Source organism: Bombus vancouverensis, chromosome 6 (assembly GCF_051014615.1).
Source record: "Bombus vancouverensis nearcticus chromosome 6, iyBomVanc1_principal, whole genome shotgun sequence".
NCBI lineage: Eukaryota > Metazoa > Arthropoda > Insecta > Hymenoptera > Apidae > Bombus > Bombus vancouverensis.
Window position 1 is genome coordinate 975291 of NC_134916.1, and position 60948 is coordinate 1036238.

The 60948-nt window shown below is 36.1% G+C and overlaps 2 protein-coding genes and 1 long non-coding RNA gene across 9 annotated transcripts; 1 reads left to right on the forward strand and 2 right to left on the reverse strand.

Annotated features, from left to right (window-relative positions):
• Positions 1–30198: 30198 nt before the first annotated feature.
• Etf-QO (electron transfer flavoprotein-ubiquinone oxidoreductase) lies at positions 30199–34444 on the reverse strand. 3 transcript variants are annotated; one of them, XM_033342712.2, is made up of 8 exons: positions 34246–34444; positions 32785–32892; positions 32315–32663; positions 31935–32241; positions 31616–31857; positions 31146–31540; positions 30842–31063; positions 30199–30446 (listed from the first exon to the last, which is right to left on the reverse strand). In XM_033342712.2, exons 2-8 carry the CDS (start codon positions 32873–32875, stop codon positions 30283–30285), a joined length of 1770 nt encoding a protein of 589 aa, XP_033198603.1. In that variant the 5' UTR covers positions 32876–32892; positions 34246–34444; the 3' UTR covers positions 30199–30282. The 3 variants fall into 3 exon arrangements, with proteins under 3 accessions (XP_033198603.1, XP_033198602.1, XP_076475764.1); XM_033342711.2 differs by lacking the exon at positions 34246–34444 and adding an exon at positions 33810–34204; XM_076619649.1 differs by lacking the exon at positions 34246–34444 and adding an exon at positions 33015–33240.
• Positions 34445–35675: 1231 nt separating this feature from the next.
• Positions 35676–60634, reverse strand: Nf1 (neurofibromin 1). Of its 5 annotated transcripts, none has more exons than XM_033342705.2 (25): positions 60462–60634; positions 56941–57265; positions 56628–56846; positions 55717–56404; positions 55170–55440; positions 54703–55080; positions 54431–54617; positions 53948–53989; positions 53721–53794; positions 52594–53465; positions 51874–52175; positions 51191–51752; positions 50541–51089; positions 50243–50437; positions 47893–49981; positions 47362–47502; positions 47029–47287; positions 46844–46959; positions 45742–45858; positions 42630–42689; positions 41996–42198; positions 40953–41139; positions 40340–40602; positions 38963–39133; positions 35676–38804 (listed from the first exon to the last, which is right to left on the reverse strand). In XM_033342705.2, the coding sequence occupies exons 1-24, from the start codon at positions 60519–60521 to the stop codon at positions 39046–39048; spliced, it is 8247 nt and encodes a 2748-aa protein (XP_033198596.1). In that variant the 5' UTR covers positions 60522–60634; the 3' UTR covers positions 35676–38804; positions 38963–39045. The 5 variants fall into 5 exon arrangements, with proteins under 5 accessions (XP_033198596.1, XP_033198594.1, XP_076475762.1 ...); XM_033342703.2 differs by having other exon boundaries at positions 42630–42716; XM_076619647.1 differs by lacking the exon at positions 42630–42689.
• On the forward strand, positions 41133–42027 carry LOC143302882 (uncharacterized). Its single transcript, XR_013058728.1, has 3 exons — positions 41133–41671; positions 41742–41859; positions 41943–42027. It is a non-coding gene; the product is annotated as an uncharacterized LOC143302882 (long non-coding RNA).
• Positions 60635–60948: the final 314 nt, after the last annotated feature.

Sequence of the window (60948 nt, forward strand, 5' to 3'; positions counted from 1 at the left end):
ATATAATGCCTTTGCTGCGAAAAAGGAAGGATGCTTCAAATGTGGAAGAGTGGGACACTTTGCAAGAGAGTGTCAAAATGGCGTCCAAGCGGGAAGCAGCAGCAGTTATTGGCGTGGGTCAACACGTGGCAGCAGCAGAGGAAGAGGAAACAAAAGCTATACGAGTAGGGGACGTGGAAACTTCTATCGTCAAACAGCAACCGACACGAGCGAATATGGCAATTCAGGAGCAGGCACATGGATGGCAACGGCACACGCAGCACACAGCAACAAGATGAAAGGGATAAGTTTTTTTTTTTTATTTATTTATTTGGATTTTACAATTTGTCCAGTAGGACATTTGGTAAAATATTATAGTGGTATACTAATATAACATGTGGGTGGCTACCCCCAGCGGGGTACCACCATCGTGTTTGTTAGCTTATATCCTTTGTGAGATTTGTTGGGTGTTTCCTTTTTAATCTTCTTTTTATGCTTGATGTGTCGACCGTTTCCGCTGCCAGCCGGTTTAGGTGCGTTGCTATTCTTTCTCCGTACCTTCTTGCACTTTTGTTAATCTCCTCCTTGACCGTTGGTATTCCCAGGTCTTTCCGAATGTCCTCGTTCCTAACGTAACATGGCGCGTTTACTACTGTTCTGAGTATTTTCGATTGCGTTGTCTCTATTTTGGTTATATGGCTCATTGCTGCTGTTCCCCATAGTGCTATTCCGTATGTCCAGATTGGTTTTATGACCATTTTATATATTTTTAGTTTGTTTTCTATGCTTAGTTTGGATTTTCGACTTGTTAGCCAGTACATTTGTCTCCTTGCCATCTGTATTTTGTCTATTGTTGCTTTAATATGCTGTTTCCATGTGAGTCGTGAATCTAAGTGGAGTCCTAGGTATTTGACTTGCCTTGTTTGTATTATGTGTGTGCCGTTTAGTACAATGTTTGGTGGTTTCTGTTTTCGCAGTGTGAATGTAATGTGTTTGCATTTTTCGGGGTTTGGTTTGATTTGTTTTGCTTGAAACCACTTTTCTATTTTTGTGATATGTTCTTGTAGTAATGTAACTGCTGTTGCAGGGTTAGTGTGCCTGACTAGTACAGCTGTGTCATCCGCGAATGTCAGTATTTTGCTACTGTTAGTTGTTGGTATGTTGGCCGTGTATAATGTGTATAAAATGGGTCCTAGGACGCTTCCTTGCGGAACTCCTGCCTTGATTTCTTCAGCTTCCGAGTGTGTATTTTTGATTTTTACTATGAAGCTTCTGCTGCTTAGGTATGATTTGATTAGTTGGTATATCTGCCCCGGGAACTGTTTCCTGATTGATTGTAGTAGCCTAGTGTGGTTTATTTTATCGAATGCTTTTTCGATGTCCATAAAGAGTGCCGTGCAATATTGTTTTGTTTCCAGCGCCTGTAGGATTTCATTGACGAGTCTGTGCGTTTGTTCTATTGTGGAGTGTTTGTTTCTGAATCCGAATTGGTGATCCGGTATTAGATGGTTCTTCTCAATTGTTGGTTTTATCCGGTCGTAGATTACTTTCTCTAGTATCTTAGAGAACACCGGAAGTAGTGAGATTGGTCGGTAGAACTCGGTTTCGTGTGGGTCCTTGCCTGGTTTGGGTATCATTATGATTTGTGCCAGTTTCCAAGCTTTTGGGAAGTATTGTATTCTTAGTATTGCGTTTACTATTATTGTGATTTGTCTTATCGCTTTTGGCGGAAGGTTTTTCAAGATTTTGCCGTTAATTAGGTCGATTCCTGGTGCTTTATTGTTTTTTGTTTTCTCAATTATGTTTCTGATTTCTTGTGCTGTTGCTTTGGGTATGGTGTAGTGATTGTCAATTGGTGTACTAGTAGTTAGCGCATCCTCGTCCGTATGACTATTGTGGTTGCTGTTGTTGATGTTGTGTGAGGTGAATGTGTTGCATAGGTGGTTGGAAAATTCTTCAGCTTGCTCTTCGTTGCGTCTTGCCCATGTGTTGTCTGCTCTTCTGATTGCTGGTACCATTTTTGTTGTCTTCTTTATTTTTTTTGTGGCTTTCCATAGGGAGTAGTTGTAGTTCTCGTGAGCAGATAGTGACTCGATGAACTTTGTGAACTCGTTGTTGTTGTGCTCTTTTATTTTGTTTTTTATTTCTTTTGCGAGTTTATTTAGGTGTTTTTTGTTTTCTTTTGTTCTATGTTTTTGCTTTCGCTTTTCTTTTTTCTCTAATTTTTTCGAGGATGTCTAGTGGAACTGTTTTTGTTTGTCTGTTGGTTGTTTCAGGTATAGTGGTTGCCCTTGCTGCTTCTTGGATAGTTTCTGTGAGTGTTGTTACTGCTTTATCGATGTGTTCAGGTGTTTTCAGTGGGATGTTGCAGCTGATTTTGCTCTCTATTATTTCTTTGAATATTTGCCATTTGGTGGTTTTATTGCATAGCTTCTCTGTGCTGCTGTAAAGTATTGGTTTGTTTTTGTATGTAATTATTATGGGCGTATGGTCGGAGGTAAGCTCGAGGCTGGGTGCTATGTTTAGTTTATTTGCGTTTAGTCCCTTTGTAACTGCAAAGTCTAGCAGGTCAGGTATTTTGCTCAGGTCTGTCGGCCAGTATGTCGGTCTTCCTGTGGAGAATATATTGAGGTTATTATTTCTAATGTATTTTTCCAAGGTTCTGCCTCGAGGTGTGGTGATTCTTGATCCCCATAGTGTGTGCTTTGAGTTATAGTCTCCCGCTGCAATATACTTGTCACCTAAGTGTCGGAAGTAGTCTTCCCACATTTGCGTTGTGATTTTGTGTCGCGGCTGTACGTATACTGCTGACAACTGCAGTTGGTTGCGAAAGGTATAATAATGAGATTAGGTGGCTATTAGATAGCGGTTGTACCGATCACATAATTGACAATATAGATTATTTTGACAAATCTATCGATCTTAAAAAACCGGTAAATATATATTTTGCGATAATAGATCGATAAAGGCAACAAAAGTTGGAAATGTTATAAGTTATTTCGAAGCATTTGGAAAGAGAAATAAAATAAATATGGGTAAAGTTTTTTATGTGAAAGAAATGCCCGCAAACTTAATGAGCTTAGGCAGGTTAACGGATAATAACAATACGGTTATTTCAAAAGGAAATATTGCGAAAATAATAGAGAAAAACAATATACTGTTGACCGTGTTCCCTTTCCCTGTTCCCTGACCGTGACAGGGAAAGAGAAAGAGAAAGAGATAGGGAAGATTATGTCACACATATAAAACAACATATTGAAGCAGGTAAAAAGTGGGACCGGATGGATTAAAACCAGGCAATAAAAGCAAACTTGATTTGGATTCTGACGAAGATGAAGAAGAAGAACTGAAGGAGATGATGATTACGAGCCACCAGCATATATTGTGGAAAAGTTTCCAAAACCACTTAAGCCATCAGAAAGCGAAGAGAAACAAGAAAGATCAGAAAAGGAAAACAGCAGTGAGATTCACACACATTACTGTCACACATAATACAGACAAGGCAAGTCAAATACCTAGGACTCCACTTAGATACACGACTCACGTGGAAACAGCATATTAAAGCAACAATAGACAAAATACAAATGGTGTTACGTCGGGCGACTCTCTACCTGGACCAGGTCATACACCGCAGGCCAGACGGACACCAGACGTCCGCTCATTCTTACGGCGTACCCTCAATAGCCTAAGTACCCGTCATAAATCACATTAATTTGCTCGCTAAGGTCCTGCAGACCGAACAAATATCTTTTCTAAATCACCTTCTAAAGACTATTGTTTACTACGGCTTGATAAGGGAAAGTTGGGTTTTCCTGCGTACGACGCTTCCTAATAATAACTTTCTATCGAGGGCAGCTAAGACCCTTCCTAGTCCATCAACCTTCGTTAACCAATTAACAACGAAGCCTCTTTCCCTCACTCTCTTAGCCAAAATCGTCACTGTACCTCACTGTTCCTATGACGTCAGGAGAGTCAAGTCAAACTTCTTCTACACCGCTCGAAAAGTGAGCAACTAAGTACAATTCTAACGTCTAAGTCTAAGTACGAACAATCACTTCCTCTATTAAGTATCCTCTAGTGCTACGTCCACTAACACCCGAAGTTCAATTAAAAGAGCCTTGCTCTAGCGTGCATATCTAACTTACCTTCGGGCGACCGTTGTCATCTAGTAATTACATCTACTCAACAGTGTAACTGAAGTGTTGGAAATAAAACCTTATAATTCTGTGAGTCACAGTGTTATACTAGCTCAATCACTCCTATTATCTTAACGAAAATCGGGGAATCGATCAACTCGTGGTGTCGATTGCTATAACCGTAACGGGAATTTACGACTCCCGTTGACGTCTCCCCTCGCGAGTGCGTCTCCCTGCGATTGGTCGAAATTACAGATGACAAGGAGACAAATGTACTGGCTAACAAGTCAAACAACTGGCTAACTGGCTAACAAAATACTCAGAACAATAGCAAACGCACCATGGTACGTTAGAAACGAGGACATTCGGAAAGACCTGGGAATACCAACGGTCAAGGAGGAGATTAACAAAAGTGCAAGAAGGTACAGAGAAAGAATAGCAACGCACCCGAACCGGCTTTTTTTTTTATTTATTTGTTGAAATTACAATCAATACTCGCGTTGAGAATTTTCAGTAATTTTTCTGGCGTGGCGCAGTGACATGGCTGTTTATTTACAATAAGTTAATACTTATTATGGATAGGTATAATTTATAAGTATTATAAGTAAGTGTATATGCTTAATTTGGATAACTAAATGAATCTAACGTTTAGGTCTAGGTAGTGCCTCTTCAGCCTGCGAATCTGGTCCGTCGTATCGAGTAGTCCAGTGATTAGGGGGTTTCGGTGTTTGTTGACTCTTTTGCTATATCTGTCGCTATATTTTGCTATTTCCTCTTTGACTGTAGGTATCTTGAGGTCGCGATGGATGGTTTCGTTGGTAACATACCAAGGTGCGTCTATTAAGGCTCTTAGCGTTTTCGATTGGAATCGTTGTAGTATTTCGATGTTGGAGTTACTTGCTGTTCCCCATAGTTGGATTCCGTAGGTCCAGACAGGTTTTATTACGGTCTTGTAGAGGGTAATTTTATTCCGTATGTTTAGTTTGGAGCGTCGGCCCGTGAGCCAATAGAGTTTTTTTAGTTTGTACTTTAGTTGCTTCGTTTTATCTGAGATGTGTGTCTTCCACGTTAGTCTCCTGTCCAGGGTCATGCTCAGGTATCGGACTGTGTCCCTGCTAGGAACTGTTGCATTGTTGATGGTGACCTGGGGGCAGGTTTGTTTTCGGAGCGTGAAGGTTACATGTGAGGATTTCTTTTCGTTGACTTTGAAGCCCCATTTGTGAAACCACTTTTCCATGGAGTCGAGACTTCGCTGGAGAGTGGATGAGGCTATTACCGGGTCTGCGTGGGTAGCTAATAGCGCTGTGTCGTCTGCAAACGTCGCTATTGTTATATCGTTTGATATAGGTAGGTCGGCAGTGTAGATGGAGTACAGTAGGGGTCCGAGGACACTACCTAGGGGTATGCCGGCTTCTATTGGGAATGTTGCGGAAGTGGCGTCTAGGCATTTAACCATGAATTGTCTATTGGTTAGGTAGGAATTTAGGATGGAGTAGTAGGAGCGAGGTAGGATCTTTTTAAGCTTGTATAGTAGCCCTTCATGCCATACTTTGTCGAATGCCTGTTGGATGTCTAGGAATACCGCTGAGCAATATTTTTTATTTTCAAGGGTTTGGCTGATCATGTGGGTTATGCGGTGGATTTGCTCTACTGTTGAATGATGTTTTCGGAAGCCGAATTGGTGATCTGGGAGTGTTTTCAAGTTCTCTAGGATTGAAAGGAGTCGGTTCGTGAGCATCTTCTCGAATAGTTTGGACAGGGTAGGTAAAAGACTGATTGGGCGATAGGAGCTGGTTTCGTATATCGGTTTACCGGGTTTAGGGATGAGGGTAATCAATGAGATTTTCCAGGCCTTAGGATAGTGTTCCAGGCGAAGGATAGCATTAAAAATCGATGTGATGAGTGCTATCCCTTTTATGGGAAGTTCCTTGATTGCTTTATTGCCTATTAGGTCGTGTCCTGCTGCTTTCTTGGGGTTTAGGCGACTGATTGTTTCTATAGTCTCTGCAGAGGTGAAGGGTTCGATAGGAGGGGACATTTGGAAGGGGGTGTGCAAGTATTCAGTAACGTCCGCGGCGGCTTTGGGGGAATGGGGTTTGAATACTTTTGACAAGTATTTAGCAAACAGGTCGGCTTTTTCTATAGGGCTTCGCGCCCATCGGATAGGTGGGATTATTTGTGGGGGGCGTGTGAGTTTCCTGGAGGCCTTCCATAGTGAGTAGTTGGAGTCGGCTGTGGGGGATAAGCTGGCGAGGTATTTATGGAAACAGTCGTTTTTATAATTTTTTAAGGTTTTGGATAGCTTTCTAGTTGCGTTGTTTAGTTTGCGTTTGTCATCCGGTGTTCTATGGGTCTGCCATACTCTTCTTAGTCTACGTTTTTCTGCTATATTTTTTTAGTATGTATTGGGGATATTCTTGTTTGCTGTTAGATGGCTTTGTCGGTGTGGAGAAGCGGATTGCGTTTATTATGCTCGTGTTTAAGTATTCCGTGGCTGCTTCGATTTCTTCCTTTGTTTTTAGTGGGGTGAAGGCTGAGGTTGAGTGTGTAAAGACTTCTCTAAAGAGCTGCCAGTTGGTGTGTTGGTTGTGAATGGAGCCATTAGGTGTATTCTCGATGATTGTTGAACTGACTGTTGCTATCACGGGAGAATGATCAGAGGAGAGATCAGCCGAGGAGTTGATCTGGACGTGTCTTGATGAGATATTTTTAGTTACGAAGAAGTCGAGAAGGTCGGGTATTTTGTTGGTGTCAGTGGGCCAGTTTGTGGGTTGGTATGTGGTGAGGTAGTTGAGGTTGTTGTTTATTATGCTGTTTAAGAGGTTTTTGCCTCTTGCTGTAACCAGTCTGCTGCCCCATTGGATGTGCTTGGCGTTATAGTCTCCTCCAGCTATGAATCTATTGCCCAGGGTGTCCAGGAAGTTATCAAAGTCTTCTTTGGCGATGGAGTGTCTGGGAGGGCAGTATACTGCTGAGGTGGTGATTGTGCCATGACAGTCTTCTATTGCTACGTTTGTTGCTTGGAGGTAGTCTTTCTGGAATGATGGAAATTCGTAGTGCTTAATACTTGCTTTGATTATTATTCCGGTGCCACCGTGAGCCTTTCCGCTGGGGTGTTGGGTATGGTAGAATTTGTAACCATTTATTTTCAGGTAGTTCTTGTCGGTGAAGTGGGTTTCCGATACGAGCATTACGTCGATTTGCTGGTGTTTTAAGAAGAGTTCTAGTTCAAGTTTGTGTTGCGCTAGACCGTTGGCGTTCCAGAGTGCTATGCGCCTTGGTTTTATTTTGCGTCGGGGCGTGTTAATTTTTCCACGATGAGTGTTAGTAGCGATAGCAAGTGATTTATTTGCTCTGATTGTTTCTCTATTAGCTTTTCAAGCCTAGAGAAGTTGTCTGTGTTAGGTGGGTTGGGGACACTGTTTTGGGGAAGATTCCTTTGGCTGTTCGGGTTATTTTGGCTGGCAGCGGAAACGGTCGGCGCAACAAACATAAAAAGAAGACTAAAAAGGAAACACCCAACAGATCTCACAAAGTACATAACCTAACATACAAACACTCACCACACTAAAGAAATAAATCAATCAAATTCGAAGATGGTATTCCACTGGGGGTAACCATCCACATGCTATATTACTATATCACTAAGCTATAATATTTTACCAAATGTCCTACTGGACAAATTGTAAAATGTAAATAAATAAATAAAAAAAAACACATTACTGTAGAGTAGACATCCCTTGTAGATTCGAGGAGGCGATTTGTTGTGACAATAGTGAAGATGGTAAGAATGAAGAAAATTATAAGAAGAGGAAAAGAAATAGAAAATTGGAGAAGGGTAATGACGAAGATAGAAGCAGGAAGGTGAAGTATCTGCGAGGAACAAGGGCGAAAAATGTAACAAAAGTAGAACGAAGCGAGGAAAAGAAAGAGATAAAAAAAATAAAAAATAGGACATTGCAAATAAAAGAGAAAAGAGAGCGAGGTTGCAAAGAATGTGATATGTAGAATGAATGGATAGAGTTTGTAAATTATCGAGAGCGATTTATGGGTTAAAAGAAAGTCCGAGAGATTGGTATGAGTGTTTTGATAGGTATGTGACGAGATTAGGTTTTAACAAGAATAATGTAAGAAAAATGTTGTTTATTTGCTAATATATGTAGATGATTTGTTAATTTGTAGTAAAAACAAAAGGGGGATACAAAATATAAAGAAGTTATTAACGGATAAATTTAAAATGAAAGATTTAGGTGAAGTAAAAGAATATCTTGGAATAAATATAGAGTATGATTATATCTAAGCCAAATGAAATGAATCTAAGCCAAACAAAATACATCGAATCATTAGCAAAGAAATATAAATTACAAGACAGCAAATTGCACTGTACACCTATGGAGACAAATTTAAAAATTGAAAAAGCTGAGATAAACAGAAAGGACATTGGGTACAGGAATTTAATTGGTGCATTGCTGTATATTAGTACACATACTAGACCCGATATAAGCTATAGTGTAAATTATCTAAATAGATTTCAAGACTGTTGTAGCGAGACACATTTTAAATATGCTTTGCGAATATTGAAATATTTATACCGGACTAGAGATTTAAGGTTACAGTATAAAAGGAATGAAAAGTGTGAAACGATAGATTGTTATGTGAACGCTGATTGGACAGGAGATCATTTAGATAGGAAATCTACTTCTGGATATGTAATTAGACTGTATGGAAATGTAATCAGTTGGAAGTAAAAAAAAACAAAGGTGTGTGACAAAAGCCTCGACGTATGCAGAGTATGTAGCCCTATCAGAAGCGGTGAGTGAATTAATGTTTATTAGAGAAATTATAAAGGTCTTCAATATAAATCTAGACGATAACCCTGTAAAAATTTATGAGGATAACTCTGGAGCGATAAATATAGCAAAGTATGGAAATTTCACGAAAAATTCTAAACACATTGAAGTTCATTATCACTACGTTCGCGAATGCTTAAAGGAAAATAGGATAAATATAATTAAAGTAAGTACAGACGAAAATACTGCGGATATTTTTACGAAGCCACTGTGTAGGGAGAAATTCGAAAGGCTTAGGTCATGGTTAAATGTAAAATAAGAGGAATGTAAATAAAGCAATAAGTGTTAAATTCTCTGTTAATCAATTCGACAAGCATGTAAATACTATTAGTGTACAGTATAAATGTAAAGAGGCGTGTTGGGTAGATGATACATTTACACTGTACATGTGAACGTGTGTGTAAGCGTTAGAGGGCGTCCGGGCTTAGTGTAGACAAAAGACTGTCGCCAGATGCTAGAAGAATCTGGAAGAGTCAGTTGAGAACAAGCGTGAGCATAAGCCCGCTAATAAAATTCTGTCTTTGGTCAGTAATAATTGTCTTGGATGCAGAGAATATATAAATATGTCGGGTTTACATTAGAATTAGGGTTAGGGGCGTGAAACAAATCCTCATTTGGATTACACATTGTCGTTATGCAATAGACAAGACATTGAGTAGTGCAAATACGATTATTACAGAACTTGACAAATAGCCGTGGTACTTAGATACTCGGGAAGCTAATGACAATCATCCTAGGTTCAATAACGAATCCACGGTCAACGGGATGATACATGTACGTGCTCACAAAATCTAAGTCGGACTCTTTGTTAATAAAACGCGTAATATTCACTGATCGTAAGGCGTTACTCTTTTCGTCGATGGGACCGCAAGAAAGAATGACTTGATGATGCCACAGAGGAAAACTATGATGGGGTGTGTCTAAGGGCACGAGATCATCGGATTCGTCGAGGATAGCCTTCGTTCAGAAAATAAGGGAAATTGACGTTGCTGCTAATTGGTCAATCTCCATATCGGTGGTTAGAAAAAGATGCTAGCCGCCCTCGAGGAAAAGTTGCTAGTGGGAGACGTCATTCGTTGGAAAAAATAGATCTTCCCTATCTTCCCGTAGTTGGGACAAAGACTGTTTGTCTGTTTGAAGGACTTTAGGTAACTAGATCTTAGTGTTTATAACGGCCCTCGGGCTAGCTGATCACGTACTGTGGAGACACGTCGGCATCTGGTAACCATCATTCCCGAAGAATAGGATCTGCGTGTGGCGAGCCACGGGACAGAAACCGTTAGAATGTTTACTGTCGCGTGCCGCTACAAATATTTCTTTTAAGGAGAGCTATAGAATTACTCCATACCTTTGTTAGGCAAAGCGTTCATCCCGTGACCGCGGCTACGTTCGACGACTGGTTGTCGCCTCGAGCCCAAGCTCATTATCACAAATCTTGAACAAATACAATCGGATCGAATGACGACAATTATATAGTATAGAGGTTTTCCGAAGTTCCAAAAGGAAAGCTTCGATCTCCTTTCATCTCCGACAAATATATTGATTTAATAGCGCGTTAATAATGGATTTGCCTTGTTGCGTCTTTGGTGGAACTAGTATCAAGTATTTCGTCAACTCGTCGTGAATCGAAAGGATAAATTGGTTTCCTTGCTTAGTCTTTGTCATTGGTCCTATAATGTCCATGGCTATTTTGTCGTGGGGGTTTAAAGATGTGTCTGAAATTGCTGGTTCTTCCTTAGGTCGTATTCTAACTAGTTTTTCTTTTTGACAAACGGCACAATTTTTAATAAGATCTTTGATTCTACTCATTAAATTTGGGATCTTAAATCGTTCTTTGATTCTTTGGTATGTCTTTTGGATTCCTAAATGCCCTATCGTACTGTTATGATTTTTCCTGAATTATTTTCTCTATCTCCTCCTTGGTTAATTCTTGGATTGGGTCCCATGCAAAAGTGACAGGGTATCGGGTATCGTTGAAATATAGAAGCATAAGTTTGATCTGGTTCTATTCTAATTCTGCAAACGTGTTGTCTCCTATACCTACTTTCTTGTTATTTCGTAATATGTCATTAATTTTTCGTAACCATATTGTCTCATCAAACTCTCCTAATTCTGTTTTAGTCAATTGATAGAAAGATTGATCGTTAGGTTTCATTGCTAATCGTTTTGGGATTTCTGATTTCTTTTACCATTTCGTAAAATGTTATAAGAAATCTAAGACTATTGTTCCTTCGCCAACGCCCAAACCACATTGAGTGCACTCGTTCTCGTCAGTTGACCGTTAACCTCCGATCAGGACGGACCTCTCAGCCCAGAAAGGGACATTAGGCTTAGGTCCTGACAGTGTGCGCGTCAAAGTAGACAACCATTCACTAAAAGAGAAGGAAAACGTGACAAAAAGTGACAAAAAGTGAAAAATATTGCAGTGGCATCATCGCTATAAATAAAAATAAAAAAAATAAAAAAAGTAGGAGTCATCGATAATGAAACCGAAAGCAAGGAGACGGAACCCACCTTAAACTCAATAAAAAAAGCCATCAAAAGAAAAATAAACACGCAAAAAACAGCCAAAAAAATCAACAATAGTTTGACTTACCGCGCAAAAGACGCGGAAACTCAACCCACAACCAAACCTGGTTGCCAGGACCAAAGGACTAAAATCCTGGAAAACACAGACGAAGAATATCACTCTACCCAAGAAGAAAAGGCCAAAGAAATCAAAAACATGAAGCCCATAAAAGCTACCTCACTTCCAGCGATCACAACAAAAAACAGATTCAGTATACTACAATCAAAATCACAAACTCAATCACAACCGGGACCACCAAACAATTCAACATCGAGCTCAACATCAGAACAAATAAAAAAAAACAACAGAGCAATCAACGCCGCAGGGGCGGCTGGCCTCATCGAACAACCCAGGAGGCCCAGCGCCACCAGCATCGCCACGGGAGGACCGGGCACCTGACGGACACTCCACTAGACACACCGCAGAGGAGCGCACGGACGCCCCATCCACTACAAGGGAAATCAAGCCATCTCCAATCAACATAACACTACAAGACCCAAAGGACACAGTAGCGCTCATAGAAAAAGTGGCAAACATCAAACAATTTCATATTAAAAGAATACACACAAGTAAACATGCACTTTACCTCCGAAACCTACCAGATTTCCACAAAGCCAAAGAAACACTCCTCGCAGCCAACACAACCTTTTACACGTACACACCCAAAACAGAGAAACACACATACTTGTTGAAAGGTTTAGACAATAGTTACACTGAAGCAGGAATACTCACAGATCTACAAGCTTTACAAATAGACGACGTCCAATTTACAAAAGTCTCACGGTTTCCGACAAAAAGATCAAGGGAGAACAACATATTGCTCCCAATTTACATAATACAATTATCCCCCCACAGCAATATAAGTAACCTGTTAAGAATTAACCATTTTAACTACTTCAGGATAAAATGGGAAGAAATAATTAAAAAAAAAAATGATGACATAACACAATGCCACAAATGCTAGCGACTAGGTCACGCAGCGCATAACTGTAACCTAAATTACCGCTGTGTAAAATTCACTGAGCCCCATGGTCCAGGCGAGTGCAAAATAAAAAAAGAAGACGCAGTAACCAAAGACAAAATATTCTGCGTTAACTGCAAAAACTACGGACACCCCGCGTCATACAAGGGGTTCCCCAAACTCGTAGAGCTGCGCAAAAAGCTAGCCGATAAAATCAAAAAAGAATTGCCCAAATAAGCTGTAAATACGCCCCAGAACTAAGTTCTCTGACGTAGTGAAACAACAAAATTAAATCAAATAATCGAAAACACACCAGAAACAACAAATTTAGATCCGCGCTCAAACTAAAGCTCAATTACAACCGATAACACCCCCCAACTAAACATTATAAACGTTATTGAAGACTTTAAAAAAAGTATTCTCCAAGCGTTAAAAGAACAAGAAATGCAATTAAATGAAATAAAAAAAACGCTATCAACGCACGAAGAAAGGATCGACGCCATCTTCAGCACTTTCAATAGTACAGATGACGAATAACCAAAATCCACTAAACCAACAATTACAGCAAAAAACATATAAATTAAACTTAAAACATCTGAAAATAATTGCAATAAATGCCAACTCTCTAATTTCAAACCAAAAAAAATACAGTATGCTAACCCTAATAAGTAAAGAAACCCCCGACATCGTACTTATCTCAGAAACAAAACTAAACAAAAGACACAAAGTACACTTCAAAAACTACTCCATGATAAGACACGACAGACCGAACGCCAGCCAAGGAGGAGGAACAGCAATCCTCATAAAAAAAAAACCCCTCCAAAATACAAAACAATTCTAAATGACAAATAACAAGTTTCAAAATCTTAGAAACAACGATCATAAAAATAAAAATAAACAATAAGGAAAACTTATTCATCACTGCAACCTACGAAAACCAGAAAGAATTTAGCGACGAATTCAATAAACTTTTCGAACTCTTACAGCTTAACAAACCGGAAAACTACTATATAATAGTAGGCGACCTTAACGCAAAACATACAAGCTGGAAAAACGAAATAAATAACACGAGAGGCAACTTCATTACAAACTGGCTAGACAATAAAAGCATTCACTACAAAACAAACTTATACAGCTCCGAGCTACCCTCTTACCCAAAAGGAGGCTCATACCTGGACATATGCCTAGCAGATGCGCGATTAAAATTTCAAAACCAACGTCCAAATAACACTCTCAAAACCTTAGACTATGACAGTGACCATAACGCCCTAGTATTTCAGATAAACAAGAATACATCTGACTTCTTAACACTTGAAACACAGACCGAGACACCCAGGTACAATTACAAAAAGACAGACTGGAAAAAGTTCCATAACCTATTCGAACAGAACTCACTTCGCGCAAGCTGCAAAGATAAAAGAAAACAGCTTAATCTTCAGTTGCTTATTTCCAAACGACGCATATTACAAAAACACACTGACAACAGGCTACATCCCCCCAGAAGTTTTCCTATACCTAAACGAAAAAAACTACCTCCAAGACTAAAGTAATATCCCAATAATCTATCACATAAAAAGAAAAATAGGGATCAAAACTATTCTCTACGAAGAAAACTTAAATGGACAGACCGCAGACACTAGGTGGAGATACAACATGGTCCTCCCTCTGAAAGACACTAAAGACAAGCACAGAAAAAACACAAAAAAATATTGGTGGATACCGAATCCATAATAAAATAAGAGAGAAAACCATTAAACCGGCAGAACTCAATTCTGCCTCGATATAACACAGGTGTAAACATCGTAAATATTGTAAATTTTGTAAATCAACCTATTTAACATCCCCCTCTCCCTCCCCAAAGTTCACCAAATCACATAAAAGCTCCGTTCTTAGCGGCTTAAATCCAAAGAATATATTAAAACCCAAAAGTGTAAAACGCCGACACATAACATGGTATGGCTACGTCGTACCGTCGCGTATCGGTACTTTTGCCTAACACATGTTATCAAAATTCACAGTTTATTATGAATACCCAAATGTATTAAAATGTATCTTGGTCTGATAAACGTTATTTAAAAAAAAAAAAAGCACTCGTTCTCGTCCGATCTCGAAAGTTAAGCAACGCTGGGCACGGATAGTACTTAGATGGGTGACCGCTTGGGAACTCCGTGTGATGTTGGCATTTAGGCGCTGGCAGCTCAGCGCCTCGGGACCGCCAAGCAGTCCGGTAGGGGAACCAGACTGTCTGGCACGGCGGTTTCGACGACAAGGCGCGGTGTGACATGGCCGCACACCGCTCCATTAGGATGTGTCGCTCGCACCAGTTCTCAGGCCTCTCTTGATCGCAGCCGGGACGGTCATCGTGGAGGTTTTAGTCGGTTGGAGTCCGGCACTACCACGCCACTTTCCCCAGAAGCGGCCTGGTGTCCGTGCGGATTTCCTCCACGTTAAAAAAAAAAGAGTCTACTGTTCCTTCAGGAGTTTCTACATTTGAATCGTGTGAATTCTAGATAAGCTATCTGCAACTGGGTTTTCTTTGCCTTTAACGTATTCGATTGTGTATTCATACTCTTCTAACTTTAGTCTCCATTGCATTAATCTAGACGATGGGTCTTTGCAATTATTCAACCATTTCAAAGCCTAATGGTCTGTTCTAATAATAAATTTTCGTCCTAACAAGTATTGTCGTAATCGTTTCAATTCCCAGACTATTGCTAATAGTTCTTTCTCAGTCGTCGTATAATTCTTTTCGGGTGGATTCAGTATACTAGAAATAAAACAACATGGGTGTCCGTCTTGTGAAAGAACTGCCCCTAGTCCTTCGTTACTTGCGTCGGTCGTTAGCGTAAAGGTTTTAGTAAAGTCGGGGTATGTTAAAACTGGTGCTTCGCATAGTCTCTGTTTTAATGTCTCAAAGCTGTTTTGTTGTTTATCTGTCTAATGGAAGTTAACGTCCTTTTTTATTAAGTCTGTTACAGGTGTAGCTATTTTAGAAAAGTTCTTTATGAATTTACGGTAGTATCCTACTAGTCCTAAAAATGATTTGACTTCTGTTGGGTTCTTCGGTATCCTAAAGTCTGTTACTGCTTGTATTTTCTTCGAGTTCGGTTTTACTCCTTCGGCTGTTATAACGTGTCCTAAGTATTCTAGTTCTGGTTTCAGGAATTCGCATTTATCGGGTTGTATCTTGAGTCCTAATTCCCTAAGTCTTTGCAAAACTATTGCTAAATTCTGGTTATGTTTGTGGATTGTACTCCGAATATTATTATGTCGTCTAAGTAAGCAAAACAGTGTTTGTTGATTAAACTTCTCAAAGCTGTGTCCATCATGCGTTGGAAAGTCGCGGGTGCGTTCTTTAATCCAAATGGCATTCTATTGTAATGAAAGTGTCCTTGGGGTGTTGAAAGCGCGGTGTATTTTTTTTAATTTAAATTCATGGGTATTTGATGAAATCCTGAGGATAAGTCTAATGCGGGAAAAAATTTCGCATTCTCTAATTGGCTCAGTATGTCTTCTATGTCAGGTAAAGGGTAGGCGTCTTGGTCTGTCAATTTTCCTGAAGCGTCTATTTTTTTGGGACTACCCAAACTGGTGAATTGTAAGGTGAATCCGATTCTTCAATAATATTTTTGTCTAACATTTCTTTCATTTGTTTTTCGATCTCGGCTTTGTGACATTCTGAGGATCTATAAGATTTGGTGTTATTAATTTTATCTTGTTTCAGTGTAGTTACGTGTTTCGTCAAGTTTGTGCAAAGTAAAAGGTCTGCCTCTAAGTTGAATACATCTATATAGTGAATTAGTATTTTTTCTATAGGTTCTCTAAATTCGCGTTCGATATGATTTGTCCTCAAAATGGCTTTGAATTTGGTCTAAATCTTTATTGTTTTCAATATAATTGAAAATTTCGTGATTTTTCACACCCGTGTTAAAGAAACATACTCTCGTTGGTTGTCCTTCCAAGTAGATCATTCGAACTCCCTTTTCTCCTGGTTGAATTACTGTGGGTTTCTGGAAGTGCAAAGTGTTGTTGTCTAATTTCAATGTTTCATTAGATATTTCGTATCGGTATTTGTCTAGACGTGGCAGACCTAGTATAGCATCTTCAATCAATGGAAAATTCTTAGGCATTAGGAAAAATTTATGGCTTTTACCAAATATTCTAAGTAGAACATATTTGCTGGTTTTATATTTGCTCTGTCCCATATGAAATGTTCGCGGTTCGTTTGTACTATAAACAGTTGATATCGATCGATTTTTTTGATTAGATTGATGCTGGCTCCTGTCGATTAAGTGCGTTACTGGTCCGTCATTCTTCCCGAACTGTACGGTAAGCAATCTTCCTGTGGTCGCGTTGACCCTTGGTATTCCTCGTTCCAATAACTTTGTTCCTCCGTATCCTGGTTGATTTCCTCCATTATGTCGTCCAAATCCGTCTCTATTTGGTTGACCCGTAAAGGTAGTCGGTTTCTTTGACTGGATGGCTGAAAATTTGAACACTGAGGATTTTTCCACACTCGAAGCACTTAGCTTTCATTCTTTCATTCGTCGATACTGAGTTTCTGCGTGGTATAGCTCCTTGATTCGTAGTTGATCGCTGGCTTTGGTGTCGTCTTTCTGGGTGACTGTTCATAGGTCGTACTTGTCTTAGTTGTTCTTCCCGTAAATCTCTTTCCATGTCTCCAGCTTCTTTCTCGGCTTCTACTAGGGTTGCTGGTTTGCTTGGTACTACCATTCATCCTATGTCGGTACGTAATCCTTTCAGATATGTCCGGCTTACACTCTGCATTACCTTTTTTTTTATACATGGAGAAATCCTCATGGACACTCGCTGTTACGGGCAACAGTAGAGTAGTGTCGGACTCTTACCGACTAAAACTTAACGGTGATCTTAACTCTTTAGTAAAGGTGTACCCGGGGTCTCTTGCGAAGTTCTACCGGGGTGCCCTATGTCCCTGTTGGTGTTGAAGAGAGACGTCCTTGTTTGAGTTGGGCCGCTAGGAGGGGACCACACTCCCTAACGCCACGTTCCCTGGTCTGACGCTCCTAGGGTCGCGGAGGCGGCGCCGCGCCCCTGCGGCGTATGGAGTCCCTCTGTTGCGACGTTCTCGATGGATCGCCCGTTCTTTCCCGGTTTCTTTCCGCCCGCTCCTTCGCCAGCATTGTTCGCAATAGGAGCGGACGGCGATGAACTCCTGGCGCCCCCTGAGCATGGCCTCAACGACCTCTTCGGGGGCTAATCTTTCGCCGATGTCGAGCCATAGGACGCGCCGCGGTTCTGCCCACGCTGAACAAAACTCCAGCGTGTGTTGCGCCGTGTCCTCCTCTTCCTCGCAGTGGTGACAGATGGAGGTCACCTCTCGCCGAATCCTTAACAAGTATTTCCCGAATACCTGCGAATACCGAGCACGTGCGTCATCCTAAAGGTCAGCGGGACCCCGCCTCGATCTCTGCAGACTTCCCAGTTGGGAAGCACCGCGCGAACAGCCCTGTGTGGCCGCACAGCGTCTTCCTCGACCAGCTGAGAGCGCCATCGCTCTCAAGTCTCCAGCTTCGCTTCCTCCCGGACGTTTAGGGCGGACTGGCAGACGGACGGCGGCGTCGGACGCCTATCCGACCCCATGCTCCTCAGGTGTTCGTACACCCGTCGGCGCGCAAGGGCCTGCAGCTCAAAAGGGGGTGGGCGCCGCCAGCACATTCGCCGACGCGTAGGATTTGGTCCTATATCCCCTCGCTATGCGGATCGCGGTCGTCCTCTGCATCCTCCTCAGCAAGATTAGGCTGCGGCGACTCGCCATCAGGTCTTCGGCCCATACGGGAGCCCCGTAAAGGACTGGGGACCGGACCACTTCCTCGTAGAGTCGGCGAACTCCCAATCCTGCTCCGCCGATGTTCAGTAGTAGGCCGCATAAAGCGTTGGCTGCAGCTATCACCCTTGGGACCAGAAGCTTGAAGTGCGGTCCGAACGTCCATTGGTTGTCGATGATGAGACCCAGTCTTCATCTGGCGTCTCACCGGGACCTCTTCTCCGTTGATGGTCACGAACAGTTCAGGAGGAGGGGTTCCTCTGCGGCGGTGTTCGAAGAACCATAAGGCCTTGGAATTGGCCGGCGACCGGCGTTGACCGGCAGGCCGGGCCTCTGGATGGCGTGTACCGCGTATGCCACGGCGTTCTCCATGAGATTCACGGTCTCGTTCCACCAACGTCCCCCGGCCAGGACCAAGGTATCGTCGGCATAGCATATCATGGCTGTGCCGGGGGCATAGGACATCGAAGGACGGAGTCGTAGGCCGTGATCCACAATATGGGTCCCAGCACGGAACCCTGCGGAACGCCACGCTCGACCGGTCTTCTTTCTTCGCCGTTCTTCCCGCTGTACATAATCCACCTGTCACTCAGGTACGTCCGGATGACTCCAACAAGATATGCCGGTACCCCGAAATATTGCAGGGCCTCCACTATCCTGGCCCAGGGAATGGCGTTGAAGGCGTTCGTGACGTCCAGGGAGACCGCTAACGCCACGCCGTCTCACCGCGTCCACCTGGTCGAGCAGGCATACCGGCCTGTACGCGGACGGCGACTCCAGCCGACGGCAGGTTCAGCGGACGATCTTCTTTCCGCAATAAGACCAATCTCGCTGTCCGCCATGTCCGGGGATAGACGCCTTCCTTTAGGCATCTGGTGAAGAGATGTTGTAGGCGGGGAGCCATGGTGTCGATCGACTCCGCCCAAACTCGGCCTGGGATGCCATCCTCTTTGTCGCTTCGAAGAGCTCCTCTTCGGTGATTCGCAGCTCTTCGCTCCACTCCGTCGTCGTCGTCGTCGTCATCGCCGCCTCGTCGTCGGAGGAGGAGAATGGCACTGACTATTTTTCGTGTTAGCGGTTGTGGGTTCTCATTAGTTATTGCGTAGGTCAGTTTGTTGAGCACTCATCGGAATCTAATGTTGAATGATTGAACTGACTCGTCTCTTCCTTGCCTTAGTGCCCTGATCTGCTCTGCGTATTCGTCAGACGTCACTTGGGCTGCTACGTTCTGTCGTAATGCGTCGAACAGATCGGTATAGTTCTCGATTCGTATATTTCGAATGCCTTGTGCTGCATTGCCTATTATTTTCTTGATCTTAATGGCCTTCAGTAACGATGCTTTTTCCGAATAAAGGTTTCTCATTGATCGGATTTCTGTTATGAAATTTTCTACGCCTATGTCATCGTCATCGTTTAATATTGGGATATATGTTACTGCTTTTTCTGCTGTCAGAAGATGCTGGTGTGTATCTCTTAGTTGCATTTGCAAGTCGTCGTCATTGTCACGTAAATTTGAGGGTTGGATGATAAAATAAAAATAGTTGAGTCGTAACACAACTATTAATTTTGTTTTAATTAAACTTTATTATGAATTCAGCAATCACAATGGAATACACACTGAATTAACACACATAAATCACAATTCACTCAAACCATGTTATGTAAAACCTAGTTAGACTGATACGTTAAGTACGTGACTGTTATAAGGGTAGAGACAGGTAAAGATATGTTGACTATTCTAAGGATACAGAATAAGTGAAGTTTTACTGACGATATTGTGTCTGGGGAAAGCTATGGGTGGGTGTGTCTAAGGACACGGGACTATCGGATTTGTTGATGACAATTTTGGTTAGGGAAGTGAGGGCAGTAGACACCGTTTCCGATTGGATAATAAGAAGGTTGGTGGACCGGAAAGGGTTTTAGCCGCCCTCGTAAGAAAGTTGCTAACGGAACATACCAGACGTGAGGAAAACCAACTTTCCGTGTTAACCCGTAGTAAACAATAAAAGTAAAAGGAAACCTAAGACAAGAGATGCTCGCTTGATCTAAAAAACCTTAACTATGAAAATTCCAAGATCCCCGGTGGGTACTTAGGACTATTGAGGGTACGCGCCAAGGATGTGCAGACATCTGGGCGCCATCCTGCCCGCGGTATGTGCCCTAGTCTCTGATGTGAATTGACGTTACATACGCCTTCTTCTCAGAACATTCAGCGGAAGGACCGTTGGGATATTGATGGCTCATTAGGCATTTCAGCGATATACATTGTCGCCGAGTGCCGCCACATCTTTATCTCCGTCATCAGTCTATTGGATTTGAACTGTGCCGGTTGTGACACCAAACTCGTCAAAACACGTCTTTTTTTGTAGCGAGGAGGGGAAAATGCTTTTACGCATACCCAAAGACCCGCGTCTCCGGGTTATGTGGGACTCGGCAGATGACATCGCCATACCCACTAAAAACCCCTCCTCATTCTTCCTCTGCTACGGTACTCGAGGCACCAACCCGGTACAGTCATTCGACATTACTTCAGGTTGGCCTCTACACCACGTACCCGATCCTTTGTCCTCTCTCCTCGACTCTGGTCATTCTTCTCCACCTCCCTTTCCTTAGAAAGCTGGCATTTCATCGCCTTTGTACAAAAGTCATGAAACCTGTTCCACAACCGCTCCTCTGCTGCCATCTTCTCAACGACTCGGTTCTCCAATTTAAAATCTTCACCGATCTCGACCTCCAACTCCGTTCTCTCCTCCGTCCATCTAGGGCACCAAAATAGCACATGCTCGACGTCATCCATCACCGCACCACAATCCCAACAGCTGGTGTGCGACTCTTTGCCGATCCTATGACGGTAACAGCTAAAGATACCGTGTCCCGTAAGGATCTGCATCGTATGGTAGTTGATCCTCCTCCTTATTTTGTAGAAGATCAGCGGATCTTCTACGAGTCCAATTGTAGGGGCTGTGGAGCGTCCACTCCAATCTCCACTTGTCCTCTGCCTCCATCTCCAAAACCTTCATTTCTTCCTGCCCAGCATGTGCCGCTTCTTCAGGGCTCTCCTTGATCCACCTTTTCACTCCATACTGCTTCCACCACAACCATGCCTTGATGCAAATCGGCATGCTACCGGTACGGTAGGCGGTAGACGTACGGATCAACGCTGCCCTTTGCGCCCTTCTCATGATCGTCCTATTTGTTTCTCTTCCCAGAGAGGAGGCCCATATCGGTGCGCCATATAGTACCACAGACTCCCAGACCCCATAATACAGTCTCGTGACTAAATCGTTGGGCCCACCGACGTTTGGGACCCAAGAACCGTTCCGCTTTATCACAAACTGCTTTGAGGTGGGGGGAGAATCCCCTAGCACTATTCAACACTACCCCTAGGTACTTCACAACGCGACTAGTGGAAATCTCCCCTCCCCCATCCCCCACGTCAACATTAAAAATCTTCGGAATCCTCTTCCTTGTTAAGAGGATAACCTCCGTCTTCTCCCTGGCCAGATGCAATCCAGCCTCGCAGCACCACCTGGTGGCCAAGGCTATGACCGCCTTTATCCTTTCATTAATGTCGTGGGACCCTCTGACCTTGAGTAGAACCGCCAGATCGTCAGCGAACGCTACTGCTTCGGTATCCTTCTCCAGGTCCAGCGCCTCCAGCAGCCCGTCATACGCTAGATTCCACAGTAACGGTCCTAAGACCGACCCCTGCGGGACCCCTGCGTAGACGTTCCTCCTTACGACACCGTCCCGACAGTGTACCAATATTCTCCTCTCAGCCAGATAGTCCGCTAACAACTCCTGTAGACGTCCCGGTAGCCGTCTCCTTTGAATCTCCTCCATTATCCTCTCCCTCCTTAGAGCGTTGAAGGCGTTCTTCACATCAAGGGCGACCAGAACACACACCAGGCCCTTCCTTCTACACTCTTCAGTAACTGCGACCGTCCTATCCAGGGCTTCAAGAGTCCCCTCTTTCTCCTGAAGCCGTACTGATCCCTATGGAAGGGATCCTGACCAATGCTCCTCTCTATGAGCATTTTCAGCGTGTGCTCCCATACCTTGCTCAACGCCGGCAGTATGCTAATCGGCCTATACGCCGATGACGTCCCAGGTTCTTTGCCAGGCTTGGGTATTAATACCGCCCTAGCCTCTTTCCATGCCGCCGGTATTTTTCCACCGGTATTTATTCCGTTGAGCACTGTCAGGAGCACGCTAGGTCTTCGCTCCGCCAATAATCTCACTACAGTGCCAAGAATCCCATCCACTCCAGCCGCCTTCCTGGGATCGCATTTCCCAACAGCTATCCTCGTGTCTGTTTCTTCGATGCCAAATTCTCCTTCTTCGCCTGGTAGGATCGATGTCTCTTCCTGTGTAGGCGGTCGCAGTTCCTGCCTGGTGACAAAGAGGTCGTCCAGGATTCCCTCCACTCTATCTCTTCCAAGGAGCTCCATTGGCGCCGACCGCATCATTCTCTTCCTCACTACACGACACGGCCTGCCCCATGGATCCTAATCCAAGGTGGCGCAGAACCCCTTCCAACTCTCCTCCTTGCTACGCCTGATCGCCCTTTTCAGACGCCTCCTAGCATCCTTGAATTCGGCCACCAGGACCTCGGCACCATCCTTGCGGGCCGCCACCGCATGCTGAGCTCTTCTTCTAGCTCTTAGGGTTTCGCTCCTTAACTTAGCGAGCTCATCGTTCCACCAATAGTTGGCGCTCCTCTTCGCATCCACCGGGTATTTCCTCTTCAGGTCCACTGCACACGTATGAACCAAACTCTTCTGCAGTCGTTCGCCGCATGCTGCCTCGTCAAATTTAAAGCCATTTCCGTTATATACTTCGTCAAATTTATTTATAAAACCCTCTACATCCATCTCTTTCGTCAGGTATCTAAAAGCGCCACCCTCCACCCGCTTAATATTATCCTTGAACCTATGTTCAATATATAAATGGTCAGAGGCTGAGTACCAATCTAGGACCCTACTCCCCCTCCCCCTCATTCGTCTATTAACGCTAATTATATCCGGGAAGCTAGTCCCTCCATTTCTCAGGAAGGAGTAGCTTCCCGTCGTCCTAATAGGTATAAGCTCATTCCTCGTTATAACATCGAGTAGGCATGTTCCCCTACGTTCCGTCTTAAAGCCCCCCCCCCGCACACCGAGGATTTCGCATTAAAGTCACCGGCAACCATAATCGCCGGTGCTCTTTTTCTCCCCTCCTTTATGACCCCTTCCAGTTCCTTCAAATAATCGTTGAACTGGTCCCTGCCCTTATTGGGGGAACAATACCCACTGACGCAAAACGCATCACCAACTCTGACCCCTACAATCCCTACATTTCTTATCAGGGTCTCGCTCGCCGCATGTTTTCCATTAAACAGGGTAACCCATATCGATGCATCCCCTCCCTCGTCATTAAACCAATAAGACAACTGCCTATAGGGCTCGGAGATGACCACTATGTCCACCCTGCTTTCACATACGCACTGCATCATCAGGTCTTGCGCAAGCCTGCACCTGTTCAGGTTTATTTGTAAGACCCTAATTGGGCCCCCGTCTATTCCTACCACCTAAGCGCACCATAGGGCACGCCAACGAACCCGTTACGTGTCTTGCATTTATACCACCATGTTTCAGACACATGACGCATCTCGGCTCTCTATCACAATACTTCATACCTTCATATCAAAACCTTCATACTATGCTCAGCGCTGCCGCACCTCCTACACAACTCTCTGCCAGGGCATGCAACAGTACACCTTGCCGCCACATGCCCCAACATGTGGCACCTGTAACAGCGCCGAACATTAGCTAACTGCCTAACGGAGGCTATCGTTAGCCCAGTTCTCAGTCTCCTTTCTCTCTCGTCACTAGGCACTCCACTCTCCGGGAGGACCACTACCGCCTCTTGAGTGCCCCATGGTGCCGCCTTTATAGATTTAATTTCCACCTCCCCACTCTCCTCGATTCCCCACTGCAACCTAATTTCTTCCACCAGCTCTTCCCTGCTGGTGAGGGGGTCGATGTTCCTTATTTGTAGAGTCGCCCTGTTCACTGGAGCGGCCACCTCCATACTATCACTCAAGGCGGCTCAAAGTACGTCTGAAGTAGTCATATCTAGGTTACAATTAGGTTACGTTGAGATCTCTCAGCGCTCACGAGCTTCTAGCGAGGCTACAGTTGTATTAGTCATATCTACATATCCAACAATACATACCAAACTCACCATAGTTCATCTGAGAGCTCAAATTTCATATCGAACACGTCAAAACACGTCTGGAGTAATTGCGTTTAGGTTGCAATTAGGTTGCGTTTAGATTCCTCAGACCCCACGTGCCTTTACAAAGGTGAAAATTAGAATTTTCGCATTTGGTAACGAAATATTTCGAACGTGGCGTAGAAAAGTAATTCTGCAAACCGAAAAATACAAACATAACCCATGGATATGCGTCTATAACGATTACATTAGGATTTTGTAATACCCACGTACATCTATTATATCCGTATCTTTAAGCTGCCACGTACGTTTTCAGAGTATATTTTGGAGTTTCCGTGTTTGGAGCAATTAAGTTTGGATTTTTCACTCTTTTACCCTCTAAGTGCAGTTGAAAGAACTTGATTTGGAGTTTTTGACTCCCAAATGGGATTTCATGGGTTAGGTTGAGGATTTTCAACTGCTAAGTGGGTTTTGATTTAAGATTTTTATGCTAAAATTAGTGTTACGTCGGACGACACTCTACGTAGACCAGGCCATACACCGAGGGCCAGACGGGAACCAGATGTCCGCTCATCCTTACTGCGTACCTTCAATAGTCTTAAGGACCCATCATAAATCTCAGTAATTTACTAGCTGTGGTCCTTCAGACCGAACAAAGTTTTTCTCACGTACGATGCTTCCCACTAGCAACTTTCTCTCGAAGGCGGCTAAGACCCTTCCTAGTCCACCAACCTTCGTTTATCCAATCAGAAGCAATGTATACTGCCCTCACTTTCCTGACCAAAAATGTCATGAACAAATCCGATGGTCCCGTGCGCTAGACACACCCATCGCTAGCTTTCCTTCGACACAGCATTGTCACTGTACCTTACTTATTCTACAACGCTAGAATAGTCAACATGTCAGTAACGGGTTCTGTCTTTTCCCTTTTGCTACGTCAACTATAACAAAAGTTCTACGAGCCTTGCTCTATCACCAACGAATATTGTGCCAATGAAGCGCATCTCTATACGCTAAATCATTGTCAACGATACATATCATAAGCAACGGTGTAACTTAAGTGTTAAAATATATAATTTATGTTGAGGTTATTCGGTGTGTAAACAGAGAAAACACGTGGATAAATTGTAAGGTAGAAAATATATTTAAATAGAAGTGTAATAAGTAAAAATACAATTTGAGCTGGTCCAGATCCGCACGCTAGCTGTGTTACCTAATAACTGAAAAACCCCGAAGCCAACGTCGCCTGTCTACTGTTTATGGCCTGACTTCGTCGCAGTCTTTTGTCTACGCGCTGTCGATGGCTTCAGTGCTTGAGAAAACTAAAAAGGCCAGATGTAGAGTTTTCTTAGAAGTGGTAATCACTTCAACACCCTCCCTAAAACTCTACATCCCTACAAACAATTATCTCAAATTTACAAGTTATCTCTTAATATTTTCTAACTCTTGTCGTAAATATCTGAAAATTAATTTGTCAATGCCTTCTCAAGTACATTTGCCAGCCGCCTTTCTCTTTTCCATACAAATTAATTTATTACACAAAAAAAAACTAGAAGACTAAACAGATCATGTAGAGTTTTTCCTCTTTTTTTTTTGAGAAGTAATAATCACTTCGACACCCTCCCTAAAAACTCTACATGTTTACAAACAATTACCTCTTAATATCTTTTTTACTTTTCAAACCTAACTTTTTCCTTAAATATTCAAATCTCGGTTTTGGCAACGCCTTTGTACATATATCTGCCAACTGCTCTTCGCTTGTTACATACGTTATATCAATTTCGCCTCTATTGTATAAATCTCGCAAGAAATGATATCTTACGTCAATATGCTTACTTCTTTGATGGAATTCTGGATTCTTAATTAATTTCACGGCACTAGTATTGTCTACACATAGCATATACTTAAGGATCTCTAATTTACATTCAAGAAATATTTTCTTTAGCCACATAATTTCTTTCGCTCCTGAGGCTGCACTGACATATTCAGCTTCGGTCGTAGATAGAGCTATACATTGTTGTCGCTTACATTGCCATGTGATGGCCGCATTCGCATACTTACATACAACGCCTGATGTCGACTTTCTTGTTTCTTTGTCGCCTGCATAGTCAGCGTCGCTAAAGGTTTCGAGACTGCCTGCTTTTGTATATAAGAGTCCCATGTCTGCGGTCCCTTTTATGTAGCGCAAAATTCGTTTGACTAATTTCCATTGATACTGGTTTGGATTCTCTAAGTGTCTCGCCGCTATATTTATTGCAAAACTAATATCTGGCCTACTTACGGTTTGTAAAAACATTAAGTTCCCTACGGCTTCTCTGTATGGTGCGTTACAATCATTCATAGCTGTTTCCCATAACTCTTTCTTTTCGGATCTCATCGCTTCGTTAAAATCCACCGGTAATTTTTCCGCTACGTACGTTACTGGGTTACCATAAAAATCGGTTCGTTTGATCTTATCTCTATCTCTCAATTGTCTCACATTGTCGCTAGTTCCATAAGGTTGTTTTTCATGTTCACTCTCTGCACTTTCATACGTACATGCTCTATCGCTCTGCGCACTCACATCTTCGCGCTCGACAATTTTCGGTAAACTTAATTTTACGAATTTCGCATTTTCTAGTTCAGGCTTAAATATTACGTCACGGCTTAATATTACATTTTTTACTGTCGGCACGTACACTCGATACCCTCGTCCGTCATCTAAATAGCCTACCAAATATCCTTTGTTAGCCTTTTTGTCAAGTTTTGTCCTTTTCTCCGCAGGTATGTGAGCAAAGCACTCAGTACCGAAAACCCTAAACTTTTCTAAATTCGGCGGTTTCCCATACCACAGTTCATATGGTGTTTTCTTATCTTGTCTTGTCGGTCCCGTCTTATTTATGACATGTACTGCTGTGTTCATGGCTTCGGCCCATAAGAACAGCGGTAGATTTGGTTTCGAATATAGCATCGACCGACCTGCCTCTACTATTGTTCTATTTTCCCTTTCTGCGACACCATTCTGTTCAGGAGTGTATGGGACGTTAATCGTGTGCCTAATTCCCTGACTTCTTAAAAATTCTTTGACTTCTTTATTTTGGAATTCTTTCCCTCCATCACTATGAATTTCTTTAATTTTATCCTTAAATTGATTTTCAACTTCTAGGCAAAAGGTTTTTAGTTTTTCAATTACTTCTGACTTACGTCGTAAGAAGTAAATCTTTGTGAATTTTGAAAAATCATCTTTAAATGTCAGAAAATACAGTTTCTTGCCTAATGACTCGACTTCCATAGGTCCACATACATCCGTATAAATAATTTCGCGAGGTTTAGTCGCCCGATTGATTTTCTCGTGAAAATTCGATCTATGCTGTTTCCCGTACGCGCAACCTTCACAGAAAAGGTTATTATCCTCTACAACTTTCATATTTGAATTCTTTAAGAATTCTTTAACATGTCTGATGTTCTGATGACATAGCCGTTCGTGCCATAACTGCAATGTGTCCGCGTTTGACTCCGCTCTATTGCTAAAATTACAAACTGACGGTATGATAACTCGCATATCTACTTTATACAAATTTCCGATAACAGAACCTCTTGCTATTATTTTCTGATTTTGTAAAAATATGCAATTGGTCCCTTCCTTTGAAATACAAAAATCTATGCCCCTTCTTGCGACAGATCTAATCGAAAACAGATTTCTTTTCATACCTGGTACGTATAGAACATCGTTCATTGTACATGTTACCCATTTGCCGTCCACAAAAGTCTCTACTCTGATTTTTCCTTTGCCGCACGCATCCATGAACGTACCATCGCCGATCTCTATCTTCACCGTGTTATCGAATTCTTCGAAAACGCTGAACCATTCTCGTCGTCCTGTCATGTGATCCGTAGCTCCTGAGTCGATTATCCAAACATCAGGGTTTGCCGTTCGTATCGCTGAGGTACTTCCAATTCCGCTGTGATCCCGATTTTGGTTTCTAGGTTCCTGGTTGTCTCTACTGTTGCTTCTTTTGTTATTTTTAAAACAGTTTTTGCTGGTGTGGCCTTTCCTTTTGCATATAAAGCATCTAAAGCAATCCTTCTTTAGATGGCCAACTTTTCCACAGTTAAAGCAACTTGGTCCTTGTTTCTCGTATTCGCGTTTACTTGACTGCTTCTGCTGTTCCCTTTTATAATTATTACCTTTTGTTACCAGTGCCACCGGTGTTTCCTGGTCGTCTTTCTTCCATCTAATTTCTTCCGTCATCAGCCTGGTACTAAGCCTGTCTAAGGTCTTCTTTTCTTCTTCTACGGAATCCCACGCACTGTGAAAATGATCGAATTTGTTTGGTAACACCGATAAAATGCGTGTTATCAGCATTTTCTCGCCAATTTCACTCCCAAGGGCTTTCATCTTCGCCGCTATGAATTCCAACTTTGATAGGTTGTAAGAGACATTTTCAGATTCTTCCCATTTAAAATCGAAGAACTGCTTCTGGACCATATTTAAATTCTCATCCGACTTCATGTCATATACTGTATTCAGCTTTTTCCACATTTCATGTGCTGTCGTGCAACATAAAAGAAGATCCAACGGTTTCTTTCCTACTGAGGTCACGATTAATTTTCTCGCTAATCGATCTGCTTTCAAAAATCTTCCACGAGCGATTTCTTTCTCCGCGCTGTTACCTGGATGACACAAATTCCCTTCACACACGTTGATCAGGTCGTCATCTTCCTCCAAAAGTGTACGCATAACAAAACGCCACTGGAGCCAATTTTCTTCGCCGCGTAACATCTCGATCTTCGCACTTGCTGATTCCATTTTAGCACTATCCCTTATTTTACTAAGCACAACACTTTAACAATTTATTCACTTCACGTTGCTACCTTGCAATTTACAGCCCTGGGCCCATAACCTGTTGAGGTTATTCGGTGTGTAAACAGAGAAAACACGTGGATAAATTGTAAGGTAGAAAATATATTTAAATAGAAGTGTAATAAGTAAAAATACAATTTGAGCTGGTCCAGATCCGCACGCTAGCTGTGTTACCTAATAACTGAAAAACCCCGAAGCCAACGTCGCCTGTCTACTGTTTATGGCCTGACTTCGTCGCAGTCTTTTGTCTACGCGCTGTCGATGGCTTCAGTGCTTGAGAAAACTAAAAAGGCCAGATGTAGAGTTTTCTTAGAAGTGGTAATCACTTCAACAATTTATAACCCTGTTAATCGCAGTGTTATACCCTCTTAACCACCCCTATAATCTTAACGGAAATCAGGGGATCGATCAACTCGTGGTGTCGATTATTATAATCGTAACGGGAATTTACGACTCCCGTTGACGTGTTTCCTCCCGATTGCGTCTCCCCGCAATTGGTCGAAAATACAATTAGATTTACAATTTTTTACTTTAAAATGCTTTTTCATGGATTAGATTTTGGACTTCTAATTTCCAAGTGTGTTTATAACAGTAATGCTTTGGATTTTTAGCTTCCATGTGTATTTTCTGGGTTCCCTCCCAAATGCCAACTTTCCAACTCTGCACACTACTTATTCTTTTCTTTACAAAACTTGTATCTTCAAATTGTCTATATATTTAGTATCTTTTTGTTTTTCACATATATTTTACATTACTGTTATAAATAAATAAAAATTAGTTTTTGTAAATCTTTTACTTCATTATTGTACGTTTATGGTAAGTTATAAACACATTTAAGTATATGTACAAAAATATTATCTGTCTGTATTATGTCACAGCGTATTTTAACAAATCATTATTTATATATAAAAATACGATTTTTCTACATTCCATTATAAGCTGGGCCACCTCCACCTTCTGGTACAACCCAGTTAATGTTCTGACTCGGGTCCTTAATATCGCAGGTTTTACAGTGAATGCAGTTCTGAGCATTAATTTGCAACCTTTCTCCTTCTCCAGATTCCAATGGTACAAATTCATAAACACCTAAAACGGATAAATAATAATAATTAAAGCTCTTTTATTATCTTCCTTCGTATATTTTGTTTTGCAAACATTTGTTGTATAGATTGTATTGTATACTATACAATATATTATATACTACTGCGTACATTTAATTTATAAACTATTTATTACTAATAAGATATTAGTGATTTACTCCACTGATAGAATATCTACAATATATCAAAGTTTAATATTCGGTAGTCAATATAAGTTAATAAATTTATAATCACAAAATTTATCAAGCATGGTTTCCTTATAGTAAAAAATGTGTTAAAGAATTCTCTATAATTCTCAATAGAAGTACCTATTTCATTATTTTAAAAAATAAATATATAATATACTAATGATATTAAATGTGTTTATAAATATGTACTTACCAGCAGGACAAAATCGACCTTCTGGCCCGGCAAATATCGTTAAATTTCTTTTTACTGGTACAGTATCATCAAGCAAAGTAAGATGTGGTGGCTGATCGGCTTCATGATTTGTACCAGTAAGTGCCACCGAAGATAGTAAATCAAAAGATATTTCATTATCCGGCTGTGGATATTCTATCGGTGTACATTCCGATGCTGATTTCAAACTTTTATAATCCGGACCTAGAAAAAATATTAATAATTATTTTTATCTTTTGTCGATATTTACTACCTTCTTATTTAATTTTGTTATAAATTATTTTACCTCCATGAGACAAAGTCCATGGCTCTCTTCCTCCAATCAACATTGAAAATGCAGAATATAGCAGACCCCCGTAAATACCAAATCGAGTATGAAAACTGGGTCTTATATTCCTTATAGCTTTCAGCTCTTTATAAATCCAACTGTTTCGTATTTTATCAGTATAAGATTTCGGTTCTAAACCTTTTGTTGGCGAAGGATTATTTTCTGCACTAATTATAGCTTCAATTGCACTTTCTGCTGCTAGCATTCCACTCTTCATAGCATTATGTGTTCCTTTAATTTTAGGTACATTAAGAAATCCTGCTGTACAACCAATAAGACAACCACCAGGGAATTGAAGTTTAGGAATAGATTGAAAACCTCCTTCTACTAAGGCTCTTGCACCATACGCAATTCTAACACAAAATGTAAAATTTAGAATGAATCTTCCTATAAATATAAATATTAATTTATTCATACCGGTATCTTACCTTTTCCCACCTTCAAGTACTGGTCTAATGCTTGGGTGTTGCTTAAATCTTTGAAATTCCTTAAATGGATGTAAATAAGGATTAGAATAATCCAAACCAACAACAAAACCAATAGTAACCAGAGGTGTATCTTCACTAAGATGATATAAGAACGAACCACCATAAGTGTCTTTTTTCAATGGCCAACCAACAGTGTGTTCAACAGTGCCAGGCATATGTTTTTTTGGATCAATTTCCCAAATCTAATAACATTAATATCTATCTTATAGTTTTGAAATTATATTAAAATGCATTAAAATTTATGTTTAATGATAATTACTTCTTTTAATCCTATACCATAGGTCTGTGGTTCACAATCTTTCCTAAGATTTAATTTCTTTGAAATCTGTTTTGTAAGATGACCATGACAACCCTCTGCAAAAATTGTACATTTTGCATGCAATTCCATTCCACGTTCAAAAATATCCTTTGGTGAACCATCTTTATTAATACCAACATCATTTGTAGCAATTCCCTTAACGGATCCATCTTCATGATAAAGAACTTCTGCAGCTGCATATCCAGGATATAATTCTACACCTGCAGCTTCGGCTTGCTCACCAAGCCAGGCTACAACATGACCTAATCTAAAACAAGAAATTAGGTGAAGAATGCTTAGGATACTAACATGACCAACTTTATCATATTATAGTTTATTACCTAACAATGTAGTTTCCATGATTGTACATTGGCATTCCTTTTAAGATAGGTATTGGTAATCTGCCTTTCTCAGTGAGAAATGCGAATTTATCTTCTGTAACAGGGGTATTTAGAGGTGCTCTTAATTCCTTCCAATTTGGAAATAATTCATTTAATGCTATTGGATCTATACAAGCTCCGCTGAGAATATGGCCACCAATAGTAGAAGCCTTTTCAACAAGTGTAACTTTTAATTCTCTTCCATGCTTTCCTGCCAATTTACGTGCTTGAATTGCAGCAGATAATCCAGCTGGTCCACCTCCCACAATTAAAATATCTGTTTCATCTACATATCTTTCCATATTTACACCTGCAAATGATATTTGATACTTGAATTATCATGCAATAATATATATTAATAATGTAATAATGTATATTATTAATAAAAAGTATTGTTTTTTCATATTCAATTTCATATTTATAAATTATACCTTTCCATCTTGGATCTGATTCTCTGGGTATAATAGTGTAGTGAGTTGTAATTCTTCGAAACTTTTCTTGTGAATAAGCTCTTTGAAACATCCATTGAAATTTCTGTTCTATCAAGAAGTATGATAAAAATAAGATATTAGTAATATTTGGTACAGTTTTTTTACAATTAATATCTTAATATTTTATAATATCTTAATTTTATTATAGGAAGTTCACAAATGATAATCACCTTTATATTTTATATTTTTTTATTATTATTATATATAAGTACATGTTAAATATTTATAAAGACCAATAAAAATGTAAGACACTTGCGCACTACTTTCCTTGCTACATGTAATTTAACAAGTATAGTCTTGTATAGATCAGTACAAGTCAACAGTATCAACAAACAATCAAACCTAACCTAACAGTGAAAGTCTAAGGAGATTTCTTTAACACAGTAATTGTCTAGCATAATACGTTTTCACTTGTGTCTCTATACATATGCATATAATATATATGCATCTCTATGCATAGAGATGCATATATATTATATGCATATATTAAAATATGAGATATATGTAATTGGTGTATGAAATAAAACTATATAAAGCTATATGTATATCACAAAAGTAATGTATGTGCATATGTATATTTTCTATGTATAAATCGTAATTACAAAATAAAATAAGTTTTTATATGTTTTGCAATATCGTAAAAACATCTTATTTATTTAATAACGGACATTAATTAAGAATATTTGTTTGTTATCTTTATTCTTTATTTAATATAAATTAAAACTCACAATATGCTCTGTTAGTGATATAAGAAATGTTATAATAATAACAATAAAAAATTTTAAATTAATATGTAATAAATAATGTATAATATATAATAATTTACAATAAATTGCAGTTAATAAAATGAAGATTTGTGCGAGTAATCTAACAATCACTTGTCAAAATCCAAAATTTTTAAAGATAATAAAAATAAGATAGTAAAATTGTATTATATATCAAGCAAATATTACCAATAAACTTACGATTATTTGATGCAATAAGTATTACTCGAGACATAACTGCATATCACAATGAATGAACTGTGATCTCGACAATAATGTGTGCTACTACTCAGTTATATATACATATGTATATTACAGTATCAACGATCAACTGCTACTACAAATGTATGTCAAAATCAGCCATCAAAATTTAAAACTCGAGACTAAAGTCATGATTTTATCACAAATAATATATGTATATACAAAATAGGTTATCACCATCACCACATGCGAGGTAGATGTATACAGTGTACAGTACATATAGAGCAGCACAGACCTATGTACTGTGCGTTGCTGGAAAGATAACTAACGAAACGGCACAGGCAAGAGAGGTACTGCTGTGTATCGCTCACCGTCATACGTTGTTGTGTTGTCCTGTTTGTAATATCTAACACTTTTGACTAATACGCATGCTTACCTTTATAATTGTGTTCAGTCTATTCGAAATAACCAATCGGTCTAGTATTCCTTACGTTAGTCATCTTTGTAGTAACGCACAGTGGTATTTGTGGTAACGCATTTGTGGTATATGATACACTACATATATGTATAATATTCCTATATCTATGATAACATCTTATGGAACTTTATGCCATCACAGACCAGGTACAAATTGGACGTGACATGCAACAGATAATGCTTTTTCTAGTTCCATGTTTTTGGAATCATCTGAACTCCTTATCATTTTCGTGTCACATGCGACGTTATCGACTCAGTATCGTACTTTATTCTTAATCAATACTACTAGTTAAATTATGTAAAACTAAGAGTTTTCTATGAAATTACAGAATAAAATATGTATCGATTAGGATATCCTATAATCATAACGAAGTATAGAATGTTATACTTCTACAATACTTCAGAAAATATTACTTCATTACACTCTATCACAAAAATCCAATCCATTAAATTTCAGGAATCGATGATAGTCTCGTTAAGAGATTAATAAGTTGCCTAATTAAGTAAAAACATATTCACAGTCGTAGCCAATTAACTCATTAATTGCTTGCTACATAATACCATAATTGTATCACAGTAGTCAACATTAAAAAGTTAAAAAAATAGTAGCTCTTGTTCAAAATTACTGTTTGAATCAACTGTTAATTCAATCTGACGCGTGCTATAGAACTCTTTATGTTAGAATTCTTTATCTCGTCTAGAATAGTAATTCGTGACAGATAGATAGATAGATAGATAGATAAATAGATAGATAGATAAATGGATAAATAGATAGATAGATACAGAGAGAGAGATAGAGAGAGAGAGAGAGAGAGAGAAAGAAAGAGATTTCATAGCCATATACAAATCTCTAAATTGTTGGGAACGGAAAAGTTTTTAATGTGACGCTTATTCTGTTATTTATTGATGATCATAGCACCTTGTCTTTGCTTTTAACTTTACCAATTTTCGCGTTGGAATTACATACATATACTATAAAATTCCATCTATTTGAACTTGTCGCGGGACAAGTAGTCCCTAGACATGTATATAATATGAGCTTACTAATTCTCCCTACTATTTACGATTTGTCGATTCGTATAATAGTAGCTCACGTTTAGATGAATGAATTTACATATCAGACATTTATTTAATAAAGCACTAATTAAACTTTTTAGTTAAATAAACGGAGCTATAAAATATGGAACTTCGTGGCTCGCATTCATCAAAAGGAAATACACTTTAAAAGCGATAAATTTAAAGACATATTGAGAAAGAATGATAACTTAACACGTTTAAATGTTTAGATTATTAAATTAAAAATATAATATATTTAAGTCTATACAGCATACGATATTATTATATCAATAAATATAAAGGTCAGTGGAAGTGAATTGAAGGAGAAAAAAATTATTCGGAAACATTAAGATAGTATATTTGTCTAGAATATCTGTTGTAAATATACTCTTTTAACATCGATTGGTTTATTTACTCAACTTTGACAAGGAATTCGATAATTCCAATGTTGGAAATGTGAAACCATTAAGAATTATTTTATTTCTGTCCAAGGAATCTCTCGTTTTATAGTCACGAGTACTGCACGAACTAAGTAGATATAACACTTAAACATTTAACTAGATTAACAATGCTTTGTTCGTAGCGCAGTTCGTTCGAGATGCGCCAAAAATATCTAAGTACAAGCATTTAGAAGATTGTATATCTTACATTAACATTCGACGTAAACATACGAATAATCTATAGAACGTATTTCCTAATAATAACATATATTCTCTTATTCGACAATTTTGAAACAATTTCGTTTTCATAAAATTATAAATTTCTAAAATACGTACGTGCTATACAAATATTTATATAGTGTATTTATGTGTTGTATATTGAGAGTATTTCATAAGATATGATATATTTAACATGTGACATTCGTGTTTTAATGAGTAAACCAATTGTTACTGTTTTCGATAGACTATTGAATGTTAATTTTTAATTAAAGATACTTAAAAAATAGATACATTAGCTTTCTTACTGTTAGCATTTTCCCTTACATATTTGTGTTCAATACCATAAAAATTAGTTAAATTCTGATATAAAATGGCATTTATATTTTTGGTGTAAAATCACAAAAAAGACAGTATCAAGCAGTAATAGAATTAATATCGACTTTTAAAAGTTGATTCTTTCTAACGTATAAATAAAACGAGACAGACAAAGCAAATGGAAAACGGACTGCATTTCAATTTTGATTGCATTTTGGACTAAATTTATAGCGAAATAGAAATATTGTTATCTAGCGTACAACATGCAAGAAAATGACAGTATTATAATTATTTAGATTCGTTACATGGGCAATTTTTTATCTGCTGATTCCTAGAAAATTAACAATCAGTAGTCATATGAAAACATGACAAGCTTGTCATTATTAATTTAAATTAGTATTCTGCAAATATGGTGTACACATGTATATGTATATGTATACCGTATGAAATACCCTATATATAGAGTATTTCGTAAGCTTTAAGTCTATTATTTAAAAAAAATCGGCACTTTTAAATTCATGCCCTGTAATTAAACTAAATCTTTACACAAATTATTGAATATTAAAATAAAACCATGCTCAATTATACAATACATGAAAACGTAACTAATAATTTCATTGAATTTTCCGTTAGATATTGTTCGACAACTTACGAAACATCCTGCATATAATATATTTATATACTATGTACAAACGCATTATCGAATTCATTACGGGTACTCTATTGCTGCGATCAACCTATTATGTGTATGTATATTAAATGTATATATTTTTCATATTTTCGTAACTGATATTCGACAGAAAAATCGACGCTTGTATCATTACCATTTGTTTTTTTTCTTTTTTCACTAATTACTAATAAATTGTCTCTCCTACATGCTTTTATGCGCTTCGGAAAAAAATAACGTGTCTTGCTTTGTACTTTAATAAGTGGTAGACAATAGAATTATTGGTGTTTTGTTTTGAGAACTCTAAAAATAACCGATCGTTCGGTTGCTCGAGCATCCTGAGACGAAAAGAGCCTCCAATGCACCGGATATATGCTGGTCCAGAACGTCTTTGTATTGTCAACTCCTTGCCACTTTTCCTCCGATATCTTTAATATATCTTTTGAATATCTGAATATTTTCAATTAATATTCCATTATGAATAAATATCGTTAAATATTATATTAACAGGAAAAGATTCTGAATTAAAGCTTGTTTAAATTCACTAAACATTAACAATATAAAAATATGTGCACATGTCTCATAAATAACGGCCAAGTGCAAGGAGTTGCAATTGTATTATGATATTCGAGAGATGAGTTCCCGACCCTCTCGAAATTTTATTTATAAACATACGCGAATTTTGCAATTGCAATCGCGCAAAACGCACATGTACCCTATTGCTTTTTCGAACAAAATACAATCACACTCAAACAATAAATATATTTATGTAGAAAAGAATATAAGTTCTTCATACATGACTGTGACATACTGTTTAAGGGATTTTGCACTGATCCAGAATCGTATTCTAGTCAAACTGCATTTTTTCTTTGTAGTAAATGTGATAACATGGAACATTCTTAGTTATTTTTATAAATACATTCCTCTCGAGATATTATATCTTTATGCACGTATATCTTTATATTCTTGTACACGAAAGTCCTGTATTTATTTACACAAGCGTTTTGAGTATCTTCATTACTTCATTGCAATTTCAATCGAATTCTTTCATCAAAAATTTGACTTGCTGGTGCCCATAACATAATGTTTTCATTAAACATACATTTTCTTTCGATTCAATCATCGCTTCATTTTACCGTAACATAAAACAACAATCTCGTTATTTGTTTTGTTATCTTAACCTCAAGTCTAATTGGAACATAACTTCTATCAGAAAATAATATCATTCCTTCCACTAAATATTACCAAGAAATGAACTCATATAGTTGGACTTCTCTGATAAACTATTTATATAATCATTTTATTCTAATAACACGGGACTATATTAAATTTGTTTAGAAATAGGGACAGATGATATAAAAATATTTAGTTGTAAAGGAATGAAAATATCCATGAATATTCAGTTATCGCCATGAAACTATGAAATATTATATATATTGATTAATTACAATTGTCTAATTACAAAAGTTTAAACAATTTTACTTTTAAAAATCGTTATTTATACAAAACATAACTCTGACGTATTAAAAATCGATGATGGACTCATTGCGTAACTTTTTTTTATATTATCACTATAATATAGAAACAATTAATCGTTGTATTAAACGTAAATTTAAGGATAATACAAAACCATCGAAATATGTTGCTAATAACAAAATAAGTTATCGACTAATAATAATAATAATCGTAAATAATAATCGACTAACAGATTGCGCTTAATTGTTTCCATTCCAGTGGGTACATTAACATGAAGTGGACGGCATTGGCTTAAACTGATTCGACATGTTGCAGCAATAACATGGAGTCAAAATATTTGCGTTTCTAAATTGAAAACATATGTATATCTTAATATTATAAAAACGCATTATTTCAATATAGTTATTACTTAGGGCAGTGCTGTTTTCTATTCACTAATAAAATGAAGGCATCATCATGCACCGCTACTATGGTTCTCATGCAAGTTTCGAAACTAAACGTACCTCAATTGTCTTTGCAACTTCCGACCAACTTGTCCTTTTCGCCCATGTTTACCCCACTGTTTCTTAGGTTCACATATTAATCGCTAAGGTTGTGAATTGTTACTACTACTCGTATTTTCTCCTTGACCCACAGAATCCAATAAAACATCTTCTCTGCTATCTATACTGTGACTAAATTTACTACCTTTATTAATACTTTAAATTTTCTTAAAAAGTATTATATTAAGATGCTTTTTTAAAACAATATACGACTGTATTATATGATAAAAATATATTTCCCCAAGTAAATGTTTCGAAAAATGAAACGTATAAACAAATATTCCACACGAAAGCTGTAAGATATTAAGAGAAATGGATCATGCTGACATTCATTGACTTTATTATAACCTTTATAAGCCTTGTGAAAGTTAACTTCAAGTATTAAAATTAGAATCTATATTTTTTAGTACATGTTCTTGTAATTGCCATCAAAATACTTGTGTAACATTTGTAAGTAAATTACTTATATCTTTTGCACAAGTCATTTTCAAGATATATCGACTTTCGAAGTTAACATGTTGTTAGCATTAGCGACATTTAAGGAACAATATTTCCCAACAATACTTGACGATATGAAACGTAAGCAAATAAAAATTTATCAGTAGCAATATTACAGATTATAAAGAATTCTTTCAAAGGAAAATAAATTTCTCCAAGCAAACGATTAAGCATTTCAACATTTATCTATTAAACTTATCAAGGACATTCACACACAAAATCGGTTCTTTTTAGGGTAACTATGATATAAGTACAAAGTCCAATCGAGTAATCTTCCCATTGTAAATATCAGATATACATAATGCCAATTTTGAAAATTCTTATTTCGAGAATAACGTTTGCAAATCACATGAGTAAGTAATATTTAGAGTGTAGAATGCCGACTTTCTGCCCGAAGGTTGTAGATTTGATTCCTCTCAATTGTCACTGACAAGTAATAAGCAGCGTGTGATGTGGATCTTACAGTACAGCATTGTAAACTGAAAATACAATGACGGAGTCCTATTAACTCCTTCCATGAACTCTAAGCACGGCGCGTGAGAAGCACCATGTATCCTATTGGAAATCCCGAAGATTCTCCGACGGCGTCAAGGCCACTGTATGAGGATTTTAGTCAATAAGAATCTGGCATTGAGTTGAATCTGGAGTTAACCTTCATAGTACTTTTTTCAGAATCATTGCAAGATAGAATAAATGTAAGTATGTTATACATGTATGTATGTCCTCTTTCATATTTTACAACCTGTTTCAACATTATCCGTAGTACCTATATACATATATGTATCTTTCGATATATTTACTTGGGACAGCCTCGAATAATAATCGTTATTGTTCACTTACTCTATGTGAATAAAAGAAGATCTACTCCGAGAAGTTTCGTCCATTTTTTCCGAAAAAGCGCGAGAACTCGCCCGATCTCCTCCATGAGTTAAAGATTTTTTTTTTTGTGCGACTTCTGACTGATGACTATCGGATCGTTTACATTTTTCACTCGAGATTTCATTGCTATTTAAGGCTTCAACTTCATCTACCGGTAAACACGTTTCCACCATGGCTTCCAGGCAATTAACAAATAACTGAGCGCTTTCGGCTGTACAATTGGACTACGGCATACATCAATGTAAGCTTATAAATGCAACAATCAAAAAGATTACGTGGAACTTGAATTATTGGGTGATCTCGGGTAAAAAATTAAAAAAGCAAAGAAGTTGTTGTAGTACTTAAGTCACTATATCTCGTCAAGTACTATATTATCAATCTGTGTTCATAAAAGCTAGCTCGAACAGCAACAATCGGTAACGACATGACACGGTTGACAGTTCGTGTTCGTTATCACTTGCTGCGTATTACGGGCAAAAAAATTTATATTACATTTTCTACTTGTTTCATTACAAAAAATTACTCCCTTTTCGGTTGCACTACTATCTCCGTCTCACCCTAGATGGGTACTTACATTTGTGTATGGCCCTGCAAATCTCCATAATCCACCAAAACCACAACTTTGTAAGTAATGTAACTGCTGTTGACTTGTATCCTCGCACGCTATCATATTTTGTATAATTGCTTGTACAGAATTCAATATCCCTTGGTCATGGCAAGAGGATAATACATTGTTGATTTTCGCATCAAGCAAATTATGACTATAAACAGATTTAAATTCATTTAAAAAATATTAAGCATGCGTTTAAGGAATTCTGTAACATTAAATGTCTCAGTAAGCATATGCGTTATTTTAAATATCATTTCTCGCAAACCAAATTGTTCATGTTACTGTTTTTCATACTTATTTTATATTTCAACTAAGGCTAAGATACAGCTGTGAAACGAAAAAAAGTAGAAACAAATTAATAATAATAAATAATAATAATAATTTATTTGTACTCTAGGTACAGAGTCTATTGCATGGAGGTTGTTGCATTCTTATTCCTAATTTCTTACATTATATTAAATGAATTCTTGGATTGGATTCTTGACAGAAACAAATTCATTAAACAAAGTGAAATAATTGTGAATAGAATCAATTATTCATTTATCTTCATAGTATTTAATTATAATTATCTAATAATTATATGTAAATAATTATTAAATAATCATTTTAAACGAGCTCTCTCGACATAAATACAAATTACTAAATGGCTGTAACAGATCTCTTTTTCCGTTCAGAACTATCAGGTATTGTTCGATTTCGTTGGAATCCCTTCAATATACATTCCGAATTTCTTAATGTTATTTATTAACACAGGAACAAATTTATACTATTTCTGTAAATCTCACTCCTATCTTTACATAAGTAGTGAATTGTCCTCTGAAGTCATGTGCCCTCATGTTTTGAATATTTACAAGGAACAGCGTAATAAACAGTTAAATGCATCTTTATTTTAAAATTATAAAAATCACGCTAACTTACTGTAACACTTAACAACTATTAATGTAATTGCTGTAGATGCTTTCAACGTATATATAATCTGTTTAAAATTTTGAAAGATAAAAACTTACATTACTGGGAAGACTTTTGGAAACACCACTGAGGCTTCCGCAAGATATTCATAAAGAATCCGTTGTTCGTTTTCATCGGTTGAATTTTTAACTAAAGTAACCAGAACAGTTAGAACCAAAGTTTGAGTTGAGAAATCTGTCAGTACTTCTGGATCAAGCAATATATTATTTTCGTTGCTCACGCTTACTCTGGCACTTCGATTCTGTATGAATTATAGAAATTTTACCATTTATACGTATCCTTTTATGTTACTTCGTACTTTCATTTCCTTAATTTTAGTACACATAACAAGAGTCAAGCTGTAGGTAGGTATTTTTAAAACGATTGAAGCAGAAATGTTATAAGGCAAAATTAAATGATATATTGGTATGGATTCTTACTTTATGCAGTTTTATGTCAATGCACGTATAAATGAAAGTTACATGAAAGTTTAATTTTCTCACATTGAACTTATTTAAATTCAATTAATGTCTTGAATTTCTTTCAGCTATTTATCGCTACTACTATAATGGGAACATATTATTTGTACATATGTTACGAAATCATACATATGTACATTCGTATTTGTTTAGATATTAATAAATTTAAAAAAAGATGTTTATGAGGATTATATATATGATGAGTAAATAATACCTTTGGTTCAACTTCCTCATTCGATTTTGCTTCCTTCGCAGTTGGTACAGAAAAGGATCGCTGCGTTTTAAATAAAATCCGTCCAGTCTTGTTAATGACGTATACATCGTCATTATTGTACAAATTGATGGAGCGTGATGTGTATAAGGGACAAGTTACAATGTGTTTTCCAGGCAGACATAAAGTAGACATAGGTAGATGCGAACATAGACATCGAAAGAGTAAACACAGGTTCATTCAAAAATATAAAACAATAAACAATATTACTTAATGTAAAATTGAATTTACACTTTTAAAATATCCTATAAAATATTTAAAACCTTAAATTTGATTATATTTTATAATGCATGAATATTTTGTATCTACTAACTTTTAGACTAGTAATATTTTTGTTATTTTGTTTACTTTGGAACAATTCGCAACATAAATTATAAATTTTCAAAACATCATCTTAGTATATTTTTAACTACTGTATCTGCTTATTTTTTAATTCTATTTTCACATTTCAAGTTTCGTAAAATTAAGGAATTTAGATGTAGTAAATTATTGAATATAAATAGAAATAAATAGAAACAGAAATAGAAATTAATTACAAATATACAAATACATCAAGAGCTGCATATATATACTTATGTGTAATTATCTACATATTTATTTTATTATATACATACAAACATTTGTATTTAAGTGTGTATATATATATATATATATATATATATATATATATATATATATATATATATGTCGGAGATGAAAGAACACCAGAGCCTCCCCTTTGGAACTTTGGAAAAAACCCTTAAAATTATAATCTAGATTCTTTAGTCAATCCGATTGCATTTGTTCAATATTTGTAATAGTGAGCATGGGCTCCAGGCGACAACCAGTCGCCGAACGTAGCCGCGGTCAAGGGGATAAACGTTTTGTCTAACAAAGATATGGGGTAATAGTATAGCACTCCTTAAAAAGAAATAGTTGTAGCGGCACTCCATAGTAAACATTCCAACGGTTTCTGTCCTGTGACTCGCCACACGCAGACCCTATTCTTCGGGCAAGACGATCACCAGATGTCAACGCATCTCCAAGGTACATGTTCAGCTAGCCCGAGAACCAGTTATAAATTTTAAGATTTAGTTAACTAAAATCCTTCAAACAGATAAACAGTCTTTGTTCTACCTACGGGAAGATAGGGGAACTTTATTTTTTTCTCACGAACGACGCTTCCCGCTAACAACTTTCCCTCAAGGACGGCTAGCATCCTTCTCTAACCACCAACATGGAAATTGACCATTTAACAGTAATGTCAATTTCCCTCAGTTTCCGAACGAAGGCTTCTCTCCACGAATCTGGTGATCTCATGCCCTTAGACACACCCCATTATAGTTTTCCTCTGCAGCATCACCGTGCCGGAGAGACACTCTCTCTCGTGCGCTCTCAGCAACTAGTTACGTGGCGTTTTAATCAGTGAATTTCTCGCGTTCTAACATCTATGTTAGACTAACATCTATGTTAGTCCAACTTAGACTTTGACGAAACAATAAATTCGTTATCCCGTTGACAGCGGATTCGTTATCGAACCCGAGGCTATTGTCATTAGGGTCGCGAGTGCCCAGTCAAGTCTGCCCAGTCGTTAATTGTCAAGTCTGTAGCATCCATACTTGTGTTAATGAACTGTACCTTTGTTATACCACAACGATGGCTAATTTCAATGAAGATTCATTCACCCACAACCCTACCTACAACGTCAACCCGACATATATATGTAAATATAAATATATATATATATATATATAAAATATATATATAAGTAATATATATATAATACATATATATATATAATATATATAAGTATATATATATATATATATATATATATATATATATATATATATATATATATATATATATATTTAGTTACACACCTTTAACACGTTGACTATCACGCGTGTTTTCAAAGAAATCTCCGTCAGGCCACGCGTACAGTAGTACCAAGCGTTCTCTGCTAGGTGCTCCCATCGATATTTTAGTAACGTGAATCGCTCAAGTGGTGGTCTCAAGAATGATCTTTCGTTTCATTTGTTCGCAACATTAAAACCACTAGCTGTTGTTGAATATAATGAAGGAAAGTGTGGTATAGATTATTCCGACCAAATGGTTTCTTATGCCACCACAATTAGAAAAGGAATCAAATGGTACAGAAAACTTGGCATTTAATTCTTTTTGGGAATTTCGCTTTGACGGTTTACAAAATTGCAACAAGAAAATATATAAATATTAGAATATTTAGACAATTATTAGTTGCAAAATTATTAGGGTTGTCTGAAAATACAAAAAATCCTTGTCTTCGACGGAGTCAGCATAATATCGCCGTTCGAAAAAATAATTCCGGAAGAAGCATTGGACGCGCATGCAAACTATGTTATGCAAATAAAAGGCGTCGAATGGACCGAACAAAGGCACAAAAGAATTTGAAGAAAACAACAACTTATTGTTCAAATTATCCCGACCAACCTCAGCTATGTGTAGAATGCTTTAAAGTTTTACATTCTAAATAATTGTTTTAATAAACCATTTTCGTATTTTTATTTTATAACAATTCAACTATTATTACAATTAATTATTAGTTAACAATTTATTATTATGGAATATCTTTTCAAATACCTACGACGATCGTTCGCAAGTAGTCAAATAAGCGACACCCGAGTATGGGTTACGCGGCCTGACCAGAAACTTTGCTGACACCCGAATATGGGTGTCGTGGCAGTCAACGTGTTAAAAAAGCTATATAATTCACTTACAAAATAATAATCTTTTCTTGTTTAACGAATAATCAATTTCTTGTCTTAAAATGTATAATATATAAGTAAATAGTAGTAAATTTCAGCAAAAAACAATTCATTTATAGATAACTGTTATTGTAATATTTAAAACAAAAGTAATAAAAACAATCTACTGAAAAGTACATTTTCTTGGATGTGATTATCATTATCCTGAACAAATTTTAAATAAAACATGGATACTGTAATACATAATGCATTATAAAATAAATAATGCCTTTATAAATCATTTTTACATGTTTTGTAAAATGTAATCGTACTTAATAAATAAAACATACCTGATGAGTTGAATATTGTTTTTGTTGTCTAGCTTGAGTGAGCGCAGACTGATCAAGAAGATCCCATGATTTTTGTCGACGATTAGTAGGATTACTTGATGTTGCATTAGACGTATCCTGCATCATAATATTTAATTTATCAAAATCACTTCTTTAATATTCTGATATTAAATGTACGATACATGTACACATTTATTTGAAATTTGAAAAAGTTAATGCCATTTTATGAAAAAAATTAGGATATTTCGTATACGGAGTGTCTCAATTTTAAACGATCAGACTCATTAGTTTCTTCTATAAGTAAAAACAAGAAAAAATTATTATATAAACATAGGATTGAGTTTGTTACTCTCCGCATTTAATACTTATTTTGCTTCAGATCACTGAACGCATCACGAATCGGTTCTTATTTCGAATCAATTCTTGTAAGATACACTTTTCTTGTTGACTATAGATAGTGCAAAATCTGACAATCTCGCTGGTCGAACAATGTGTCCTCCCCGATGAATCCGTTTTTCATGATAATATTCATCTATTGCCTTTAGATTTCATATTTCTTGTGTAACATTTTTTTAAAATGTTTGTAGACCTATGTTTATATAATATTCTTTTCTTATTTCTACTCATAAAATAAACTGTGAAGTTTGATCATTTAATACTTAGACACCCTATATACTTCTATGTATACAGAACAGACAAAACAAATTACGATGTGAAAATAACTTTAAAATTGTAATTAACAACAAATTATGTATAACTGCATCAAATTAACAAAATTCTTGTAAATTCTTTCACACAAGCCATTTTTTACGCACGATCTAACAGTAGACAATATATCATTAATAATAAGCAAAAAAAGATTAGAAAAGCAAATTTCCCAATTATCTTTAAATAACAAGATATCATTTCGTTATACGAGAAATATACAAACTGTTTTTCGTTCTTTTACTTGAATTAAGTTCAAATACGTATTAGTAAAAGTAATTCCGATTAATGCGCAATTAAATGACATTTATGGTCATAAATAATGCATGTCTTGAATACTTTCTACTTAAAATTTAGAATATGGTTTTAATATGAAAAAATTCTAAGAATAACTTACTGTACTGTGTGGAAGCAAAATATCAAGGTAATCTGTGCTACCAGATTCTACAGTTTTGGTCACAGCATGTCTAATATGACATCGACTCCGCACTTCCTCAGATACAGATACTAACGCTAATTAGATATAAATATATAATAATTAGTAATTTCAATTCATAAATAGAAAATTTTACATAAACTTACCAGACAAGTATGCCACACTTTCTGGTGTGACTTCAAATTTGTCTCTTCTAAATGGTTTAGCAACAATACCTAACAGCATAGTCAATACTCTGGCTGTTCTTGTAACAGTGGTAGGTGTAGGATGTCTGTATCCTTTTAATAGATGACCAACCAAAGCAAAATGAAAATTTGATTTGAACGAAAGTCCCACAGCATTATCTAATTGTTTAAAGTGCCATTCTAAAGGTTCTCGTGTTGACATCATAACTTGCTTCAAGGTCTGAAGTATTTATGCAATTTATAATAAAGATGAACACATAATATGATTATCTAATACAATACAGAAATCCTTACTTTGTCATCAAAAGTTCCTTGAGAATCCAAAGTGTGTAAATTTTGCTCGAGGAGTGCTAAACCACAGGCATATAAAGAAGCTTCGTCTAATTGAAGAATTGATGTTGCAACCCAAAATAAATATCGATGTATGGGAGATTCCTTGAAAATATGGAAATATATAAATATATATTATAATAATATATATTATTAAATATAAATATATATATAGATTAGATATTAATATAAATAATTAATTTTAAATTAATTAAAATTCCAACAACTTCACTGTTGTAAAGTTATGAAATTATTATGTTAATGATACTTATTAATAATTATTACCGAACTTTATGATAATAGAATAAACTTTAATTTGTATAATACAAATATAAGATTTAACTCTAATAATATATTAAAGGCATAATTTGCACTAACATCATGTTCCTTGAAATATATTGATACGTAACAATAAACAAATTAATTAATCAAAACGTAATTAATAAATAATTAATAATAAATTAATAATAAATAATAAACTAATACATAACTTACAGATCTAAGCAAAGGTTGTAATCGAGTGAGGCACATAATGATTGCTTCCAACAAAGTGATATCGTTAAAACTCTCGAGTGCTTTTACTAATATCCTTAGTAACTGTTTCATATCTTGATCAGTTATGCTTTTACTAATACATCCGAAAACAATCAAAGCTCGAGGTTGAAGAGCGGGATTAAAGCAGAAAGCAAAATTCCTTGCTAAAGAAGTCCAAGTTTTTAACCAATCACAGTGTGGTATGTCCCGCATACAAGCTTCCATAATTTCAAGAAGAGCATCAGTAATAATTTCTAAACTGGTTAGTGAAAGTCTTTCTTTATCGTGTGTTCCTGTAACGCTACGCTCGTTGCTAAACCATTTTTCATTCGAATGTCTATAACTAGATCTGAATGCTGTACCCGCAGCAGATTTCACTTCGCTAATTCCAAAAAGTAAATAAAATTTTGGAAGAGAAAATTCATCTAAACTCATCCGTAATATTCGATAAGTATCTTCTGAAAAGGAAGGTGAACTACAGGTGCATAACGAATGAATACTATTAATGACCAAACCATGAGTAGAAGCACGCATACTCAGACTTCCAGAGCAAACTAGAAATGTCACTGTATGAAACAAATATGGTAGATGTTTTCCTACGTCCAAGCAGTTATTAAAAGATAGCATTAATAAATATCTTGCTAGAATAGCAATGTCATTCCATCTTGTATGTCGTTCTAATAATGGTGTTGGAGAAGTACAAGTTTTATCGACAACTCGACAAAGTCTTCCTATTACTTTCTTTGCCACTAATTGAACATTTCCAGAAGCCAAAGCTACGGCGGTATCTGCCATAATTTCAACTGTAGGAGAACCAAGTCCAAAACTGACACTACGTTGAATGAAATTATCCAAGACTGTATCTATTAAGTCGGGTAGTCTTCCGATTGTGCTCCATATTTTAGCTTGTATACTTGGATACATTTCCACTTCCTCAATAGTTAATGTAATTAATTTCTCTAAAATTTTTGTAACTTGTTTCTGACGTTTCCCTCCTTCGTCGTTTGGCTTGTAAAATCGTACAAGATTATTTAACCACGGAGTCATATATTCTAAACAAAGATGTTTTAACTCAATGCTTGACAATCTGAAACCTTGTATACATTCCTCTAAAAACTCCAGTGTAAGATGAGGATCATTTGCAGCCAAGGTTTCACTTAAGTGTTTAATAAATATAGTATTATTTGATGGTATGCAAAGTCCAGATGTTTCCAAGAGTTGTCCTTCTATTTTTAAATCAAATGTTGCAGTTAAAGCACACAGTTGATTGTATGCTGCTGTTCGTAAATTTGGATCCGAGCTACCAAGATTCAGTAACGCCATGTTTAATAATGTTCCAGGTACGTCTTTAGGTCTTATCTTTGGATGAATAGATACAGATTCCGGCTGTGATAATTCCCATCGATTTCTTATATGAATTATAGCCTGTACGATACTATCACAGTCTTGATGTATAAGAGATAATGGGCCAGTTTCATTTGAAATAGTCAATGTAAATTGATTGTCATCTACTAAACAAACTTCTTCTATTTCAGATGCATAATAAACATCATTTAAGAGAACGGAATGCGACAATACTTTGCATTTCTCCGCCGAGGTAATTTGTATCGCTGTTGGTCCAACTTTTACGGATACCTTAGTATCCCTATGACAAATTTTTAAAACGCTGTTAAAAACCTTTAAATCTTCATCAAGAGATAAAGTAGCTCCAGGCAATTTTTGTTGATCGACATCGATCACATCATTTAAACGACCCGGTCCATCTATGAAAACTACCTTTCTATTACCTTTTAACGGTGCCAAAATTCTATCGTGAAACTTTATATATTCTCTCACCCAGCTATTACAATTATAAATATATGCGGCATGAATATTTTCATAGGCAACTTTAGGCAATACATAAAACCATTTTTGTAGGAATTCAGCTCTAAATCGATTGTCTGAACATGCGTGAGTGAAATCAACAACCAATTCAAATGGAGAATGGCAGAATGGTTTTAGGGTAAGAATAACATGGTATATTAGCAAATCACCATTCGTATCGCCAATTCTATAAAAGAAATACAAACAAAATTACATTAGCACATAGTTATAAATCCAAATATACATACACAACCAAACATTTTTCATCAAGTTTCTCCTTATATGATTTTGTATAATATATAAATACTACATAAAAAATATATATAATATTTAAGGTAATAATTTAACGAAATAATAATTCTTAATGTCTAATAAAAAAAAGTCCTTATTAATCAAATTAATGCTCATATCTGTAACACATACATTAACAAATTTATAAGGTACATACTTGTAACGTCTAGCAATATAATAAAACACTGGATACCCTTGTTTACTAGTTCCTGCTTGATAGAATATATTTAAATTCTTGATACTCTTAAATTCTTCATTTTCATGCATATTATGTTTTACCATAATTTCCTCAAAATTAGTTGAAGACATATCAATGTTTGACCATCGAGCGTAAGACGATGAAAAAAGTAAGCTATTAAATAAATACACTTAAATATACATATGAAAATTGCATAAACAGCATTCTTAACAATGATTTGTATAATAAAAGAAATGTATTTAATATTGTTACTTACTGTGAATCTATTGGTTTATGTTCTGGAGGACCAAGATAAGCCAATAATGTAGCCATTTTATCAAAAGGTCTTCTACCTACTGCTTTATGGTCCCGACTGCTACTAAGATAATCGCCAATTCGTTCTTGATGATTCCAAAGCAATCTATGTAATGCTAGAACATTGGCATCCGACACAAACGACATCGGATGATTAGCTTGATCGACCGTTTCACAATCTGATGCTATCTGTATAAAAAATCTTCTTCCAATTTCGAAATGTGCACGTAAGAAGTCATTAAATGGTAACATGTGTTGTTCTTTGCTAAATTCTACATGGTTTGCGATATTTTGAAGAATTTTAGACATTAACATAAGACCTCTCTTAATGTGCGGAGGTACGGGCTTATTTACAATACCCATTTCTTGAGGTGATACAATAGCTGGATTAATAAATCGCAGAAATATTACAGTTCCAACAGCTCCAATATTATTTTGTGGACACTGTGGAAATCTCTTGCTGAGTACCTGATATAAACAATGACACATAGACCGCAATTGTGGTGGAAACCTGTGAAAATACAATGAAACTAATATAATGTCAATTAATAGCTAAATTTCTTTAAGAAATGATTTATATTAATATTAACTATACAATTTCTAATAACTTACCGATCAGCTGATGATACTATAGCATCAAATACTTTTTGAGTTAATGCAACCAAATTACGACCATTCTTTTCTATATCTTCATTAGCATCTATTCTGGCGCTATCAACTTCAAAACCAGTAGTGGGATCATCTAATAGAGGAGTAATTAAAGGTTCTAATAAATTTTGTAAATAACTGGCACCATAAATTTTAAAACAAAATGCCATAATTTTGCTTCCAAGACTGTTTCCACGAAATAATGTTTGCATACAATCAGAAACTTCAACTTCGCGATAAAACATATTCCATAAGAGAGAAGATAACAAGTGCTTAGCATCAAATAATGTCACAAAAACTCGTGCTAATTCGTCCATTTGATTCGTTGTTACTACATTAGCTAAGGCCATTGCGATAGGTAATTCTCCTTTGTCACTAATCATTGTAACAAGTTGAACCAATTGCTCAAACCTATCAGCTAATACTGTTTCTGCTAATGTATCAAATTCCGTTCCTTGTTGAAGAATTTTGGTGAGAACTTCCATAAATGCTGCCCGTGTTTGTAAATCTGGATTGTAACCCAAACCTATAAATATAAAAATTTTAAAATTATAAAAAATTGCAAAAGTCGGTGGAACATTTAATATAATGTTTAATGTTATATCAATAACATCAATAATATCAATGTCACGAATAATTTTGCTCACTTAGAGAATGCATTAATCCACTATCAATATTTGCGCTGAGAAGATTACTCATTGCTTGTATAGTAGCGTTGCGTAAAGTAGATAATTTGCCACTACTTAAACATGGTTGTTGAGATACTATTTCTTTTTCTTCACCAGTTACTTCATTGCAGTCGTTTAACAAATTCATGAAGAGAGTAAAATATTTTAAGAACAACTGAGATTTTGCCTCCATTAAATCACCGCGATCGGATTCTTCGGGTTGAAGAGGTAGGCCTCGTAGCAATGCTCCGACCGCTTCCATGCATGCTTGATCTAAATCTCTAAAAAATCAAATAAAACAAACATATTTGATATATACGTATAATTCATTATATTAGACAGAGACTTAATATAATATTATAATAAGATTATACCAAATACTTGATATAAGTTAATACAGATATTTAATTTTTTTAATAAACAATAAAACTGCATTTGCAATAAATTAAATGCACTGAAAATATATGCATGGTTAATTTTTTAATATTAATTCTTAATTAATTATTTGATCATTTCTATATGTTTCAATAATATTGCTTTCTTATTCAACTATAAAGAATCAATAGGTATTTTATAAAATATTAATAGGTATTTTATCTTCACTGTACATGTGATAATATATAATTAAATAGTTATTAAATTAAGCAAAAAGGAAAATATTTAATATAAATATATTTCATAGAAAAAAGTCATCTATACCGTGTGTAAACAGTCAAGTCTCCACTACTAGATGGAGTAATTTGATGAGTAGCACCCATCACCCAATCAGTTAAATATTCGACAAGTTTATTTCTAAATTTCATTTCTTGTCGGAATGCCAAGTCATCTCGTCTTTTCATCATTGCTTCGACTAGCAGACACAATTTTGTTTTGATAAGAATAGAATGTTTAGTCATGTCCAAATGTCTAACATATCTGACAATTGCTAACATCATTCCTTCTATGCTAGTCATTCCAAGATATTCAGAAGGTTGATCTGTTTTAGAATCTAGGATATTCTTCATTATGAATATTATATGCTCAATGAATTGCGTATTACCTTCCATTACTATAACTTGTCCTTGTTGATTAAAAAATTTTTCGACTATACTTTTAATCTGATCAAAAAGAATTGGATATAGCGCAGGACTCATTTCATGCCCAACCAATTCTTTTACATGTTTCTGAATTTGATTGCCAAATTTTTCATTGTTACAAATTAATAGGCGTAATAAATTATAAACAAATTGTGTACAATATTGCACTTCCTGACTTGGATTTGATAAACAAGGTGTAGGTTCTTGTTGTTTTGCACTCCTTTTTGGTTCTGAATTTGGTGGTATTCCTGACAATGATCTATTTAGAGAACGTTTCTGTAAACATACTCCACCCAAAGCACAAAGAAATCCTGTCATATTAGCCCACTCATTAATTTGTTCTTCTAATTCATGTTCTGAATTTTGGTGTGATGCTCTTCGCTTCCCTGTACTTCGATGAAATGATTCTATCTGACTATCTTCTGTTTTAGATTTGGGATAAGTCACTAACTGCCGCGAAGTTATTTCCCAATTTCTAAATGTTTCTTCCCAAGCCTAACAAGAAGAAAGAAACTTTATGAGTATATTATCTTTTTTCTCATTAAAGGAACATTAAATAAATAAATTTTGTAAAATTATTTATAATAACAAGTTACATTTACACCATGTTATATTATCTTTAAAATAATGTAACTTGCATATTTTTCTTTGAAAAATAATTCTTAAATTAAAATATTACTATTGTTAATATAATAATATATACAGTATATATGTATATATCCATTATATATATTATATGTATATACATACAGGTTGTATGCCATTTACACAGTGTTCTATTTTCCTCAATAAGACCATAATTCTTTCTTGTAAAGCAGCACGTCCTAAAAAAGATATAATATGCCTGTGAAATGCACTAATGTTAATCACAAAACAATTAGTCTACTATTGCATATAATAATTAGAATAGTAAAGAAAAATAAAACGATCTTAGTCCTGTATACATGTATGCGAATAATATTTTGAATTGTACTTACCATAATTATGATCACGATAGCATAGCTTACTTTCCCCGCTGGCTGTTATGGTAACAAGGTCTTTAATACTCTACTGCAGCCATATAAGGGTTATACTAATCAAAATACAAAGTGAATTCAAAAATTCATGAATGAATGTTTGAATTCAAGTAAAATCATTGTTAGTAGGTACCCGAACCGAAACTAGTTTAAAAAAGATACTATTTTATGTTAATCTCTCTATTTAAAGATTTTTAGTAAAAGTACATATCAGTAGTATTATGATTTTACATAAAATATATTCATGTAGAAGTAAATAAAATATTATAAAATAATTTAAAAAATAGAAATATTCCCTTTATATACAAGTATGATAAAACAAAATTAAGATTGTAATGTCATTTTACACTTATTTCTCGGTTCGAATTTCTACTTCAACTTTGGAATATATGGTATTTAATATGAAGGATAAATTGAAATAATATTTTGGATATTTAAACTCACCAGTGATTAACACAGTAGAAGCTTGTGCTAATTCAAGATATAAGTGATAGTTTGGAAGTAAACAAGTTACTGCTACTTCATCACTACCACAACGAATTTCTGCTTCTTCGCAAAGCAATGCAAAACAAGACATTGATACTAAAACTGCTTCCATATTTATACTCCACAAATACATAAAAAATACAACCTGAAAAATAAAAAACAATAAATTAAAAAACAAATATAACAATATTAAAAAAAAGTTCTGTAATATATTGTAAATCTAAACAAACCTCAAGTTTAATATGTGCTTGCTTACAAACAGCAATCTGACTACCCACATTAGCATAATCCTTATTTTGTGCCAGAAAAGCATTTCTACAAATTAATATTTCTCTAAGCCATTTTAATATACAAGTATAATTAACGATTTGGTGCTGAATCAATTTTTGGGAAATTGAGAACAGAACTTGTGAACTAACATCCCAAAAGGTATTCATTGGTGCTTCTGGATTCCATGCTTTTATTTTATCTGGATGATGTAATACCAATAATGCTTCCATTGCTTCATAAGCAATGTCTGACATTGTTGGTTGATGAACTAGTGAAACTAAACCATTAATTAATTCTAAAGTTGAACTTTGAATTTCATGACCAGCTTTTCCCTGATTCTGTAAAATAAATAACACACATATATATACATACATGTATAAGGATCTTTTTGCGAGTTAAAATTGGGATTTTTATATAAAGTATTTACATTCAACAATAACATAGGATCAGCATGAATAAGTTTCACCATCCATAAAAGTAAATTTCTATAACTCGATACTTCTTCTCCACGGTCTCTGTACTTATTTTGTTCTTTACCTTTAAGTGTTAAACTTTGAATCATTCGTAATGGTGTATGTGATATGCAACTCTGTGTGACTTTATTTAAAATATCAATAAACATATTTCTAAGTTCTGCACTACGAGAATACAGAAGATCTATTTGAGGCCACCATGGCAGTCTTGGTTGAGTTACGATTCTAAAATAAAAATTATTGATACCACATTAATATTATCAAAAAAATTACTTATTTCATTTAAAATAATGATAACAGAATTCTTTTTCAGAACATTACAATTATAAATCAAAAATTTATCATCACATGTTTAAATTTTTAACTAACAAATTATTCTCTTGAATTTCATGAAGTATACTTTTTGGTTATAACATGTAATGTATAATTTTGTATTTGCAACAAAATATGATTATATAGATATATTCAATTATGAATGAACAAAAGTATTTCTTTCCTTACTTGTATAATGAGCTAACCAAGACAAACTGGTACGTCGATGGATAATTCAGATTCAAGCAGACTTTAAGTACTTCGTTGTTATGAGGTTTAATGCGAAAGAAGCTAACAAAACAGTCTATCATTAGATCGATGTCTTGGGCAACGTAGCTTTGACCACGAGAAAATACTTTCCCTGGATTAAAAAGTAGAGCCATCAAATCACTCATAACATGTCGAACAAGTATAAAGATAACATTATTTGAATCCAGATTGTTAATGTAAGTAGATGCTTTACAAAGTTTGATACAAGTAACTGCTGCAGCTTCTACTAGTTGCCTACTAGAACTACCATGCATTCCTAGGCCTTTTTTAATACTGTCAATAAATTGCTTTTTCTTTGAATGTCTTGATGAACAGAGAGTACTAAAATCGGCATTAACTATTTCCTCCAAAACTTTTGGTGAAAGTATTAGAAGCATAATTTGTAAAGGCCAGACAGCTGCAGCTCTTCCTTTTTTATTGTCTGCAAATGTATCAAGAATGTCAAATAGTTCTTCACATGCTTTTCCCAGATCTTCATTTGGTTCTTTTTGAAGTTCAGCAAATTCATAAGAATAAGTATCCATCCAATTCCATATTGCTTTCTCCAAAGAATTCATAAGAACTATGTGAACTGACTTTTTAAGCTGTCTAAATTTTTGAATTGCTTCTGCAATAATAATGACAGTATGAATAATTATATATATATATATATATATATATATATATATATATATATAACTGTTATAATACTGTTATATAATAACTGTTATATATATATACACATACATATATATGTAATATATTCTACATAATCTGATAAAAAACATTTCATATATACAATAATATATACAAGTGTATGTAATAACTGAATAATAAGTATGATAAACTACCATTTAAAAGTTTCGTTAACCTATATACATCCACGTTAATATGCTGAATTAATTCAATATCACTATAGTCAGCAGTTTCGTCTCCACATTTTGCCAATTCTTGAAGTCTGGATGATATTCTGTTAAATACAGCATTAAAGAAATTTAAACTTAGTGCAAACAAAACCTTGCTAGCTAAATTTTTTAAGTGAGCATTTTGTGGATTATCGTTTGGTATATCTAAAAATAATATTATTATTTACGTTTTTAAATCTCATTATAAGTAATACCTGCACACAAACATTTATGTTAATAATACTGGAAACATAATTACCTATAAATTGACATATCTCTTTAAGCAAAAACTTTACATTCATAGCTTCATCAAATTTAGCTGTATCTTTTGGTTGATTTGCAAGACACTTTTCCAAGGTATCCAAAATAATGGTAATAGATTCATAACACTGCCGATCTTGATCTGTACTATGAAATATACGTTGACCCCCAATAGATGGCACCATTTCATTAACATTCTGAAGTATTTTGGTAAGGCTGGATATTACAAGAGAGAAACGGTATCGAGAAATTTGTATTAGACATTTTTTGTTTCTTTCTTCGTTCATACGAGAGTGGGTGGTCTGACAACTGTGACACGGCAACTATGAACAAAAAGTAAGAAATTTAGTATTAGATTTTAAATATATGACTGTATGTGAAATTATAGAAATTATCAATTTCTATTTATAATAATTTGTTATTTATATATTTTTATTAATTAGAAATTAAATGTATCAGAAATGTAATAAATTTGTACACATGTATCATTATATTACACCTTATCTATTAGTTTAAATGACATTACTAGTGTAGTATATGTACAAAATGTAAAATGCAAATTAGTAAATTTAATAACACTCATGAGTTTTAGATATAGAATATTAAAATATAAAATATTGGCATAACTAAATAGTATATAAACCTCCCCTTTTTCTCTTTTCTTCATTTTCTCACGCATACATATGTACATATGTATTTATTTGATAAATCATAAAATTTATTATCATATAAAAGATATGTTTAAAAGATATTTTTTAAAATTATTATCCAAACAAATAATCATTAGCAGTGAATAATAAATAATTAATTGCCTTTATTATCTCTAATAAAATTGCACAAATACAGATGAAGTAAAATTGTATGTGATTGCTAGTGGTACAGAAAATTTGTCGATATTTATCGATAGAATATTAAATACAAAATACAAGTATATCTGTACCTATATTAAAAGAACAAGATATTAAACAAGATATAGAAGAATTAGACTTGTTACTACATTTTTATCTCCAGCAAGATAATGATCTAGGGAATATTGTTGGAATTGTAATACATCTCTCACCTTACATATTTCAGAGCCCAAATACTAATCCTATTGAGAGTGTCTGGTATGAGATTAAATAATTGAGAAATAAAGAAAAAAGGTATTACTTTAAAAAAATGATAAATTTTATTGATATAAATATCTCAATAAAATTAATTCATAGTATATAACACGACTTGGAGGTATTATTGTCGCCAAAGATGATCTAAGCAAAAATATTAATGTAAATAAAGTAATATATAACAATAGTAAATAATAATACATATGTACATATATCTATTCAAATATTTTTGTAGGCTGCATTTGAAATAAATAAGCTATAAATTTTGTATATGTCGTTGAATCATTTTCTAATTTTACTGATAAAATTTTGAGACCTTTCTCTTGCTATACGTATATGTGCATACATATCTTTATACATATACATATAATTATATTGAACACTGTTTAGTGAACATCATTCTGTTCACTATAACATAGATTTCACTTGTTAAAAGGTGCAAATATAAGTGTTGGCATACTTTTGCGAGTCAGTTAAAGTGCGTTGAAGTATACCATAGATTCAAATTTTTCAATAAGTCATGCGCGATGTGAATGCAATTTTCATTCATGTATCCGTGACACGACGGATGCGATGTTGTGTAGGGTATAGGTATAGAGGGGTTACGGGACGAGGAATAAAACTCTATAATCTATAGGGTATCCCTAACTCAATCTTAAACTTCTTTTGCATGAAATATTGAATTTCATTATGTAATAAATTGTTTGCACAATCATAAATAATAAAATTGCTCATGTAAACGGTATACGTAAAATTACATCATATTTATAGAATATAATCTTTCAACTGGTTCAAAAAAACTAACGAGAGTTAGAAAAAAGAAATAAAATTAATCTCCATTTTGTAAATGTATTTTAGCTTATTAACTTCGAGTGATAGGGATGACCTGAATTTTCATTGTCATCGGATATTGATCCGAACAATTTTCTAAATATTCATAAAATAAAAATTCGATTGTTCTAAAATTGCAAGCATACATATACTTAATATAATATATGATAAATAAATAAATAAATAAATAAGTATGTATATGTATATATATATATATATATATATATATATATAGCATAGTTCTGAAATTTATTTATTTTGATAATAATAAAATAATAGTCAACAAATTATTGAAATAGTAGATGAATTTTAGAACACCCTATATGTATCTTAACTGAATGGGGTGGAGAGGAAAGGGAGGAGGGGGCGAAGGTCAAATCGTGGACTCCCCGGCGTGTAGAGGGAGGAGACCGCGAGAAAGCATCTTCCCATGAATGAACGAATCAACGAACAAATGAATGACAATGCATCCAGAAAAATAACGATACCAATCATTAATTATTACTCTAATAACAGGGATAATAATAGCGATTGAAATTTCTATACTAAATGTCACTTTATTTGCCGTGAAATCTGTGAGATTGATTTAGGGTCATTGCGTCATTTAAAATCTATTTTACATTTGTAGCAAATCCTAGAATACCTATGGAGAATGAGGTACAATCGCTACATTTCTAAAGCAGACGCTATCATTAAATAATATTTAAATACTGTGTAGAAAATATCTTTTATACTTTCCCCGCTAATAAAGGAGAAAAAATTAAGGGAAACAGAACAAATACGAAAATACATGCACATAAAAATCATAAACAACACAATTTTTAACTATTCCATTCGAAATTCTACCTAAACAATTGTTGGTCATGACCATTCACCATCGCTGATCCGTAGAAACATTGAATTGTTCTATACATAAATACATACCTTGCTTGGTCACATCGTGTCACGTCGTACAGAATATGGAAAGAATTGAATTTTTCTGGAGAAGCAGATGATTGTCAGAGTGTTGAAAAATGATATTTAGAAAAAATTTACTGATGTAAAAATTGCCGATTCAATATTATTTGTGTCACTCTATGCCTTAACTTTTTCACTCACCAATGAAAATTATGATTCTTGCATTTGGTTACCAGGAACTGCTACACACAAATCGTGTCAAATTTACATGAGCGATTAAATTGACCGTTGCCAGTCTTTCTAATAATCGTTAATTCAATAATTTCTCCTAATTTTAACTGCCATTTTTTCGATAGAGTTCATGAAAATGAGGAGCGTCAAAAAGCAATAAAACTAATATTAATTTTTTCTAAATGAATAATCTTCTAATGAAGCGAGAAATAGAAAAGTAAAAGAAAAAAGAAGAAACTGAGAATAAGGACACCATACTGGAAGAGATTAAAAAAGAACACAAAAGTGAAAAGTAAATAGAGGAAGAGAGTGAGAAGCAATAAGAGAAAGCACCGGAAGAGGGTAGATAAGAAAGAGAGGAGTGTTGAAGGGGGAAGGATGCACGAAGAGGGAAGACGAATAGAAGAAAAAAGGAATGCTAAACAGATTCGTAGTTCGAGTCACAGCTGAGATGTACCTGTTCCTCGAAACGTGTGATCAGCAAATTCGCCCATTCTTCCGGCTTTTGTGTGCCCATCGCCGTCCGATGTTCAGTGACGAGCCGTCATCACGTACGACGATTTACCAGTTCGTTACGTGCATTCGACATCGGTACGTCGCCATTTACGAACGTCGACTGGCAAGGCAGGCAAGAGACGAGAGCACCGCAGCGGCTTGCTCTTTCTCTCCCGTTGGGGAGGGGCGCGGCGCGCCATGCGCCATGACTGTGACAGAGTCAAAGAATTATAGTGGGGTTTGGGACGAAGATACTCGTAGATAGAACCGATACCGGCCGAAGTCACCCGACGACACAACATTCTCTTCTAAGCAACCAATCGTGTCACGGTCTTAGGGATGTATGACAAAATTTAAATACCCCCGTTATTCACATATATGAAATAACATATGTATGTATTTCTAAATTACTAACCGTCAATAGAGATGATTGTCCCAATAAGGTTATA

Coding starts and splice junctions, on each gene's coding strand:
- Etf-QO (XM_033342711.2), bottom strand. CDS start 33,843: ATGTCTCGAGTAATACTTATTGCATCAAATAATC. Junction 32,664..32,784: donor ATCAGATCCAAGATGGAAAG/GTATAATTTATA, acceptor TATCATTTGCAG/GTGTAAATATGGAAAGATAT. Junction 31,541..31,615: donor GTACTTGAAGGTGGGAAAAG/GTAAGATACCGG, acceptor ATTTTGTGTTAG/AATTGCGTATGGTGCAAGAG.
- Nf1 (XM_033342703.2), bottom strand. CDS start 60,521: ATGGGCACACAAAAGCCGGAAGAATGGGCGAATTTGCTGATCACACGT. Junction 50,438..50,540: donor CATAAACCAATAGATTCACA/GTAAGTAACAAT, acceptor TTTATTTAATAG/CTTACTTTTTTCATCGTCTT. Junction 39,134..40,339: donor TCTTCTTTTATTCACATAGA/GTAAGTGAACAA, acceptor TAGTAAATTTAG/TCACAGTATAGATAGCAGAG.